This window comes from Netta rufina (assembly GCF_964035555.1).
Source record: "Netta rufina genome assembly, chromosome: 3".
NCBI lineage: Eukaryota > Metazoa > Chordata > Aves > Anseriformes > Anatidae > Netta > Netta rufina.
The window spans coordinates 47,077,520-47,128,517 of NC_140125.1; the positions used below are offsets into that span (position 1 = coordinate 47,077,520).

General features: G+C 39.7%; 2 protein-coding genes across 2 annotated transcripts; both read right to left on the reverse strand.

The window, feature by feature from the left end:
• Positions 1 to 3,272: 3,272 nt before the first annotated feature.
• Positions 3,273 to 5,083, reverse strand: CCR6 (C-C motif chemokine receptor 6; the record flags this gene model as incomplete). The annotated part of the gene is made up of 2 exons (XM_084284416.1): positions 3,273 to 4,358; positions 5,075 to 5,083. The coding sequence occupies 2 exons, from the start codon at positions 5,081 to 5,083 to the stop codon at positions 3,273 to 3,275; spliced, it is 1,095 nt and encodes a 364-aa protein (XP_084140542.1).
• A 25,448-nt stretch (positions 5,084 to 30,531) lies between these two features.
• Positions 30,532 to 50,562, reverse strand: CEP43 (centrosomal protein 43). Its single transcript, XM_084285225.1, has 12 exons — positions 50,328 to 50,562; positions 44,479 to 44,532; positions 43,955 to 44,009; positions 42,813 to 42,901; positions 41,221 to 41,355; positions 40,394 to 40,477; positions 38,112 to 38,329; positions 35,376 to 35,485; positions 34,677 to 34,745; positions 33,909 to 33,948; positions 33,212 to 33,305; positions 30,532 to 32,727 (listed from the first exon to the last, which is right to left on the reverse strand). The coding sequence occupies exons 1-12, from the start codon at positions 50,412 to 50,414 to the stop codon at positions 32,653 to 32,655; spliced, it is 1,110 nt and encodes a 369-aa protein (XP_084141351.1). The 5' UTR covers positions 50,415 to 50,562; the 3' UTR covers positions 30,532 to 32,652.
• Positions 50,563 to 50,998: the final 436 nt, after the last annotated feature.

Sequence of the window (50,998 nt, forward strand, 5' to 3'; positions counted from 1 at the left end):
GGCCCAAATGACTTTCAACTCCTCTGTTCAGTATGAGTCTTTTGCAGGTTCACTAGCTTATAGTGATCACTCTTCTAAGAAAATGAATATATCAACAGAAAAATTAGCAAACAGAATTTAAATATCATGGGAAGAAAACTGACACTCTTTATGGGAAGCTGGTCAGTAAGTCAGGTCAGTTTTCAAGATATGTGTCAGAAAACAGATTTATTTAGGCTGTCTACACTGAAATGTTAAAGATTTATTTTACGCACAGATGACCTACCTCCTTCTGAACCACTTGAATGGGAACTGTCAGGCAAAGCCCCCATGTAGCAACCAAAAGCAGAATGAAATCCACTCACAAGTAAAGAATTTGTACATGCAACCAATACCACAGCCCAACCCCGGCCTCCAGCTGAAGGAGGATATGAATTGCCTTGTCAAAACTTAGCTGCATTTTCTGCGTCTATGCCTTGACACAACACAGTATGTATTCTTCTGTCTTTAAACATAATAGAAAATGAAGATCCATCTAAAAACTATTATTTTTTCTTCAAAAATAACAGCCAAAATATATGCAACACAAAATAAATTTTCACCATGTATTGACGATGCAGTGTACTGCACAGCTACCACAAAGTTATTTTAGTAAAAACCAGCATCCATAGCAAGCTCTGAAAAGTTATTCTGCAGTGAGAATACCACCCACTTTCCTATAAATCCATGCCCTTTTCATTCCTTAAACTCCCAGCACCAACCTGAGCTTACCTGCCAGTTCTGCTGATGTGCTCATTGAACAAAAGACTCTGAATGTCTGGAGGTGGAGGATCACCAGTGATATCTGCTGACCATCAGCTACCCAATGCCTAGCAGTTGGGTTCTGCCATTCCCGTGCTTTCACTCTGAACTGGTCTCACTCTTTTATCTGAGAGTAGATTTCTTTCTCACACACACAAATTAAGGAGATATTATGTGTAAATTAAATGTTTAACAACCCACACTTCTGTAGTTGCCTACCAAATCCAAGTAAAAACTGTAAGGACACCAAGCCTGTTCCCCACTGGTTGGAGCCCCATTTCTACCTGCTCAGCAGCCTCTTGTGAGCTCCTTCCACCCTCTCACCCCATTTGTCCCAGAGATGGGGAGATCATTCACGGTTTCAGATGTACCTCAAGTGATTTTTTTTACCAAGGTTGTCAGGGTCTGATGACAAGCCCTGCAGACGTGGCTGCAGGGACTGCAGGAGGCTGCAGGCTTTGCTCAAGCCTCACAGGGGTCCGTCTGAGAGCTGTTGTGGTGCTGGGTGGGTTTAAGTCAATGCAGCAGGGCATAGGTCCTTGATCCAGATCCTGAGGGTGACATGCTGTCCTCAGGCATGAGAGATTTTGCACTGATTAAGAGAATTTTCAAGGTAATAAGTGTAGCAAGAAATTTAGAGATGAGGCTTTTCTTTCCTTTTCGGTAACATTTTTTATTTCTGAATTCTCATGCAGAAAATCATACAGCAAATGCACACATACGCATTTACATAATTTGCATTATATTCTTGCCTAAGTTACTATTCAGTGATGATAAATGCATACAATCTTTATCACATCTGACACTGATATTAAGAACCTCACAGTGTACTGTAAACAAGGACGGATTACACCAGCACAAGCAGTACCAATTTCAAGTCGTACCATATCAACACCCTTCCTCAAATCTTCTTCAGCTCCAGCACTGACCCTCTTGGCCCTTTGGATTGCCACTGAAAGATGTGGTTACTTCTTTCTCTGTCTCCTCAGCCGTGAGTATAAAAGAAGACATCAAAGGCAAACTGTGATCTGCCCATTGCATTAATTTGTGGTAGGAACTTCAGCAGACTGCAAGCAGGTAGCACGTGTGTTCTTGTCCTCTCCTACGTCCTGCTCTGCCCCTCTGCCCTCCAGCTCTTTGAAATGCATCAGATCCTGTTCCTCTCTACCTTTCCACACCCCGCACAGTTACAAGGTGGTGAACACAAGTTCCACTGAGGGTTTACTGCGTAAAACTAATTGAATTTATTAGAAATACCATTATATACAGAGTGAGATAAATGTTGACGCAGTAAAAATTTTGGCTGAATTAAGTCAGATTCTGGTTTTATTTCTAAGCATAGACCTTAATAATTTTGGAGCTAACAGAATAAATTTCATACATACGTACTTAGGAAGAGTAAATTTCTTCCTAAGGAAACTTTGCGAACAATAGCGAAATACAAAGAAATGCATGTTTTTTGACAAATCTAGTCAAAAAAAAAAAAAAAAAAAAAAAAAAAAGAGAGTTGGAATTTGAATAATTACATTTCTGCTTCTTTATGTTTTCTAGCTTCTAGAAAGTAGAGTGTGAATTTCAGCTAAAAAGAAAAAAATAACAACATAAAGAAACAACAACACAGAAAAATGTTTACAAGCTGATCAGCTTCAACTGAAGGCAGAACTGGAATCTAGTGCCAAATGAAGGGAAGAATCTCTCAGATAAAGCTGCTTTCTCTGTTCAGAAAATAGTCTAAGGAGATTTCAGAAAACCTTTCTGTGCATGTTGCAAAGCTCTCTTTATTTTGCGTTATTTATTTATTGTAACTTTGTTTCTAGTAGGCATGTCTTTGTTGGCTTTAACCAGTCTCAGCTTTGGTGTAACCTTCTGCAGTTCCCGATGAGCAGGTGGAGCATAGAACTGTGCAAAAATTTATGAGACCTGACACCTAAGCCCACCTATTCCAGAATCCTTGAGCCTGTTTATTCATTTCTATGTTAGCTCTGCTTGCCATACTTTGCTCAAAATGCCATATTTTAGGTTGGTATTATAAAATGAGCTGTCTGCAGCAAAAGCACCATGGAGACCTACACTTAAATAAGATTTCCAGGTAAAAACAGTTAACAGCAACAACATAAATGTAAGTAGAATGAGCCAGACATAGACTGATTCATTTACTTAGTACTTCTGAGATATTTCAGTGATGTACAACAGAGAAGACACTTGTTTTTTATTAATTATTATTATTAAAAACAAGAAATATTCCTCTGTAAAATTCACAAGAGTGCACTTTAGGAGAACGTGAATGTTAAGAGAGGTGAACAAGACTTCAGTTTTCCACAGGACGGTGTTGTTATTTTATCTTAATTGTTTTCCTGAAAGGAGGTGTAGGTCATGAGAGCTCCATTTGAGGTGCAGAGAAGCCCAAAAGACTGGCTACCACAGGCATAGTGAGGCTGGTTTGGGTTGCTTGGTGAGCAGAGTCCTTCAGTAATAATGTTTTTCAAATTGTATTATATAGTAAAAGAAGATGCATTGTCAGTCAGAATTTCACTAGTCTGTCTTGAATGATAAATATCAGAATTTGTCCTTGAACCACGTTTATTGTATTTCTTGTGTCTCATGCACCATAGGTCCTTCATTATCTTCACAAAGTAACTTCTAAACTTCACTCCGATAAATGCATAGAGCACAGGGTTCAGGCAACAGTGTAAAAATGCTATGGCTTCAGTGGTGTATTTTGCATAGGCCATTGCCTTTTCAGAGTCACAAGATTTGTCCATCTTACCCATATTTACAGCTGCCACAAGAAGAACAATGTTATAGGGTACCTGGCAAACTAGGAAAACAGCTACAATTAATACAATCACACGAATTGCTTTGTTTCTCTTGGAATTCTGAGCTTGTTGCAAGGATTTGATTATGAATGTATAGCAAAAAAACATAAATATGAAAGGTAAAAAAAATCCAAATCCAACTTGTAGACACAACAGCAGTGATTTCAGCATAGTGCTTTCAGCCATTTTGTCAAATCTGTGATCACAAATCTTTTTGGTTTCATTGATGGAGATGTTGTAACTTTCACTGTACAGAAAAGAGGAACTGGAAATTAAAATTGATGATACCCACACAGCCAAACAAATCAGTTTACTGTATGCAAGTGTTCTTGCCCTTAGTTTAAATGACTTTGTTGCCTGTACGATTGCAATGTACCGGTCCACACTGATAAAGGCCAAAAGCAGCATGCCACAGCTGAAGTTGATCGCATAGATACCTCTGGCCATTTTGCAAATGAAATTACCGAAAATCCATTTGTCAGCAGCATAGTTCACTGCCCACAGTGGGAGGGTGAGAACAAACAGTATGTCCGCGATGGCCATGTTGAAGAGGTAAACATCTGTCATGGACTTGGTTCTTTCATATAAAGCAAAGGTCATCACTACAAAGATGTTACCAACTAGGCCGATGATACAAATCAATGAGTATGCAACTGGTAGAAATGCTTTTGTGAAGATCCTCACTTCCCCCTTAGAGCAGGGTTGTGCAATTAGAGAAAGATAGTCTGAATCATACATATACTCTGTGACACTAGACTCTGTCTGTAAAAAAAGAAGATCACAAGTTAACTCACACTTTAAATCTCCTCAATTTCTATATAATTGAAAGATGATAGGTAACAACATTATACAAATACAATATAGTAATGGCTTTGGAAAAAATAGTATTGCAAGGCTTGCTGATTTGAAATGGAAGTGACATTTCCTTTATAGTAACTGTAACATTTCTGTCCTGCACTTCCTACCCCTCAGCTTCAAGCCCATATCAAGTTTCTCTTAAGACAGTCCATAGTAGCATTGTTTCCTCCAGTACTACCTGTTCTACAGTTTCCACCCGCCCAAATTACAAATGTGTTTAACACTGCAGAGCACACATAAAAGAACTAACTAGTGAAGTTCACAAAATCTTAATTAAACTATAAACATGGAGATAATCTTTTGGGATGGCCCAAAGGATTCTATCCCTAAACACATTATGCAGAAAGAAATAATTTGCCATCACAGAAGAATCTAAATTCTGGGATAGCTAGCCTGAGATGCAGTTCCTTGCAATGCAGACACCAGACTGGTAGTTAAATGAGGAGGTAACAAACCTAAGAAACGGCATGCATTTTCAGTGAAATCTGCTGAGTAAGAAACTTCTCATCACCCAGTCACTCCTGAAATTATGGCAGTTGGACCAGCAGCCTCAAAGAGCTGGGACTGTCAGGTTCTTTGCTTTATTATCTACTGATGTAGTGTGTTAATCGAGTACTTACGATATTCATTTTGCCAGTACACTTCTGAAAAAGTTATATATATGTATGTGTGGAGAAGAAGTACAGAATGCTTTCCGAGGACTTCTGAAAATGAAAAAAAAAAAAAAGAAAAAAAAAAAAAAAAAGAAAGAGTTTGATGGGGAAAGCAGCACAGGAAATGTGGAGAAGTAGGAAAACAACTAGAAATACAAGTTATTCAAAGAAGAATCATCTCACTTTAGCTATATCAACAAGATAGCATCTCAACAAATCACACATCACTGCAGCACTTTGTGCAGCTGGGAGGGTGGATGTTTTGTATGGGTATGATTATGAGTACAGTCTTACATACGGATTGTTTATTCAGAGAGCTAATAAGTGATACATGAGAATATGTGATTCTCAGTTCACATTGACCTTGCACCACAAGAAATATGAATAAATGACATTTTACTTTCAAAAACTTTGTATGACAATGTAAATTAGTGTATTGAGATGTATATGGAACAGTAAAACAGCAGCACCTTACTATATTCTGTAATAATAATGCACCATTTAAACTTTTTTTTTTTTTTTTGGTGTGATTATCTTTGTTTTACAGAGAAGGAACTAGAGCACTGAGTCATTACTGTAAGTATTCACTTGGGATGTTCAGTTCGAGGCACTTGTCCCCCACCCCAACATCACTTTTAGGAGTGCCTAGTATTATTCAGTACAGTACTTCAGTTACGTAAATTACTAAATCCATTGACTCTGGTTGCAGGGAGGCTCAGACTTCCGCAAATCAGACCACAGGGTCTGAAGTCACAGGTGGATAAAATGGGGAACATGCCATTGATGGCCACATGCACAAAGCTGGGTTTAAATGACTCGCTTAACCTCACACAGGAGCCCAAGGGCAGGAGATTTAGCTCCTCGGCATTCCCCTGCATGAAATCAGTCTTCCCCTCCTTTCCCTTACCTGCTCTATGAGAACTGCCCATACCAGCAGGGACTGGCCCTTTATTTGCCAAGAGTGCGAATGTCAGTTTAATTCAGAGTTTCTCTGCTTTTTACTAGTTGTGTTGCTAATTAGGAAGTATACATGGGTCAATCTTAAGTCTATATTTACAAACCCTTCCTGTTTGGGAATTACCTGAGTTTTGAAAAAGGGAGAGACTGATAATCTGTAAAAGTGGGGCAGATGCAGTACAGATATTAGAAGGAAGCTGGGGGAGGGAAGGAACTAAACACTCCTCACTGTCCAAAGGCGTAAGGAGGATCAGACTCTGTGTGACTCATGTGAGGAGGCTGGCTCACATTGCAGGTCTTCAGATGTTATCTAAGCATCACAGCTTCTCCGGCTTTCCTTTCCTTTAAAGAAACCTTCACCCACCACTCCAGCTTCCTCTGCCACCGTTTCAAAGCTGATTTTTAAAAGCTGCTGGTGTACGACAGCCTGAAAGTCTTGAATGCTTTCTGAAGCAAACTTTAACCATTTAAAGTGTCTCTCTGAAGTGCAAAGGTGTATAAGGCAAGCAGTGATGCTGTACAGTTCACCTAGGGCTGTGGTTCCTGACCTGTGTTCTCTGAGCACCCCTAGTCTCCATCCGCTGCTTTACCCTCCTCTGCCCCCCACCAGGCAGACACACACCCCCCTTCTCGGTGTCCCTGTTACCCTTTGCACCAGGCTGTCAGCACAGTAACTCTTCAGTCAGCACTAAATGGATACCTGTCTAGGCTATTATTTTAGGAACTGCTATTTTATTGTTGGAAAAAAAAAAAAAAAAAAAAAAAAGGAATGACAAATATCTTTCTAGGATGTACATGGTTGTAGCATACAAAAAGCCTGATGGTATATATCCTCTCTAAAAAAAATGTGCTCCGTATTCCATGTTGCGAAAGTAACTCTTAAACATTAGTATAAAGTGTACAGAGAAGAAGGCAGGGTGAACACAATTGAAGAAGGGAAGTACAAGTGTTTCTTAGAGTCTGTAAGGACACCTCTTCAGAATAGCACTGAAGAAGGGCTCACTGCTCCTCAGAAGTGCTCAGCAGAAAGCTACTGAGCACAGGAGAGCTGCATGCTCTCTCTAGTGATACAGAAATTCACAAGGACACCAGCAGTCACACATTTCTTCACAAAAGTACTTCCACTGCCCAGCAAAAGCTTCCCGAGGCTGGTTGCTACAAGAGCAGTAGATAAAGATTCAAACTGAAACCAGAACATCAAAGATCAGATTTAGGACCTGATTTAAATCTCTTGAGCTGATTTCCTTTTATGATTTTGAAACAGCATTCACTGGAGTTATTAGGAAGGTGCACCGGCTGCAAAGTAGGGTGAATCAGAACCTCTTTAAGCACCTTACCCCACCATAAATTAAACAGTCTTACAACAGGCAGCTTTATAATTTATAATCTGCATATTTATGGCTTTATTTAGCACTAATGTATTAGGCAATTATAAAAAATAAATTTCCACATGTGTAAGTGTTGGGTATGTTCTAATATTCTTTGTATATTGCGTATTGGCACGTCTATGCACATGAACACAAACATACTCAGGTTCTGCATATTAAATGTCATATAAGCCTTGTATTTTTTACCCTAATATTTTCCATTCTATCCTACATTAACATTTCTTTTCACTATAAAAGCAGTATGTAAAAACTCAAAAAGAAGACTAAAATGCATTCTTCAGTACAAAGTGTTTGGAATTATACAAGCAAAAGACAAACCAAAGAAAAACCTCAGGAAAAAGACAGATTTCTAAAAGGAAAAAAATTCTCAGCACTTGGAGGAAAACAATAATTATTTTTTAAGCATTACCTACCATTGTAAGCATACTCCTAGAAATGCATGTGATTTAGTACATTCACCACACATTATAGATAAACTATCTTATGTTAGTACTTACCAGATTTGAAAATGGTCAGAAGAACAGATCGAAGAGGGTGTGTGATTCTGTTACATTCTTTTGTGGCTGTCTCAAGCACATTTACAACCAGCCTCAATAAACAGCATTAGTCAAAGATACAGAGTTCAATTGAAATTATCACCACTTCCTCCTGTCAAGAAATAACAATAACCTGCTTTCTTACGTAAAGGAAAATACTTAACCTTATCTGTGCTGGAGACATGCAAGCTGGAGGCAAGTCATTTACTAATTCAATTACCTATATAATGTGATATTGTTTTTAAATAGACAAGCTGCTAGCAGTAGAATCATAAGAGATATGGTGTCAATTGTCACTGTCCTCAGAACACTTCCTGAATGATGGCCTATTTCCGCAAAGGTTGCGCTGAAAGTCATGAAGAACTGCAAAATTAGAGCAAGCATTAACTACAAAACTGACTAAGAACTGTTTTCTGAAGAAAAAATAAGAAACTGGCATACATCAAGGTGCACATTATTCAAGTCTTTTGCCTGAGCCACTAATAAAATATGCAAATACCCAGATGAAGATGGAAAATATAATTGTATTTGTCTGCTTGGTACAAACATGTCCAACTCCTGAAAGTATTCAGGGTCAGGCTGGATGGGGTCTTGAGCAACCTGATCTGGAGGAAGGTATGGGGGAATTCATACCAGATTATCTTTAAAGGTTTTTTCCAACCCAAACCATTCTATGGTTCTGTGATTTGTTCAGGTCTGTTGTTAAAGTTAGCTGTAACTAGACATGAAAATACTTCATTTTATGATTCCTGAAATTAAAAACCTATAAATGTTCTTTCCCCCACCTCAATCCTTAGTATTTGAATGCAATTTAGATGTTCATGTTAGCAGAGGAAAAAAAAAATAAAGTAAAAATTACATTATAATTTCTTATTTCATAAATTGTCTGTGAGCATTTAGTTGAGTCTTGTTTTGTCATTAGAGACACTGGATAGCCTTGTAAGCTATGCCTAGCTTAACAGAAAGATGAACATAAGGAAATACAGGATGAGAGATGTCATGGTCATATTTTCTTTCAAAACAGTGTATTTCACAATGCCAGTGATTCCCTAGCCACGGAAGTATGGTACTGCTTTCCACAAACCATACACAGGGAATGAAACAGAAATGTTGCATCATGTCAAAATGTGATTTGACATAGATCCTTAAAAACCCTGAAATGAGGATTTCGTTTTTTCCCTCTCTAGGTGTGTGTATGTTGACACACCCATGAACGCTTTGACTGTTATTGCTGAGAAAAAAAAATCTTCACTGCTTTCTTATTGTTGTTCAGACTAAATCATTGCCTGTCATCATGAATCTTGTTAAATTTCAGAGATGTGTTAAAATAGAAGGCAAAGAGAAACAATTGTACCAGATGACTAAGATTGTCTCCATTTTAAATTTCTGTTTTCAGTTTTCTGATTCTGATAAATCAAGCCAGCAGCTGCAGTTAGAGAACTGGGTTGCAGCAACAGTCAAAAATTTGCTGATCTATGGCAATGGGATGGGCATGAAGTTTTGGAGTCTGAGTACCACAAGTGACTCCGTTTCTCTCTAGGTACCTACGACATCTTTTAGAGATCTGTCCTTCTCTAGTTGCCTACAACCTTCCATTTCTTTTCAAATGCATCGGTATTATATTATAATGTCCTAAATGGTCTGGAGGCTGTTCTACTTTATCTCAATCTCCACAAAACTTAGCATAAAAGGGTGATATTTTTGTTAAGAATAATTAGAAAAGCAGGAAATAAGAAAATGGAAATCAACATAATACTTCCGTAGAAATCTGTCAGGCCCCCACAGCACAACTACAATGTTGTTCTGCTCATTTGCTCTCGGGAGGCATATGGCAAGGCAAGATTAATACTATATAGTAATCAGGAGTGTGTTTCAACTAGCTGAAGAAAGATGAAAAAGTCAACCTGGAAAAGAGACTACTTAGACATGATAGTTTTTTAAAAACATGAGTCTGGGGAGGGTATGAATGCAAAATAATTATTTACTGAGTCACACAATGAAAGCACACAGATCTCTGCCTGTGAAGCTATCACGTAAAGTAAGATATCATCACACTGCACTGATAAAACTGGGGGATTTTTTTGCTTCTGGATATCACAGAGGAAAAACATACATGAGTTCAAAGAGGGACTAGGCAGGCACAGATCTGATAGGTCCATGGAGGCTGTTATTCCTAACAGGCTGCGGGAAGCCCCCAGCCCAGGAAATTGGCTAAAGGTGGGTTCCTGAGAACTGCACATGGATCCCTGGACAAGCACCACAAGGCAGGTGTTTATTCACCCTAGGTGTCGGCCTCTGGCTGCTTTCACAAGCAAGACATGGCACTGAGTGGAGCTTTGGCCCGCTGTGGGACAGTTTGTGTATCCTTGGCAGCTGCCCCATTGTTCTGATGGCACCCAGGTTCAGTGACTCACAGCACACGCAGGACACCCATCTTTTCAGCAGCCTGGGAGGACCAGCAGCAGGTAGAGCCAAGACACTGGTTAGCATGAGAGAGCAGCGCAGTGTGAGTGGAGAGGATGCATGAGTGATGTCGGGGAAGGTGTAAAACTATTGCACGGCGTTTTGGTTTTGTGCATTGAGATGACTGGCAGCATGCCCAGATCCTGTGACTCTTTCGAGACATCCTCAGTCACAATAATGAAGTATTCCTGATTGTACTATTTATTTCATAATTCATAATAATTTTCACCATCAAAGCCTCATGAGTTTTCAGGACCTCAGGACACTCTGTTAATCTTTGCTAAGAAGATATTTTACTTTAAAAAAAAAATATATATATAAAATAATTTCGTATTGTTTCGCTAAGTTATTTACATTTCAAAATGCAGTAACAGAGATTGCCTATGTTACCTCTGATTTGGGCTACAGATGAGGCTCATAAAGCATCTTCTGTACTTTCTTGAAAAGGAAATATAAGTTTCATTTCTAATTTTCCTGTCCTTGAAGTGCTGTGAGGAATCTAATTTTGATAAGATAAGGTGCATATACTTTTTGTAATAACAGATATATATGTCAGCCTAGATCCTGGTTACAGATAACTTTCCGTCTAAACGCTATCTGAAGCAAAGCACTGATTCCTGCTCACCATATTTGACATTTTGAAACACGGGCCCCAATCCTGTTAAAAAAAGCACATTGAGAGTAGGAACACTTTCTGTGTTGGTACAGGGATATAAGTAGAAATTCCCTCTGTATTATAAAAATGGATGTGACTTCCAATCACCAACCAAATCCATGATGATTGTAATCCATATTCAAACATGCACGTTTTCTACTAATAATAGTAAACAGCATCTCTTCCAAACACCAGCCCACATTTTGAAAACTAACAGCGTAGCCTCAGAAGCAACTAAATATTATCAACTCTGTTTCATGGAATGTGACTCAATCTAATGGGATGGCTTGTTTCATTAAAAGATAAATCAAAATTTTAGATTACCCACTACAAAAACTTTGCTCATTTTTTTCCATACTCATGCTCTTTCCAATTTCAATGTATCTTATGTTTAATCTGCAATATAGTCAAAATTCAGCAGGAATAACAGTCTTTCAGAAAGAGAAAAATTAAATCCACTTAGGTTAATGCCAAAATTAATAAAAGATAGCTGGTGCAACTTACCTCCTTAGTGCATTTTCTTTTGACCCAGTTACAAAGCCCAGACAGCCTTTCTTGCAGACACTTTGTGCTTCACCTTCACACTGTGGTGAATGGAAAGGGTTTTTTTCTTTTTAAGACACCTATTTGAAAATCTGCATGCTATGCAAATGAAGCCCCCACATGTAGTTTGCTTTTGTACATGTTAGAGCCCTGAAAGGAAATTTACTCTCGTTTAGCTAGTATGGTTACTGTGGTTTTTCAAATCTCACCACATGTTAGTTTTCTGCCACCACTAATTAAAGAAAGAAAAGATAAGGAAAACAAAACCACTCTATGATTTATTCCAGGATCCACGTGTTTCTTCTGGAATGACTCAGGATGTTTTTATGATTCTAAAAGAGATGCAGCACATATATTGTACTCTGTTCCTCCTTGCTTTCACGTTCATTCAGTTAAATTTATATCAGTGTAATCTGATTAAAAATCATAGCAACCAGCTGAGGTTCTGGTCTCCCCATCATTCTTTCAGACCACAAAATGTAAACTATATTTTTACATTCAGGTTGTTTATATTACCCAATTAACTATTATATTAGGAGTTGGACTCGATGATCCTTGTGGGTCCCTTCCAACTCGGATAATCTATGACCTGTTTAATTTTTTTTAACATTACAATCCCATGTTGTCAATATATCTTTTTTTTTTTTTTTCTCATTATTTTCTTCAAACTTTCCTTCTTCTGTTTGCCCCTGGCTTTTTTCTCCCTCTGACATTTCTCTATATTTGGTATTTCTATGTGTAGTTTGTGTGTGTGTGTGCCCCTATTTCTTCCTCTTCTGCATTTTGACTTTTCTAGTTTTCTCTTATTTCCATTTCTTGTTTCCATCCTCTTCATTTCTCTCCAGCATTACTTTTTGTAGCACGAATCAACTCAATTTCCCTTTAATCTTTTTTGTTAATATTTTCAGCCTTACTACCACCTGATTCCATTCACCCCCTCATGTCTGAAGCAGCCCTCCTCACATACAATGGCGTGTCAGGCACTGAACTAACATGATCCCAGCACAGGCATCCATCAAGAGTTTCGTTACTTGGACGTCTGTCAAACCAGTCAGAGAAGACAGAGCCCTGCCAAGGTCTTCTGCAGGGTTTAGTCAAATGAGCAAATATGGCTCAGGAGATAAAATGGGTTACAAGGGTAAACAGAGCACTTGGGAAGTAGAGGGACTAAAATAAATGATGGGAACCAGTTTGTGGTTCATGTGAAGATGGTAAAGAATCACAGGTGATTTCTTCTTATAATGAAATGGGAATTTTCTGAAGGAGGAGCACAGTCATACTCAGAGTGCTCCTCTGCTTCACTGCAGCATTGCTTGTTGCAGCCCGCCCATCTCCTAGCTGAGCTGCTGTGGCTGCTAGGAAGAAGCATAAGGAGTGTGTCCTCTCATGGATAATCACTGGATTCAGAAAAGCTGGTTAAAAAATATTTTATTTTCTGATGGAAATGAAAGTTTTAATCAAAAAATGGTGTCTCTTTTGATGGAAGCTTGGATGACAAAAATACCAGTTTAGAAAAAGCACCAAGAGGCACAGGTGAGTTAATATATGGTTGCTCATTCTTTTATTCTCTTTTGTAGGGTGAGGTTATTTACCTGATTACATGTCCTAGTTTAGGGTAGAGAAAGTAGGCAATGAGTAATGTCATTCCATGGTCCAAAGTCTCATGAAAAGGACCAGAATTCACAGAGAACAACAACTTACATCAGGCATAAGAGCAGCATCAATATGTTTCATTTTATTAGCAAAATGTTTCTGAGATAATTAAAGGCATACTAATTGAAATATATATATATATGGTTTATTCAAATAATGCTTCTTTCTATTAAGAATCATCTTGAGCAGAGCATTTTGTATCAGTTTTACTCATTTAAGTTTTTACTCATTCAGTTTTACCTGAATTATGTTGTGTTGGCCTGTTTCCCAGTATAGCCTTTCAGCTGTTTATCTTAGAGGTTTTAGAACCATTTCTGCTGAAAGCATCCCCCGTGCTTCCATAGAGGTAAGGAAGCTACACAGTGATGAACAGACAAGGGACAATTGACTGAAGAAGCCAGGAACTCATAATCTGAGTCATCTACTTTGTCTGCCCATGATAAACTATTATGTTGATTGGAAATTACATGTTTGTTCCTGAAATCCCAAGGAAGAGAGTAGCAGCAGTCCCAGTCCCTTATTCTCCACCACCTCTGCAATGCTTTGCATACACCTGTACATCACCCAGAGATTTTCTCAGTTGCTTTCATTGTAAATGCCCTTTTCTGTGGTCATGTCTCCCCATTGGAGATGTGCATATCAGAAGTACCTATTACACTACTCTTTGACCCTAAATGAGTCAATGAAACTGTGAAACTTAGCACATGTTACAGCAACACTTACAAAATATGCCATTACACCACCACACTTCACACAGCAACAACTCTTTAGCATGGTTAAAAGCCGGTTTAAGAAACTGGCTCTTAAAGCTGGTTTCTTGCAAAAATGGATCTGAATTTTTTAATGAAGTATTTTGCTACAAAACACAAAATATCACAAAACATTTCCAAATAATTGCTGTCATTTGAGGTAAATGGTCCCCTGAAAAACATTCTGCTGAATTGTCTGCCAACGTATGACTAATTTACATTAGGCTGTGGAGAATGAGTGAGTTTCCATATCAGAAATGCTGCAAAAAAACAGGCAAAGAGAAAAGAAGAGCTACATATGCAGTCACTGACATAATTTCTGTTTTTGATGCTGTAGCTAGATGATACCTTTGCGGTATGTTTTTTTTTCTTGCTCGCTTACTCGCGCACTCTCTGTTTCATGTCTCATTGAAAAAACTACCAAAGTAGTTTCTCAAAGCATGTCATCAGTCTATACTCCCAAGCACTGACATTTCAACCTGAGTGTGTTGAATTCATTGACCTGATTTCTTTTAGAGCTGTACTTTCTTTATATGACTGTTTTTACAAGAGCCCCACACCATGGAATGCCCCAGTCACCTCTGTTTCCACAGCTGTAGCCTTCATAGCTTGTCTAAGAGCTAAAAGCTAGCATTTAAAAGGTGCTTATATATCTAATGATGTAACTGGTTCCTTACTATGGAAATTTTAAGGCATCCGTGATCCTGACTCCCACCCAAAGCTACTAATGCTAAAATGGAAGAATGACATATGAAATCGTGCCTGCACAATATGCAGACCCTGGGTGGGGTGGGTACAGCTCAAACAAGGTTTCTTTCAGTCCTTCAGTGGACCAAGATGCAGTGCATGTTTTTCAGCCCATGGACTGTGATTTTCCCAATCATAAAGACAAATTGGAGGGGTTGGTTGGCCACTTCAAGAAGGTAAGCCCTCTGTCAGCCAGCTGACAAGTCAGAAAGTGACTTGTTTCTTGGGAAAAGCACATGCTTGTGTTAGTCAAAAACTCACCATCCCATGTTGGCAGATGGACTGCTTTAGATGACCACCCAGCCACCTTACTTATTTCTTCACAATATTTTGTGCAGTAGAGACATGTTTTTCTTTACTGAAGGGATAAAGGAAGGGTGTCTGTGAGAACACACTTGAGACAGCTGACAACTGCTGGCTGTGCATGCTCCCTCCTCCCCAGGATGTTTTGGTTGTCTCCACCATTGAGAATTGGGAAAGTGTGCTAATATTAACCACTTCCTGTTTCACTGCAGCTTCCTCACCGTTAGTTGACCAGGGCTGGCAGACACCAACACTTTCACTGGTCTATCATTCATCTCTAGTGGGCTCTCACTGCCCTGAAGCTTTCATGCCCATCCTAGGAATCACCACCAAGGTACTAGCCAGGATGCCCTCACCACGATCTGCAGCTGCTTCCTGTGGCTGGTCTCTGTGGCTGGTCTCTGTGTCCTCATGCAAAGCAGTTGTGGCTCTGTCTGCTTCCTCCTGCAAAGAGGGACAGGGAGGAACTGATCTTACCATGCCCCAGCATATTTCCCCTGCCTTGGATTTCAATTCAGGATCAGGTCTCAGCTGGGAATATTTGGGCCAGCAACCTTGTTCTTTCATTATTTTACAGGCACAATATACACACATCATAGCACTGAATCACAGAATCACAGAATCACAGAATTTCTAGGTTGGAAGAGACCTCAAGATCATCGAGTCCAACCTCTGACCTAACACTAACAGTCCCCACTAAACCATATCCCTAAGCTCTACATCTAAATGTCTTTTAAAGACTTCCAGGGATGGTGACTCCACCACTTCCCTGGGCAGCCTGTTCCAGTGCCTCACAACCCTTTCAGTGAAGAAGTTCTTCCTAACATCTAACCTAAAACTCCCCTGGCTCAACTTAAGCCCATTCCCCCTCGTCCTGTCACCAGGCACGTGGGAGAACAGGCCAACCCCCACCTCGCTACAGCCTCCCTTGAGGTACCTAAAAAGAGCGATAAGGTCGCCCCTGAGCCTCCTCTTCTCCAGGCTGAACAAGCCCAGCTCCCTCAGCCGCTCCTCGTAGGACTTGTTCTCCAGGCCCCTCACCAGCTTCGTCGCCCTTCTCTGGACCCGCTCAAGTACCTCGATGTCCTTCTTGTAGCGAGAGGCCCAAAACTGAACACAGTACTCGAGGTGCGGCCTCACCAGAGCTGAGTACAGGGGGACGATCACCTCCCTAAACTGTATTCCTTTCCCCCTTTCAATTCTCACTTTCTCCTCAGATACCTCTGATCATTGTGTGCTGAAATGAGACCTGGTCCTGGTGTTTGTTTCCTTCTACCTGCTCGCGGCATCAAGGCAGAGCTGCTGCTGCTTTGCACCTTTTGTCCTATTGTATGGCACATGGCAGCTCCTTGTTCAGTCTCTGGTGCCAAGTCTAAGTGCCCTAACCAGTAAGGCAAACAAGTCACAAGAACTATCTTGCAGACTGACTTATCATACCAAAAAACTAAAACTAAAATAATAATAATAATAATAATTAAAAACAAAACAAAACAAAACAAAAAAAAAAACAAAACAAAAAAAAAAAACACAGAATGCAAACTTGTAAATGGTTCCTTGATTTCTGTCTCTCTTTTAAGTGAGAATTTTGCCCTTGTTTAATAAATGGACCCAACTCCTTTAGGGGTCAGGCAAAAGCCAACAGAAAGACCCAGACCTTGACCTTAAACAGAAGTGGGTCTGCCTTGCCTCCCCTTCCTCTGCTTGTGAATAAGAGGTCCTCCTTGCTGGGAATTGTCCTTCCCACTGCCACTCCTTCTGCAGCCAAGAGCAGAGGTCTCATCCAGGTAGCTGAGGGCCATCCACACTAACCCAGAGATGCATGAAGTCTGGAGATGGTCCCTTGACCTCACCCTGGTCTGGTTCTTCTTCACACAGCACAGCATGTGGTGTGTGCTGGTCACACCTGGGCACACAGAGAGCAGAGGAGACCATGCTTCAGGAGCCCCCTTCTCCCCATCCAACAGTGAGAGGTTTCTGACATGTTGGCAGCAAGATTGGCACCACTGTCAAGCCAGATCTCTGAGTACATCTCCACCACCTGGCTCCATCATGGGATGCACTCTTCATGTTTGAATTCATGCAGCTCAGCCAGGATTTGTCCAGGGGGTTGTTTTCCTTCTTCCGATTTGATATACACAGGCGTTACGTGTCTCAAGGTTTATCTACTGTTTTTTTTGTGAGTGGGGGGAAAACCTGCTTCCTTGTCATCAATGGTCCAACACAAGCAGTACGGAGACTTCTAGGTCTTATTCTACCTGGTTGAAAAAGAGAAAAGTGTCATACCACCTCCCAACCCTCCAGTTCTAGGCAGCAGGACTAGAGAGGTTTGTTTCCCTTCAGATGCTGCCAGAGCTGTCCGACCAACTTAACCCATGCCACTTCTAGCACACCCTGGCTTGCACCCTTAGTCAAGAACCTTTGCTGTTAATGCTTTAGTATGTTTAAAACAGGCAAAGAGCTCCCACTAATCAAAGATTTTTGCTGCAATTTTCCCAGTAGTTTTATGTGATAAACACCATACCTCAGCAGTACTAGAGAGGGGTGGCTTGCTGCCAGCTCAGCCAGAAGTTACCTGGAAGTCCTGAAGAGATAATAGGGGAATGCTTAAAAAATAATCCAAACAAATATGATGAAAGAGAACAAACTGCATTGCCCTAGTTAATGGTATTACTGAAGAGTAACTATGAAAGGAGCTATACTGTAATTACTAGGTTCATGTCTTGTGTCACTCAGATGCAATTGTCTGATAACAATTGTGAACTACACCTCACAAATCAGAAGTTCTCCTGACCTTATGGAAGTGGAACCAGTGGCAGGGTTAATTACTCAAAAACAAATTCTCGTTATGGTACGATATTGCAATAGTAATTTATCTCCTTGCTGGTAGCTCATCAGCAGCAATGTTTCATTATTCAGGTAGACACTTTTCAGGGCAAGACATTACCAGGTAAGGGAAAGGTTGAATTTCAGGGCTGCCCCCTCCCCTCAGCTGTGTAACCGTGTGTGCTGAGGGTGAGCAGGAGGCCATGCCAAAAAACAGCTGGAGAGAAACTGTCAGACATGTAAAGTAGATTTTGCCTCATTAAGCACTTTGGGAGCCAAGGGCCAGATCTTCAGCTGAGGTGAGTTGGTACAAAGGATCAAAGGATTTCAGAACAATCCTAGATGGGGGATCTGACATCTGGTAAGCTGTGCATGAAATATCATGAGAGCTGATGTCTTCCTGGCCTCCTGATACTTCCTATTCCAATTTTGGTTGGATTATAGAGCATTTTGATTAGGCACAGATGAAGTATTGTGGGGAGAATGTGGGGAGTAAGTGGGAGGCCTTTCCAGCTTGCAGCAAAAGGTGTGTAGGAAAGCCAGTATTTCTGCAGTTCTCCCCGTAGGTTTTCTTATGACTTTGAAGTAACTTCTGTATTCACTAATTTTCATTTTCCATCATAGCTGAGTGCAACAAAGACTGTAAAAGGCAAGACGGAATGTTAGACTGAAAGATTTGTAGAAGCAACAGGAGGTGTGTGGTTAGAAGTTATTTTGAGCTCCTAATGCAGAAGATGCCACCTCACTGAGGGCAGCACAAGGTTTTGGTCTTAAAAGCTCCCCTCTTCGCATGTTAAAGAAGAAATTGCTATTTGAAAAAAGAAGAAAGAATCTTTGTAAGAGTACAGTTTGTTAGAAGCCATGTACTCAGGCTGCTTTGTTTTGGAGAGGGCTTCAGATGATTTTTGTTAAAGTTCAAATCTCATTTTTCTAATAATCGGAAAAGACTAGAATCAGACTTGTTTCTTTTAATAGGCATAAGTGCAGAGATTGCTCACTGCCTCCCTTGTTATCTTGTTATATCTGAGGCGGTAACATCCTACACTAAATATCTTTCATCTTCTCTCTGTCTGCTCTCCTTGCTACAAGGCCCAGAATGGTTTTCAGTCTGTGTAAGAGTACCTAGCCTCCAAGACCCTCACTTTGTCTTGCTCTGCTCCCCCTCACAGTACTCTTGACAAGGCTTTGAAGCTCTTGGAGGCTGCAGCTCCTTCCTGGGCCATTTACCAGCCTCCTCGCTCAGGGCAGATCTCTTCTGCTCCCATCCCACCCAAATGCTTTGAACTTCAGACTAGTCTGAAGCACTGCCCCTGCACTAGGATCTCTAAGCATGTCTTTGGGGTGTCTAGTCCTGCCTAGCTGATGCTCCTGAAAGCTTAACCTCTCAGGCTGACTGATTCCTGACTCTTCTCCCTCCCCAAAGCTTTAATGTACCACCAGAAATGCAGGGCTCCTTGCTCACTTCATGAACTACACTCTGAGTATGACCTAGCATATACCTACAGGTTTTGCTCAGAGTCGAGACTCCAAAAGCAGTACTTTAAAAGCAGACTCTATAAAAATGCCTCTTCTTTTAGCTTGTCTTTGTCTCAAGGGATTTTAGAGGGGAAGAAAATAGGGGAAAACCAAGCATTCTCTACTCCAGAGTGAACAAGTGGGCCAGCTTCAACCTGTCTCACTTCCAGAGAGTTGTTGAGTGTTATTGACAGGTCATAGACCCAGGCTGGATAGGAAGATGGTGATTCTGCCCACATGGAAGGAAGCATGAGCACTGCTCGGGGATGTATCGTATTTCACAAGTTATATGGTCTGACAAGCTGCCAGCTTGCACCATCCATCCATGTTCAACAGTCTTCTTTCTTGACACACAGAAACATGACACAGCTTAGCCAGTCACCCAAGAAGGCTGTGGAAGAGCTGTGAATGTACCTTGCAACGCTGGAGATGCAGGTTGATGCCTAAGGGCCTTCCTCATACCATCTTTGGACAGAAGTGGTTTTTCCTAGTGCTAGGAGCAGAGGAGCTGGTGGGGGTGTGCTGCTCTGCAGAAACCAACTGGAAGCTGAGGAGGAGGTGAGATGAGCAGGGACAATGCAGGGACAACAACGGAGAGAGAGGGATCCAGTAGGAAACAGAGGAGAATGAAGGCAACAAAGTTGGCAAAAAAAATTAAGAAAGGAAAGAGACAGTATGCAATGGGAAGGAGCTTGAAACAGTCAAGGGACTTTTTAAGCCACCATCTTGTGGCTACCTATGGTGCGCTTATCATGGTTGAGTTCCCAGTCTGTCTGAGGCCTCAGGACTGATGAATACAGATGGCATTTCTGAGAACAGTGTTGTTCACCTTCTTGTGACCCATCAAACTAAGGGGAAGAAAGAACATCCCAATCTCTTGCTAACACCACTGTACAAACCTGAGAGCAAGGAAGGCTCTGAACCATGCAGCCCAAATGTGTCTCATCATTGTTCCACAGAGACTTCAGCACTGCCTCAACACTGACCCTCCAGGCTCCAAATATATAGCAGAAAATCCTCCACTGTCCATTATCCCTCTGTTATGGTTTTAACTGAGACTGGATACAAATTTGTCCTTGTTTAATTTCATCTAGTCTTACAGTTTTCCACAGGTACAGGTTAGCATAAGATTCTCAGAGATGTCAGTGTTCCTGCACTCAGTCACTTAGGCAAGTTTAACACCATGCCATTAAATTCCCCTCACCCGGTGCAACCTTGTGTCCAAAGTGCATGGTGGGGACATTCCGCCCCCCCCCCCCCCCAGCACTTCACATTGATGGGCAATACTCCGAGTGACAAAACTGATTTCCCAAAAGCCCCAACTAATTCTCCATTGTGTGATTTCTCTGCACTTCCACAGCTTTGAGTGGGAGAATCACACTCTGTGAAATACCGTATTTGTTACAATAATGGCTGCAGTTTGCTAAGGAGCATTCCAGATAACTGCATGCCCTGTCTGGTAGCAAAAAATAGACTTCTGCGGTTTTAGATTATACCCTCTGGTTACAAACAAAATCAGGGGGAGGAAGGGGACAACTGTTACACAAGAAAGCACTTTGTCTTTTGTTGTGTGGTCAGCTTACCACAGCTCAGTTTCTCAATTCCTATACGTTTGGAATCAAGAAGGGAGAAAGAAAGCTCCAACTGATTAGGCATGCTTGATCTGGATGATCCCTTTCATGTTCCTACCTGTTGATGCTGTTTGTTTTATTTCACTTTCCCAACCCCTTAAGACAATACAAATTGAGAATCAATTAACAGTATTAACTCCTTAGCAGACTTCAGTTCTATTGTGCAGAAAAAAAATAGCTAACCTGATTAAAAGCACAGCAGTGGTCACAAAATATATAGATACTATTTCTTGCAAACAACCACGCAACAGGACAGTCTTCAGTTTGCTTCCCAGAACCAACAGATCCTCAGTGATCAGTAACAGTATGGTTATACAAAAGCATGAGTCAGGATGCATCCTTTTTTTAATTTTTTTTTTTTTTTTTAATTCAAAGACCACAAGAGCACACCACACTGGGAGATGAGCAAACGAAAAAGAAAAAGGCAGTTCTGCAAGATTTCCTGTTCCGTGATGTATGGGTAATTGGCCTATATTTGTGACCCCATTTTTCTTTCAGGTCTGTAGCTGTACTGCAGAGATGCAAGCCTTTGGTACAAAGCTGGCGCTGTGAAGGAGTGGTAATGGTCACCACTCGATACAGAGAGAATGTTGAATGAGGCACATGGTGTTCTGTCATGCTTTCTAACTTTCACTTAGATCTAAATCTGAAATGAAGCTTCAACGCTAGTCTTAAACAAAGGGAGAAAAGCAGACACAGAAAGAGAAAACAGCCCCTGTCTCAGGCTCTACTCTCTGAAGTGCTCCCAAGCTTCAGCTGCTCGGCAAAGATAAAGCTCAAGGCAGGGTGGAACTGTTTGCTGCTGGCGGTGTTGGTGAAGGTGCTGCGGCACAGGAAGAGGCCCTCTGCAGCTCTACTCCCTCCATTGACAAGGAGAGGGGAGTCAGTGATGTTTGTGTTGCTGCCCCCAAAGATCGTGCTTTTCAAGAGCAGAGCAGCTGTCTGCATGGTTGGCACAGCAAACTGTGCCTGCTTTGTGCACCTTCAGCCCGCAAAGCTGTTGGGTCACAAGGCATTTCTGTTATGAAAAAAAAAAAAAAAAAACAAAAAACAAACACCAATTGGCATGAGCTATGATCATATAGTCTACATGGGCTTCTACAGGCACGTAATTCTTCATCTTTCCCCAACAAACATATTTTCCATCACATCCCCTACAATAACAGGCTAGAGTCAAAACCTAAGTCCACCTCCTAAATTTTTGTTTACGGAAGGGATTCTGACTTTCTACTTCAAAAACAGAATGCTCTTTGCAGTCAATCTCTAACCCACTGTTGTTATTTCTTCAGACTTTATAATTTTTAACTCGGGTTAATCCCTACACCTGCAGCTCACCACTCTAAATCACCCAAGTCGATATCTCCTTAACTATCATAAACATGGTCATGTCCTGCACGGAAGGGAATACAGCTTCAGCAGCATAAAGGGAGTTTCCTGCACCAAGCCATGTCTCTCATGCTGGCTGTCGGCACTCATTTGGTTCAAACCATTTTACTTGCTCTCTGCTACCACCAATTGCCCTCTCACCTTCATTGTTCCTTGTACTGGTCTCTCAGTTCTTAGGTATGTGCTTGATTTCTTTTTCTTTGTGTAAACCAGATTAGCTTGAGTTCTTTCAAAATGATACTTGGTATTCATTTCTGCACATATTCTTAATACTTCTCTGGTCTCTTTTGTATCTTTCCACAGTTTAGCTTAATGCATTCTGATATTTAATACAAAATGAGCATGCACACATTGTACTCAGAGCGGAACAGCTACTGTAAGCTAACATAACATTAATTTATTCTACACTAACTTCTCAACTTAGATGAGGCCTATGGCCCCAGTGCATTTATTTTTTTGACTGGTACTTTAACATCCATCAAAATACATACCATCAAATTAGCACACATTTATTAAAACTAGAAACTAGGGGAAGAGAATGTATTTGAGAATTTGGAATTATTTCATGGAAGAGACCCATGAAAGTTGGTTTTACTTCTCTCCAGGAACCTTGGATTTCTGATGCCAGCACCATCCTACAGCTGTAAACACTCCTTAAAGGGACCTGCAGTGCTAAAACCAGCTCAAAATCCAGATTTTCCCAGATTTGTCTACCAGGTTCACATTCAGGTGCCTAACTTAAAATTTCCTTAAAGACAATTAATTCAGCATACTGACTGGGTGTAACTGAGGAATACTACTTTCACAGTGCTACGCTTGCAATAACTGAGTGGGGGCATGTCTTGCTTTTATTTGCAAGATGTTTCTTAAATCTACAATTTATTCCTTAATGATTTTTTCTAAATTTCCTATTTCTCCCACTAATATGTGTTAAACTATGAAGTATAAGTGTACGTAATTCAAACCTCTAGGATTTTTATTTATTTATTTATTTTTCTGAAAACCGGAATACTGTAATTTTTCCTTGGTTTGCTCAGAATTTTTCAAAACTTTTTCCTTTGTTTTTCAAGGTTATCAGTTTCCTTTTAACAAACAGAGCACAGCTCTCCCACTTTGCAGTTGGAAGGAGATGAAGAAAACATGAATTGCTACACATCAGTCACTCATTCGAGCCACTTGGCAGGTGCCTTTTCCCTCCAAGTTTGCTCAGCCTGGTCTCTCAGCAGACCCAGCCCTGCTGTCCATCATCTCTGGCTCAAGGCCTGCAGCAGCTGAGCATGGAGTTGGGCCCAACACAGCCATGTGTGGGCCTCTCCAGCTGCAGGCCGCAGGTGTTCCTTGCTCCCCCAAACCATCATGATCTCTCCCCGTTGCCCCTTTAGGTCCTTGTGCACTCCTCAGATTCTCCTGCCTGAGCCCACAGCCCTGTAGGTCTCCCAGCCTCTGAGGTGGCCCAAGGAAGAGCCTCTCCCATCGGCTCAGCTGGGGGACCGTGGGATGGTGACTCTCCAGCATCAGCCCTGAGGATAAGAGATGTGGCAGGGGGCTTGGGGGGCTCCAGTTCAATATCGTTGCTCACAGAGCTGAGCCTTAATCCCATAACCTAACAGTCACCGACATAAAAGGAAAACCTGAAGGGACTTCACCACCCTCTCTCCTCCCTCAGCATTTCCCAGCCATGTTTCACCTCCTGGGAGGGCTGCACACCCCAAGCAGGAGAATTCATGTGGCTGCAAAGCCTCTTCTAAGGGGTCTGCAGGAGTTTGTGGCTGCAGGGTGCTGAGCCCTACAGGCCCGCTCCTGAGAAAGGAGCTGCAGGATGAGAGCGGCCCAGGTGGAGGATTACCGTAACCTCTGGCTGTGGAGATGAACCCTTCATCACATAGCCTAGCACCAAGCACCAGAATTGTATGCCCAAAACATAACAAGAACATCACTTCAAAGTGATTCTGCCACAACCACCTAGCCACAAATCCAACTGGAAACACAGCTCTGCCACACACGGTGACTTTCCTAGTGGTGCACTTGCAGCATGCCCTCCCTGAAGGACATTTGGTAGCTGAAATAGCAATCTTGCAAGCATGAGGTGGAAATTTTTCCACTTCAGAGCAAAAAGAGCCGAAGCACCTCTTCTTGCTGTGAAGGCATGTGATACTTCTACAGGGGAACTGTGCAAATGACCTGATTTTAGTACCTTGTATCTGTTGTGGTTTCCCCATAGCATTTCAGCAATTGAGAAAAGAAAAAAAGAAAAAAAGAAAAAAAGAAAAAAAGAAAAAAAGAAAAAAAGAAAAAAAGAAAAAAAGAAAAAAAGAAAAAAAGAAAAAAAGAAAAAAAGAAAAGAAAGCACACTAACACAGAATTAAAGCTGCTAAGAAACTGAAAAACAACTGTATGGCTTGTTTTTAAACTTAGATAGATCCAGTATAAGGGTCAGCTGCAGTTACCTACACAGTGCACAATCCAGTTAGGTTATAAATTCATATTTTCCCTGAGATTCTTTCAAGCACCTAGGGTTAAAAACCTTAAGCTAGGGTCGTCATTAAGCTACCATATTTGCAAATGATGGCCTTTTTTCTGCTGGATAGTTAGCATGTACATGAACTTCTGCATAGATAAATAGTGTAACAAAACTGTTTCTACATGCAAACAAGGCAGTTTGCATGCACAGTGGCAGCCAGATTGAGTCTATCTATCCCCATAGTAACTAATCTTCCATGTAAAGGCCCATTTGGGTAGAATCACGAAATTATTTAGGTTGAAAGAGCCCTCTAGAGGTCCAGCCTCCCGTTCAAAACAGACCTAACTTCAAAGCTAGATCAAGCTGCTCATGGCCTGTCAGATTGAATTTTGAAAATCTCCAAGGACGGAGAACGTGCAATCTCCCTGGGCACCTGCTCCATTCCTGGAACATTCTCCTGGTGATTTTTTTATTGTATCCATGCAGCTGGAATTTCTCCTAATGTAATTTGACTGTTGCCTGTTGTCCTTTCACTGAGCGCCTCAAAAAGAGTCCAGGATTGTTTTCCAGATGATCCCAATAACTGCAGAAGACCACAGTTTAACCCCACACTTCTGCCTTCACTTCTACAGGCTGAACAGCCTCAGCCCTCCACAGGTCAGACCCATCATCATCCTACTGGTCCCTCTGAACAGCACACATACAAATCACCTGCTACCAACTATTTGACACCATCTGTGAATGTGATGTGGATGCAGTCCTGCCTAACATCCTATTTGCCGTTGAAGACATAAAACAGTATCTGCTTTGCTGGTATTCAGCACTGAGGAATGTCACTTCTAACTGGTCACCACCTGGATTTCAACCCACCACCAACTTTCACAACCCTTTGAACCATATGAAAGTAATTTTCTCGCACCTCTGTATTGCACCTCTCCACAATTTGGCTACATATTTGCTATGGGAGTCTTCGGCTAAAGTCAAGGAAAATAACATCCCCTGTTATTCAAACCAATCACCTAATGACAGAAAGTGATCACATTGGTCAGGCACAATTTGTCCTTCATAAACCCATCTCGGTTGTTCTGAAATCAGTCACCTTTTGTGTACTTAGAAATGGCTGCCATTAGGACTTCTATCAAATTTCCCAGGGACTGAGGTGAGGCCAACTGGTCTGTAATTTCTTTTTCACCTTTTTAAAAGCTAGATGTAATGTTTTCCTTTTTCAAGTCATCAGGAATAACCTTTAATCACCATGACCTTTCAAAGAAGCCTGAGCAAGACTTTGTCAGTAAAGTCAGAAGTGAAAAATAAACAGTACCTCATTTGTTTTTTTAATCTTTATCACTAAGTCACCTACTCCATTCAGTAGCAGGCCCACATTTTCTTTGATCGTCCTTTTGCTGATGTCCCACTTGCAAAAAAAAACCAAACTGCTCACTACCTTCACATCCCTTGCTATTTTCAGTGTCAACCAAAATTTGATGTTCCTTATGCTGTTCCCGTATGTCTGTGCACCTTCCTTAAGCAATCCTCCGCAGCCCATCCTCACTCCCATCTTCCATGCACTTTTTCACATTTGAGTTCAGCCAGGCATTCCCAACAGTCAGTCTATCCTCCTGCCATGCCTACTCATTTTCTTGCACAGTGGGAAAAATGCTTTTGAAAAGCAGACAGCTCTCCTGACCTCTCTATGGCACAGGACAGCCTCCCATAGGATCTTGCCAAACAGATTTCTGAACAAGCTTCAGTTCACTTTCCCAAAGTGCAAGGTTATTACTCAGCTACTTATCTCTGCCCTCAGATCTTTAACTTGCTCATCGCATAGTCACTGTAGCCAGGGTTAGTGTTGGGTATGACATCTGAGCAGTTCCTATTCCTGGGCAACAGATTTAGCGTGCCCCCCCTAGCATGCACACATCCCCCCAAAATCCTGTCCAGCACTAAAGTAAAAATTGTCCTTGACACCACCCAGGAGTCTCCTGGCTTGCTTGTTTCTTGTTTTGTTGCTCTTCTGGCAATTTTGAGGTTGTTAAAAAATCCCCATGAAAACCACAGCATGCAGTCAGGGCACTTCTTCAAATTATTTAAGGAAGGCTTCATTCTCTTCCTTTTCTTGATCAAGCGGTCTGTAGCAGGTGCCTACCACAATATCCCCTTTGTTGACCTCCCCTTTATCCCTGACAATAAGCTCTCAACAGGTCTGTCACGTCTCCTATTCCATTTAGGCTCTGTATGTTCAAACTACCCATTTATGAAATCCTCTGTTTCTCTTTCCCACCTGCTGGCCAAACTTGTGTTCATCCCTTGTATCATTCCAGTAGTGCAACCCCACCACGTTCCTGCAGTGATCTCATAGCTTTGTGACTGCAGACTTCCCTTTCCTTGTGTTTATTGTTGCACATTTGGTCATGAAAAAGAACTTGAGATGAGGCCCAGTCACTCCCACATCCTTCAGCTGACACCCAAGTCCTGCAGTCACTCTAGATCCCCTCCAATGTCTCCAGGTCTGCACAGGTGAGAAACAACAACTAGTAGCCTCACAGCCTCAGCCTCTCAACACTGTACTAGAGATAGGATGAGGCAGGGAAAAATTCCCAAAACAACAGATCTGACTGGCAGGGGGTGCCATCAAGCCCTTTGCAGAAGCAAGTTGCTGACTACTGCTACCTGTCACTTTCTCTAGCATCAGTGGCTCCAGTGGCACAGATAGGTGTATCCCTCAATAACTCACTCTAACTTTTTGCAAAGGCACTACGGTTCTCCAAGTAAATATCTGCAATTGGAGAAAAAGATTTCTTGTTTAATTTCGCACAAATCAGTCCTCCCCCTGCTTAAGCATTACCTCTGATCCTCCCCTCCTTACATGCATTGGGGGATTGTGTGTCCTTGCTTCTCTGATGGCCACAAAGTACCTTTGGTTCCTGTTGGCCTTTCCAGATGCCACCCAGCCTGCTCACCCAGCAGCTCAGGGGCCTGTCCAGAGCACAGCTCCTGCAGGTGAGGCTGCAGCCTCAAAAACAGCCCCAGCCTTGAGGAAGAGCTGCAGCCACTTTGTGCAGCCTTCCCCAAGACAGCTACACCCTCCACAGGGCTGTGTCTGCGCTGAGGCCTCCAGTACGCTGGGGAAGTTGCTCTGGATAGCACTAGGCACCGTGGTGTGTGGCTTGTCACCATCATCACTGTGTCAGCTGTAGTGGTCTTGAGCACTGCCTGTGGCCTCACCGTTCACCCTTTCGCCATCTCTTTTACTGCTGTTTGCACATGCTGGTCACAGCGGGCCCTAGGTGTTAAGCAGGAAGCCAAAGACGAGCCTGCTCTACTACCCACTGCTCAGCTTCTCAGCCTCAGGTCATGGCTGTGTATCTCCCACCTGTGACCAGCAGGCAGGCTGCTTCCCAGGCATCATGCACTGATGCACACCTGCTTCGTCCCCATTAGATTTCCTGCTCTTTGCTCAACTCCTCATACTGCTTTTTGGTTCTCAGCTGTGGTTCACTAGTTCATGAGCATCAGGTCTGTCTGCGTCTTTTCTCTTGCAGTGTGCTTACAAGGCTTTGAAAAGCTTTTCCGAGGAGCTTACAAAGCACTCTGTTCCCCTCGGTTGAGTGACACACTTTGTCAAAAAACCGCAACACTAAAAGCAAACGTACAGCTCAACGCACAAAACAAATGTTTTCCAAAGTAACCTTTTAATTATATGCTCAGCCTTGTTATGATCTCTCTACTGTTCCTCAGCTACTGTATGAAGACAGCGCTTGAAGACAGTTGTGTGCAAGTGAACGAAGTTCCACCCTCTTTCAACTTACTTATTTATGGAGCATTTTTCCCCTGAAAGGTACACATTCAACTGCCACGACAGACCTAGCTGACTGATGATTTATTTCAAGGCCCTGGAGATAGACTGTGGCCCTTTTTTGAACAAAAATATATAAATTTTGCCCTCTAAAATGCTAAAAAAAAAAAAAAAAAAAAAAAAAAAAGAGTAAATGATTTGGAAAAGTTGCACATAAAGTTTGGAACTAAGTCTTTATGGACTTATTGGAAAGTGACACGTGGTACACTCAAGAACAGCTATGTATTTTTCCTATTATTCTGTATTTTAAAATCACAGCTGCAACAGCTTTTAGCACCTCAGTAGTTCCCAAAACAGAATATGTATGGATGATGTCTTTTTCTTCATTTTTATTAGAATTTAGTATTGTTCATGATGTATGAACAAAGGAACTGACACTTTCAGTGTTCACCGCAGTTCTCTTGGAGGTTCAACCTATGGTGACTCAATGGTCTTGAATAGCCAAGTTCCTTTTTTTTCTTTTTTCTTGGGTAGAAATAAATATAGTCATGTTGCAAGTTATGTTTTGCAATATGCCATTACAATTAGTCTGTAGAAGATTTTGCTTTAGGATGAGTGAAATCTCAAGTCTACCAAAACTGCATCTCTTGAGATAAAATTCCTATTTGTCCTTAGCTTACAAAAAACACCAAACCAAAAACACCTATCAAAAAAAAAAATAAAAAATGCATTTGGCATTTCTGAAACAAACAGTAAGCTTTGTCATCATAAAGCAAGCTCTGTAGTTGAGATTCAACTCCTGCAGCCCAGTCAGTACTAAAAACTAGTTGAAGCTGGGTCTTATCTATAACCAAACCAAATTATCCAAGAATGCATTCTTTCCTGGAGAGAAGGCTGGGCTTTGCTAAAATGCAAACAAAGAAGAAAAACCTCATTTATCATCAGCACCCAATTCACCTGTCAGTAACAGAAGTATGATCCCAATAATGTTTTCTGAACAGCTATATATATAGCCTAAATAAGAACTATATTGCCCAAACAGCCCACAGCTAAGGGGAAACAGTCATTTATGAGGAAATATTTGGTCAGATGCACTGCAGTTTTTAATTTGCTTAAAAACAATAATAATAAAAAAATGAAGTGGAACACATTACTGCACTGCAAAAAACTGAGACAGGCACAGCAGACAGGTTCTCTCTCTCTTTTTTTTTTTTTATTTAATATTCTGTCAGCAACAGCAGTCATATAAATGATATGGGACTGTCAACTATAGCTTAGGCCTGAGTTTTTTTTTTTTATACTCCTGGAAATCCTAGGATTAGTTACAGAAATTACCAGGTATGAGTGTTTCAGAGTGTGTGCTTCTGAACAGATGTAGTTTGTCAGTTACTATTAAGAAACTTAGTTGAACTAATAATGGTAAATAATATGAAATGTTGTTGATCTAGATTGTATTTTCTGCTCCCCTGTCCCCCGCTGAATCATAAACCATCTGACAATTCAGACTGATACCCAATAACCCTATGCAGTCTGGTGTTAATCAGACTTTATGAATCACCATGAGGAATTTGCAGGATAGTTTGGGCTTGAAACCCCAGCACACATATACATTCTCAACTGCAGTCTACACTGACTCTGAGAAGAAGAAAAAATCTTCCAGAAAACATCCAAAATCACAGGGCTTCCCAAATTTCCTAAACATTAACATTTTTGATTCAAGAAGTCTCAAAAATACAACTTAGCCAGCACAACAGCTTTATTTTGCAACTTGAAGTATTATACACAATTCAGTAAAATCCCACAGGAGGAACAGCACAGAGACTTACCACCTTTTGGCATTCCCTAATTGAGAGCCAAAGTGCAAGGTCTCCAATTAGCTCCCAAGGTAAGAGAACACCACACTGTTAACAAAAGTCATGTTAACATTTAAAATATTAATCAGTTATTTAAAGGCCACATCTTCAAATGCAATTAGAAATCATTTAATAAAATTTTAGCTTCTTTTGGTATGACAAACTGCTAGATATCCTACAGCTAACAGGCAACAGTATCATGGTTTCCCAAGACATGTTAAAACACAAATAGCACTGTCTCTACATTATTTCATATACCTTAAAAATGAATGCCAGAAATCAATTGTTCCCAAGTGTTCAAGTGGAATTTTACATCCTTCAGACATGCTGTTACTTCTCTTAAAAAAAGATCAAACAGAAACGACCTTTTTACATGTAGTATCTTGAGGCACAGGTTCCCCCAAAGTTTAAGTAAATTTTACACAGGGTGTATCATTTTTTACAACATCGCTTTAATTTGAAGTCTATGAGTCTATGGCACATCGATTTTTTGGGGTTAAAAAAAAATTCTCTTCAGCTGCTACAACATGGCACAAAGTTAGAAGTTAACATGGTGACTAAATATTCTGATGCTTTTTGCTGGCTTATTTTGGGGTGCACATAAATAAAAGGCACACTTTTCCCCCCTCCTCTCATTATTTATGTACTGTACAAGCCTAACTTTCCAGCACTGCTCCATGCCTGCTGGCCCAGTGCAAGAAAGATCCAAGTCAGCATCCAAAGCTAGTAGCAGCTCTATATGCTTAACCAATGGCTTTAGTTTAGCATGCTACTTCTGAGGTGGCCATTGATGAGAGGCCAATGGTTTTCCTGAAAAATAAAAAATTTAAAAAAAATTATAAAGTCTAAAAAAATGATTAAGTTATTTATATTCATGTACATGTATATTTTCCAAACGTGTTCACAATGTTCAGAAAGTGCACATTTCGAAGTCTAGTTTCAGTATTTTAAATGTCCATGACCTATATATTATAGCAGCGCCGTGCACAATAGTATCGTTAAGGAACTGTCAATATTTCCATTACTGACCCTGTTTTGCAAAACTACAATGAAAATACAGAAATTTGCTCTTAGCTAGAACTTAGTGTCAATAACATCTTCGGTATCGTATTTTTAATTTTTTGGATTTACTTCCGTACAGCAGTTAGAATCTGAAAAACAGACAGTTAGTGGTTTCACTTTTTGGCGCTCGCTCGTTTTCGTACAAGGATTTTCAAGAATGAAAGTGTGCTTACAGCAAAGGAAGAGCCCTCAATAACAAAAGCTCCACAAATCATTACCACACTATTAAAAACACAACAAAAAAAAAAATCAGGAAGATTTAGTTAATGATTTGTGGATCCTTCCAGAATTACTTTTCATGATTTAACAACCAGTAACATCAATGAAATTATCATACATAACAGCTTAGGTCTTGCCATCAATGGTCTGACAAACGTATCTAAACAAGAATATTTGGAGTTAAGATTAGTACTAAATTTAGCTCCTAAATTTAGCTAAATTTAGATTTGAGAGTTCAGATACGCTTAACTTGATATGACTTTAAAAAGAAGTCTGACTTTCAAAGAAGTCTGAAAAACTGTAGTTTCAAGTAAGTCTGAAGCAATTAGGTATTGTGGCTAGATTTACTGTAAGTATATGACATGCTGACTCGAAAAAACTGTGTTAAAAACTACGAGAAGTTTGAAGCACTACCTCTGAAGGTTCTTGCTTTGGTTATCTCTAAACAAAAAAAAAAAAAAAAAAGTTCATTATAAAGCCATATGCCTCTGTGTAGATGTTCTCTGATGCATTGCTTTTTATTATGCCCATTGCCAGCAATGGACATTCTGCTTGGAAAATCCAACTCCTGTTGTAATAGGTTTGGCTGAACCAAATGAAGAAAATAATTCTAATATCAGACTCAAACAGGAACACAGTTTCATTTAGTTCTGGTTAAGAATATTTAAAAGCCCTCTCCACCTACAGTTTTTTTGAAACAAGGCACAAATAGGGAGTGGACATTCCAGCAAAAGTGATTGTCTGAAATTAACAGTCCACAGCAGTCTTCTAGTCCAGCACAATGAAACGTTTTTGCTGTTCAGTTCTATGCCACATCTTCTAGATAATCTGCAACATCACTTAACTGAGAAATGGTGTGGTCTTGTGTGATGTCTTCAAGCTAGAAAAATCAATGAAATCACAAACTCAGAAAGCACAGAAAAAAACAAGCATTATTTCATATAGTCCTTCATATTATCACCCCATCCTCTTGGCCTCAAGCTCTTTCACTGGGACTTTAACACCAGGAGGTGCTTAGATAGATCCTGAGATAAAGGGATAATGCATTCCTTTGCTGGATACTAACTCAGTCTCAAATCCATTTTACTTGCCTTGAAATAGAGTGGGTTGTACTACTGAACAATTTTGTTATTGCTTTTTTTTTTTTTTTTTTGGTTTGTTTGTTTTTATATCAGTATAGTATCTAACATGATACTAGGTATATATAACATGATACTAAGTATAAAAATACAGAGTATAATAGATTATACAACTTCAACACATAACTTTGGAATATGTAACAGTACATTCTTTCACAAGGGATTAAAAATTAAAAACACAAGATGAGAAGAGTATAAATAAGAAAAAATTTAAAAGAATCATACTTTATCACTGGCATTCAAGTCTTCTGTTTCAACAGAAATTTCATCTATTTCTTCGCCAATACTGATATCACTTTTCTCTGAGCGATGGCTAGTACTAGAAAGAAAACCATAATTAAAACTTTCTTTTCAAACATCCAAGCATTACATTCATCTTCATATAATTTATACTTGACATTTGATTTTGATTTCACTCCTTAGCAAGTTAAATATGAAATTATTAAAAAAAAAAAAAAGAAAGTAATAATCAGAGTCCTTCTACCTAGATGAAGCCATGATAAATACTGGCTTAAGCCTGTAATCCTGCAGTTTACAACACTAATATCTTTGCATTAGAAGGATGAACCTCTTAAATATTTATTACTGACTATTCATAAAGCTTTATTTTATACTGGAATAATTCAGCATTCACCCTATTAATTCCCTAATATCATTAGTTAAAATGTTAAAACATTGTCAAGTACACAGTTCAAGAAAAGAACTTCCATTAAAAAAGCAACTTGAAGTTAGAGAGCATCTTAAAGTTAGCATCTGGCTTTTAAGTTTATTTTTAATTGAAATTTAAAGGAGTTCAGAGATACTAGCAGAGTCCAGCAATCATGACTGGCTGAAATATTATGGAAATAATGTAAATATATCAATAGATATATATATGTTTATAATGTTTGAAATATTAAGTTACTGCAATAACATCTCTTACCTGTTGAAGTCATCAGCATACTCATCGTCATCTCCGTTTCCTATAGAATTTTTAAATGGTATTAATCAAATGAGGGTTTTTTTTCATAAAATGCAAGAGAAGAATCTATTCCTGCACTGAGACACATACTTTTATGGCCAGCAATAGTGGGAACAGATCAAACTACTTAGGCAGATTAGGACGAGAAGCCGAGTTTATGTTTGTGATTAATCTCAATCTCTTTCACACTGAAATAATGCTTTGAAATCAGATACGAACTTCCAGAATATTGTCAGTGTTGCTGAAGACAAAATTTAAACACTTAGCAGCTGTATTTGGAGACAACTGATATTTCTCGCATCACATCTAATTGCTGCTGCTAAAGCCTTCAGGACAATTTTCAAAAGGTGTGGAGGGCAAGTAAATATGCCACTGAAAAACAGCAAGACTTGTCTGGTTATTTTTTTTTTTTTTTAAACAGATGTAAAATCCTTGTTTTATTAGAAACAGAGACACTTGATATTAGAAAATGTATGCGTGGAATGAATCAAACTTTTGCTGCATGGGTGAAACACTGATTTGCACACAAAACTCAGGTTCTCACTTCTCTGTATTCCTTCATATGGGATCTTGCTCCTAATTCCAGCAAGTCTCACAATGGTGTTCAACAGAATAACAGAAGCTGAAAATCGTAGTTCAATATGTATTTTTCAGCTTCTCAGATTCCTCTATAAAGCTGTGCCAGAACTTAGGGTTTGAAATATCAGAGCTCGTGTTGCTTCTACTTGCCTAATTCTAAAGATCCCAGTTTTGCATTCACCAACCGCAGGTCTTTCAAAACGGAATTTCTATTCAAATCTGTAAGAAAACCAAACCATTTATAACAGAAATTTGGCTTGTGACTCTAATAAATTCCCACTTAAACATACCCATCAACCATTTATAGAAAGTGGTCTTTTATAATAACCTTATATAATTTTTATATATATATATATATATATATATATATATATGTATATATAAAAATAAATATAGCATGACAATATTGCATTCAATTTTCAGGTTTGAACTGTGCTAACATTTAAAGACATGAGCAAGAAACACAGACAATATCCCAATATTCAGGAGCAGGTTTTACAAATATCCTTAAGTGTCTCCAAGGAACTTGCGCAAATAACAGTAGTGGAAAGGACCCAAGTAGTTTCAGTTAAAAACGAACCATAGGATTTTATACTCCTGAAAACTGTTTTACACACAAAAAAAGACTGTAGGAAAAATTTTGCTCTATTATGCTACCACTGGGGTGCATTACATAAACAGTATGCCATCACTCAGTGAAATAAGCATGACTGTAAAGCATGTTACAGCCAGCAGGGGGCCACATAAAGTCAACTTACATCATATTTGTATCTGAATGTACAGACCTTCATTGTGTTATGGGAAATGTCTCCTACATTCAACAAAACACAAAACCACATAAACGCTTACCATCAGGCTCCTTTAGCAAAGGTGCACCAGTCAGGGAACTTAACCCACTTTTCAGAGGTGGTGCATCAGAAAGGGATGCTAGACCTCCTGCTTTATTGGATTCAGTTTTCCTAAAACAAACCAAATAAACAAGTATTCCGGAGTGCTGCAAAATGCCTACGGAGACATTCTCCATGCAAAGACTTCTGATTTCTTTCATCACAGACAGACCTCCTGCACCTATATCAGCATCATCATTTATATATTTTTTTTTTTTATCAAGGAGCCTTTTATTATCCCCATGGATAAACACAGCCAAAAGAAGAAAGATTCAAATGTAAATCAGTATTTAAATCAGCTTGTTTTACAATTAAAAGATTAGGTCTAATAAAACTATTAATCCCAACAGCAATCAGTCCACAGAATGAAAACCCTCTGTTACGGCATGATGGATCTCATCACCGTCAGTTAAAGTTTACTTGGTTATTACACATTCCATTCATATATTCGAAGTGCAAAGTTCAAATAGTTCTTACAAATAAAGAAAGACTATTATTAAAAATGAGATCAATATTTTCACATTTAATATTACCGGAACTCTTATTCTGACTGTATTCCTATTAAGAATGAACATCATTTAAATTGTTCATTATACCTAGACAACCAAAATACCATATATTTTACCACTTAAATTTTGAACAACAGGTCAGGGACTGAGGGTGAGTGAAAATTAGTCAGTAGACCGTGACTCTACTACAGATGTAATTTGAAAATCGTTTTTTCTGTAGGAAGTTTCTCCACTAAGAAAATCCTTATTTTAATCAATAATTAAGAGTCTTTTTTCTTGTATGGTTCTTTTTAGTAGGCACTAAAGAAAGATACCCACAGAGTTAATTTGCCCTGTGATATGAAAATGCTTGAATGAGAAATGGGTATTACCCAGAAGATGTTCAGTCTTTTGTGCTTCTACCACCTTGCCATTGCATCAACAAATAACCTAAGAAACACTTCTACCATGACCTGCAAATATAATAATTTGCAGTAATTCCTATTTTATTTTTAGTTCAATAACAATCTCTGGTTCAATATCTGAAGGACTGAATTCCTTTAATAGTTCAGTTTAAAGATTAAGTTCAATTATTAGATTTTTAATATTACAAATTATCATTTAAACATGTTTAATGGCAATGCAACCACATGCTACAAAGGTTAGGTTTTGGTTAACAGCTACTTAACCATGTTATTGAATATGGAACAGTAAATGCACTCAAGATGCAATTTTAATCCTGCTATTTCCAATAAGAAAAAGAAAAGAACTACTATCATAGGGTTATTTGTAACACACAGTATTATCCACAGAAAAAATCACTGCTTTTTGAGAAAAAGCAATTCTGCTCTTTGTAGACATCCAATTATCCACAGCCCAAGGGAATGGCAGAAGGATGCAACAGGGGAGGGTTAGGCTGGGTGTTAGGAAAAGGTTCTGCCCCCAGAGGGTGGTCAGGCACTGGTACAAGCTCCCCACGGCAGTGGGCATGGCACCGAGCCTGCTGGAGTTCAGGAAGTGTTTGGGCAATGCTCTCAGACATCTGGTCTTATTTTTGGGTGGTCCTGTGTGGAGATGGGAGTTGGACTTTATGATTCTTGCGGGGCCCTTTCTGCTCAGGATATTCTATTATTCTAACTAAAAATGAATTATCAATAATCTTTCTCAAACAGTCCATTCATCTTTTGGAAAGAAACCTAGCTTACCTAGCATGATTACTTTGTGATGTACCCAAACAATCCTGTTTCAAGGGTAAGTATCCACTGTGTCACTAATACAAAAAGGTTTATACTGTTCTGCCCACTATCAGTGTAGCCTGGGAAAAAGTGAACTTGAGGAGAGCTACTGTGAAACAGACTTGCAAATGTTACTACAGCCTCTTCTGGTAGCCCCTACCATGCTAGGACAATCCTCCAATTGTTAGAAAAATTGTCCAATTACTGAAGCACATCAAAAGAACCCCATAAAACAATCTTTAGCACTTCTCAATACAGTTAGCTAAACTAAGCTCCAAAAGAATCACAACTCTGCAGCGATAATGCAAAGATAAACTGTAGTTTTATAAAAAAAAAAAAAAACAAAAAAAAACAAACAGTTGCACAGTTCAATCACTAGCTATTCTTTCAAAAGGTATTTTTCAGTAATCAGACAGCCACGGTAGACCAATTAAAAATGCCCTTCATAAAGGTCTGCAAAATTGACATATGCAGGAAGAATAACAATTTGCTGAAAACAGATCTGCACGCAAAAGGTGCTGCAGTGTGAAGAGGAAATCCTCAGCTGTGAAAAAGCTTTCCTTACGCTTACTGTTTACACATTCCCCAGATTTTTTGTACTCCTTGCGAAGTTGTACAGATATCCAAAACACCATCCCTCTCATTGTTGATGTCTTTTAGTGCTGGTCACAACTGAAGCTCTGCTGCAGGAAGAAACACTGGTGTCTGTACCTCATGTGTTCATTCCACCAAAGTAATAGCCTGGGGACATTACACAACTTAACTGATGCACCTTAAAATGATAGAGGTTTTTCTCTCAGGTACATTCAAGAGATCACACTTGACACTGTGCATTTCAGAAAAAAATACTTTAGAACAGATCTGAACACTTGCACTTACAAAGTATGAATAATCAAACGTCATCTAGCTCTTGAAGGTCTGCAAGAATATTGAGCACAAGAAACCTAAATCAAGTAGAGAGTCCAAGTCACTTACCAGCCGTAAGTTCTTTCTGGTTTGGGTATAGGATCGTCAAAAAAAGAATCTCCCTCTACATCATCTTCATCCATACCTGGGTCACTTTTTTCTTTGGTATTTAAGTCTTTGTTTTGCAACTGAGGATCTAGTTTTGTTTCGTTAGGTAGGAAATGAATGCTTCTTTTGCTTGCTTCCCCTGATGAGACACTTGTATCACTTTGAGTGCTTTCAGCAACCTTGAAAGATAAAGAAAACAGACTTCACAGAAAGGAAAAGTAATTTCTCTTGAAAAAAAAACATACTAACTTATTTCTTAAAATATTGTAAGCAGTTGCATAATATATACCAACCGACATTGGTTATTTTGATTTTATTAGTACTCCCCTGCAATCATCAGAAATCATACAACAGAAAAAAGCTGTTTCTACCACTTTAGACAGTGGTGCTTTTTTTTTTTTTTTTTTTTTTTTACTATTGCTGCCTTTAAAAAAAATTTGTTCCACCCTCTGCATAGCTTTTCTATCTAGATGAGCTCTATTATAAGAGCAACTTATTTTGAAAGATGTCACTCATCACAAAAGGCAATCTACACGCATGCTGCTTCTTAAGTTCCAGCTTTGAATACTTTTTTTTTTTTTTTTTTTGAAGTGTGAAAGTTAAGTGAAGCTTTCTTAGTGTTATTTTGCAACTTCTTTATAAAAAATGCATTGAATTAAAGCTATCATCTTCAAAATAAATTAAACTCAAGCAAATTATATCATCTTAAAAATAAATAAGTAAATGTAGAAGGCTAAAGTAGTCAATTCAAAACGCAGGCCATGGAAGTTTAAAAAGGCCTACCAAGATCATATTACCTCAGTCACAGAACCACATTTGATTGCTGGCAGCAGCTCAGTTCTTCCAGGACAAGAAGTAGTACTTACACCTGCAAGTGGTAGTTACAATTTTCTAATTCCCTGTCCCTGAGACACGGAATTGCTGAAAATTAAGAGTTTAGCAATACCCTGATCAGAGTACAAGGGAAGTTACAGCCACTTTTCTCTTTTGGGCCCTGAGGGAGTGAGCTGCGTCTATCTTACCTGAAAAACTGGGAGCACAACAGTTGATCTTTGCTTGAATTCATATATCCTAAAGCTTTATTAAAGGGAAATAACTACTTTCAAATTGTAGCGGTAAGCTAAGCATGACTAATGGTTCAATGAGCAACGTGCCTACTTTGGGTTTCAGTCTAATGTTGTTAATAAGATAAATCAGAATGTGGTTTCACACTTGCACTTAAACAAATGTCATTCTTTCTGCTGCCAGGAGCTGTGGTCTTGGTTTCTTCTTACACGATCCCTTCTATGACACCTATTGGCTGCTGAGTCACAACCAGAGCCAATTCAGCTCAGATTTGCCGAAAATCCACCAGAAATTTTCAATTTTCCAACAGGAAACCTACATTGTTCAGCTAACTTTCACCTTGTTACAGCCAGGACTTGCTAACATTTCTTCCTCCTGCATTACTTTTACCCCAAGTATGGTGCACAGGCATAATATTCTTCCATTATGCTGCCAAAGAGTGAGAGAACCAGGAAAACTGAAGAACTGTAGTCCCATTAAGATATCTACTACTTATTCTTAGAGGTTAACTTGTCCAAACAAGAGCTGTTGCTGTGGGTTTTTTTTTGTTTGTTTGTTTGTTTTTAAACCAGATATTGATACAGAAACTAACTGTTGCCTCTTTCTGAGAGAAGATATTTTCACCGAGGATTTTGGATCATGAAAAGCATTTTGAGCACATTTGTCTGTCTCCCACTTCAATGGAATTATGATGCACTTGCAAAAGAAGATGGGTATAAAAAGCAGAATCATAAATACCAACTTGTTGGAACTAATATTCTACTTGGAAACTCATCACATTAGAAAGAGCATGTAAATTAAAATGTTCTGATCACCACCTCAGCTGCTGCTGCATGCCAAAATATAGGGCCTACTCTGTAAGAAGCCTTGATCCATTCTTCTTGCTGCTCAGAAACAACTTGTATATTATTTCTTCCTCTAAAGAAATGTCTAAAACATTAGTTAACATATTCTCTTTTCGGGCATTTTACCGGCTCAGCCACCTAATCCAAACACTTTTTCCATTTACAAAATCTTAAGCATCTGAGCACAGAAATAAAATACTAATGGTAGAGAGAAATGGAGAAAAATCCACTGATCATTTAAGTGAATGAAATTGTACCTGGAGTTCCATGAGTCCTAACTTCCACTTCTCCTGTATGCTATATAGCTTTGTCATTCTATTTAAATAATCTTACCTTACTTGGTATGGGGTGTGTATTTGATCTTCCATCTGATGATTTTGATGTGGAGCACAGGCTGTCACTTAGAACTGGAGCAATCTAAAACGTTTCACACAAATACTTACTCAAATATATTGGTTCATGCCATAATACCATCATACCGTAAGCATGTTGTGACACTATGCTGATATGTTAGGAAGTCTATGACAACTGCTTCTAAATTTAAGCTTTGGTTAATGTATCAACTGCATCTCAGGTACACAGGATTTTCTTTCAAACCACAATCACTACAGACACTAATAAAATGCTATTTGTTGGATTTCATTCATTTAATTAACAACTTATTATTATACTATATTAAAATATTACTCTCACTGCTATCAGCTAATTCAGTACTTCCATATATTTATTTTTAAAATTATGTATTTGTCTTAAAAAGAGCTATAAAGCTTTGGCAAAACCAATTTTTATCTTAATAAGACCTGAAAAGTCTAGAAGTACACCAAGAATAAAAAAACGTAACAGCTAAAGATGTTATCTAACCACAAAAGAAATAGGAAAAAAAGTGGCAAAATGTTTTGCATCATTTTTCCAGATTCACTCTGTGCTAGTATGTTGCTGCGGAATATTAGTTAAGGGGTGGTTTAGAAGTAACAGAATAGTGGTAGTCATGTTTCTGCAATAAGCTATGTTGAAAGCTTCTCATTCTATACTAACCATATAGTAAAGACTTGAAACAATTCACGTTAGCCAAGCGCTCTTAATTTCATTTTTTTTCTTTTTTTTTTAACTGAAATGAAAATAAAGGATTATGAAAAAAGAAATTACATATAACTACTTACTTCTCCACTCCCTGAAATCTTTTTCTGCTGACATTTTTTAACAACCTCCAGCAACAGGGGACCACCCACAGTACCTTCTGCTTCTGTAATTCCCAGATCTCGAGCTAAGTTTTCTCGACCATCCAGGCCATTTAACTAGGGAAAAAAAAATAAAAGTAACTCACAACACAGAAATAACTGTCTGAAAACACTACATATATTTTCTATTAACTCCTAAAGCTTGTTGGTCTTATTTAAAAAATAGCAATAATCTGAATAATCAGTCATTATTTAAGACTTCCTGTTACACGTAGAATAAAGTGATAGCCTATTTAAATCATTTACTTCTGATCTGTATGTGAATTTATCATTGACCATCTGAAGTTGTTTTAAATACAGAAACACTGGCCAAGCACACTGAAACACAGAGTACAATGCAATACACTGCTCAGAGACAGGGACTAGTACATGAAGGCAAAGTAAAACCTTTCGGCATTATACACAGCAGTCTTGGCCAATTTGCTTAACTTTGGCCAAGTTTCAGAAAAACATTGCAACAGCTGAAGACGATGCTTTTGTTAGAAAAAGAAAGCATTTCAAAGAGCATAAGATGCCTTCATGCTGCAAACAAAGCACTCCTCCCAACAGCAAGTAGCAGCATGAGAGAAAGCATGACTGTTTCTGTTTGGTAGCATGAATCTGAATCTTGGCACAGATGTGTCCTAATGTAATAAATACAGCTAAAGATTATTTGGCAAAGAACAAGAGCGTATAGGATTTTATATGGTTAAGCCCCTAAAAAGACACATGGACTTCTGAGAAACAGCAAAATTATTTTTTTTAATTATAACACCAGTTGATTTAAACTGTACTCAGTGCATTTCCGCAGTATTTTTTTCCTAAAACAATTAAATCAGTATCCAATTCAAATGACAAAAAAAGAAAATCACTGTTCAAATAAGAAGTCAATGAATGGATTTTATTTTTTAAAAATAAATTAACTATTTAAAGTGAAAATAACAATAAAAACAAGCATTTGAAATGTAAAGAGAAATTCTTCAGTTAAGTCAAACTGTTTCAAACCCAAAATTTACTACAAAAATGTTTGTATCACGAAGAGACAATAAAATAAACATAACAGAAAAACTACCTCAATATCAAAAACCTAAAAACAATCACTTCATAAAAGTTCATTGTTTCAGTGAAATTTCTCTTAGAGTAGATTACTGACTTTATTTAAACCTTCATGTAACAATATTAAGTCAATAATATGACACTGTGAGATTACCAACAAAAGATGTTGCAGTATTCTGTCATATATACTCTTCTAGGGTTTCACAAAAGTTTTTTTTGTTTTTTTTTTTTTTTTTCTTTTCTTTTTTTTAAACTTAACATATTGCCAAGCATTGACTTTTGAAAGGCAAGGATCATTCTTATTGGCATGTTTTCCTGGGAAATCTACGGCAACGCATACCTTTTGTAGACTAAATATGAAAAATTTCTTAGACTAAACACAAGCGATTGGCTTAAACAAATCTACCGTAGCTTCTGCATTCAGTGCCATGCACTCCAAACAATCAGCATATCGTACAAGTAAAAACAGTATATCTTACTGTGCTTGATTCAGGCTGAAAAACAGCCAGCGTAAAATCAAGATTGAAAAAACGTAGAAATTCTGCAACAAGACCTGCAACCAAGCGACCTAAAAAGTAAATGAGAAAGGTAAAAATACACCAGACAGCAACAATTATTACTTCAAAAATATAGCACGTATATGGCTTCAGGATGAACATCTATGTTGAATCAACACTTCTACAGGTATCATTTAGACATTCAGCAAGCTACCATCCCACAGTTGACTACACAAACTCACATCGCATCCACTTCATAATTTGTGTGCTAATTACCTAATCTCTATCTCAGCCGTTGTATCTGAATTATTTGAAGTCAGCAATACTGCAGGAGCATAAATAGAGATAGCTTACAAAACTCAGCCTTAATGATTATTTTTTGTTTTTTTAACTGTTCAGTGGCTTTAAAAACGTTGTTTTGGCTCCTCTCCTATGTTGCAGGAAGAACAGCCGAAAACACGACAGACACCGGTATGGTCAGATCACGCTCTCCCTTTATTACCTGAATAGCCTGACTTTTGTAGCAAACTTAACAGGGGCGGATAGTATCTCACACAAGATTATTGGTAAAAAGCACTCAGACAAACAACTGCAAGAAAACAACCCCACCTGCAAGAAAACAACCCCCTCGTGATTAGCAGTCACGTAGATCTTGTCCTTGAAGCCAGCTGCTGGCAACAATATTTTTTAAATTCCTCAATCGGGTGATGTGGGAACATTGTCATGGGAACTTCTCATAGTTGTCCTGGTAGCTTGGTTTGCTCAGCTGCAGCAATTCATGGCCTCCTTGCTGTTTCAAAAATCCCTCAACACTCCTATATGTGTTCACTACTGTACCTCTACAGTCTGTGTTCATTGCTTACTGTCTAGAAGGGCTTTATTGAGATAGCAAAATCACAACTCAACATGAAATATTAACTTAAATGCATTAGTCACCTCAGTTAAAAATACAGCTTCAGCAACATTAAAAATTCTAGACTGTATTCTATTCTGGAGTAGTAATACATTTATCTCACAGGAATAAACACATACTTTAAAGCATCAAGATAGTATTGCTAATAAGAGATTTAATCCTTTGTTTACTATTTTATTATTTTGAGAGGCATAGTAATCAAAGAACTTACCATCTTTTGTACTCAAAAAATTTTTCAAGCTTTCATTTACCAAAGGTGTTTTGTTCTGTCAAAAAGCAAAAACCAAATGGTAATTAACAATATCCTTGTACTTCTAAAAAGTTTTTAAAAATCACAGCAAGTGGTTGTTCTGGTGTATCCATATAATGCCTGTCACACGTAATACACTGTACCAAAATGTACCTTTCTGTTGATTCTACTATCTTTTGATTTTACTATCTATAATTTATTCTGATCAACTAGACAGAAGCAATATAAAAGCAGCAGAGACAGTTACTTAAAGCTTTACAGTAAAGTTTTACAGTAAAGTCTATATGACAATTCCTATTTCTAAATATTGGGAAACACCCTGATGGTCCCTGCTTTGTTTCCTTTATGCTCTTATGCAATAATATATAATTTTCTCTTGATACGTTTCACAAACATAATGTATTAAAGCTATTATTTTTAATTCAGAACTACATTAAGAACTGTCAGGAAGGCTGAACTGAAAACACTTTTTAAAATTCTCTTACCTCCACTTTCTCTTGTTCTTCTAGTGCCAAAAAAACAGCTGCTCGCAACTCTGCCTGCCAAATAAAAGAAAAAAAGGAATGGCATTTCCACAAGCACTGTTTTCCCTATGCAAATAGAATGCAAAGAGCTGGCAAGTATCTTAACATCTATTTGTTTCTCCTCAAGCAACTTGGCATTGATTGTAATCTACATCAGTGCAATTAAGACACTTAAGATTGCAGGCAATGTGACTCGAGGGTGAGAAAGTTTGAGAAAGTTTCCAGAGAAGCAATGGGGTGTGTGTATGTGAGGGGAGGATTCGATACAAGACTTCCTGAATTATTTCTTTATGCTCAAAAAGATTCCAGATTACCTGTATTACCTCCTGTTACCTTTGTCTGAGAGTTAGAAATCCAGCTTTTTCATGCAGCTTTGAAACACCTACCCTTAATTTACAATTCTTTCAGGAAAGACAAACAAATAGCTTATGATAATACATTTTAAAAAGTTAATGTTAAAGTATACAAATTCCTATTATTTCTCATCAGATCACACACAAATAACCAGCATTTCTCAAGGAAAAGAACATGATTCCAGCCATTCAAATACTTCTGTACTGGGATTTTGCCTGACTTTGAGGCGATGTCAAGGATCACAATTCTTCTAAAGAAGGCTTTGAATGTTTAAGCTTAAGCCTATTTTTTAAACACTGCAGTTTCTCGGCTTCTTTCACTAAACAAACTAAACAAACACATACATTATTATACTTGATGAAGTAGTTTACCACTTTAATCAACCCTTAATTGGACATTTTTAAGCAGACAGTAGATTATACTGCATCAAATATAAAGGACTGAGTTACTCTGCATGTCATTTTGGTCAACAGCAAAGAAGAAAGATTTGCAAAGAAAGACCAACTTCCATAACTAAAATTAAGAACATTTTGAAGAGTGCCTAGTTTTTCTCATGTATATTAGGAAAGGAAAGTCAACTTAGAAATAACTCCCTTTGGACACCTTTCTAAAGGAAAGAGTCATGCAAAAAAATGTGAAAGATTTCTTATCAGAAAAACAGTAAAATGCTCATCAGTTGTATGCAATGGTCATATACAGCAATTCATTTTTTTTCCATGTGCTGAGGTACAGCATCCAATCAGCAAATAATCTTAGAAGCTATTAAATTTAATACTATTCTTACAAAATCACTTTACATTTTACATTCTTACCAACTGCTAAAAAAGATGTTTATTTAATGTTATGCTTTAATTAAAAATAAATAAATAAATTCACCTCAAAGGTCTGCAAATAGCCTGCTGGAGGTGCAAAACTCTCCTTCTGCAAGGTTGCATTCAACATTGTTAACAATAATGCACTCATGAGAACATGGTACAGTTCAGTACATGCTTAGGGCAATGAATAACTGTAGCGTAAGATTTCACATGGTAAAAGAACGCACTACTACTGAGATAACTGTTTATGGATCTTCCAGACAAAGTGCAGTGCTGTGTTGCTGCCATCTGCTCCAGTGCTGTGAAATCACTCCACAGATGCACAGGCTCAAACAACCTTTTGCACACATGAAATTTAGCTGCTGTGAGCACCCTCCTGCCTCACTTTCACTGTCGCCACTTCCTAACTCCAAAATAGCTGTCACATACCTTGGGAGAAACAGTGTTATCTGCCTCTGTAGAGCAGGCAAAACATCAAGCTGTCTGAAGTGATCACCCCAGGCTAAAAGCCTGTACCAGCCCATATCCAAAGCTGGGACCAGACTGGAAAAAGCAACTTTATTACCTCTGTCCTGTCACTTCCCAGCTGCAAAGTCTGTGAGGTCCTCACCCCTAAGCGGGACCAGTAATTTCCGTGACCGTTCTTTGTCTGCTTAAGTGGCAAACCCTTCAACACAGCAGCCCTCCCTGGCTAAGCCAGATAAACTTGCTGGCAGTGTAACTGAAAAGATGAAGAATGGCAGAAAAAGAAAGATGGAGAATCCATACCACAGAGGAAGCAGTAAAAGCTTATGAGCCATAAATCCTAAATACGTGAACCTGTGTTTATCATGTGCTTACTCTGGATGTCACATGCAGTCCTCATTCTCATATTCCTGAAGGCAGGATACATCCCCAAGGTTACGAGGACCATACTGATATTTAAAAGTTGAATTTCATTTCATCTGAAATCATTATAAATGGTCATATTTTATTTAACCTCTAAAAATAAGAAATAGATGTTACATAAAAAAAAAAAAAACCATTGAGTCGAAGAAATGAAGTGATTTTTGGATATGAATTGCTTTAAGAAAAACAGGCACAAAACAGGTGTATGGTAGTGTGCAGTGTACTGACCACGACAGTTAATAATTCAAAGACATTTAAAAGCATTATGCTTTTAAAATACATGGAATGTATCTTTAAAATACTAGAAGGAAGACGAGAAAACAAATATGACAATTTAACTGACCTACCCAACAGCTCGTTAAAAAAAAAAAAAGTATTTTTATTCTATCTTACAACACAGTATCTGCCAGCACCTCAACTGTCTAGGGTTTGAACCAAATTAGCAAGAAGAGTATCAGTTGGCAAAACAAAGCATTACCAACCATATGACATTGGTATTGCTTTTTCCCCTCATATTTCTAGCAATAGCAAGTTCCCGAGATGCTATAAAACTCGGGTGACATAAACTTCATTTTCCAGAAGGAAAGAGATTGAAAGGTACACACCAAAACAAAATAACAAAGCAATACAATAAGCAGCATAAAGGCTTTTCTTCCTTAGATTATGACCTAGTGAGAGGTGTCCCTACCCATGGCAAGGGTAGCGGAAATGGAGGATCTTTCAGACCCCTTCCAACCCAAACCATTTATGACTCTGTGATTTCATGACAACTTCTCTGTAAGAACAATCACATACTCCTCAAGACAGATGATCATTTGTATTTGTACAGCATGCATCACGTTTACAGTATCAGTGATTATTTTCACAGAAATACAAATATCCAGAATTATATTTTATATGTTTACAGAATTCATTAGGAAGCAGTCTTATTCATCAGATTCAGTCCATTAAGTGCTATATACATGTATATAGGCAGCATATATATGTACACAGTTCGTGTGTATATACGCACACACACTGCAGCTTAGAGAAAAGGCTGGAAATTCTCAACTGCAAGTGGCAAACATATTTACACATTTCCCAGTTTTCACAATATGACTTCATTAAATACTCCAATGCTTAAAGCCTAATGTAAATAGACAAGCCCTGAACAGTTTCACAAGTGGTCATACAACTGTTTTTTTTTCTTTTCCAGCTAAATATTTTACATCTTTACCAATGTGTCCCCAAATTAATTCAAAATAGGAAACTGATCGATTGTAATTCATTACAAAATCATGTTTTATGAGAGAACAAATGCACCATCAGTTCTTTGCTAAAAATTACCCAGTCATTATGTGTTCCCAAACGTATAATACACTGACAGCCTGATACATTTTACCCACTGAAATCACTCCATTTTTATTGTAATCCTTCCAAAGCTGCCTATACCTGTAGTACCTCACACCTCACAGCTATACTTCGGTCATGTAACTTTCTGTTTAATATATCTATTTCAGTGGAGCCCAAATTTTTTAGTTAGCTTTCTAGCCTCATCCATTTTGAAAAAATGGCCAGTGCTCATCCTGAAGTATTAAAGTAAACAATTGTTTCAATAATATTTAGATGTGTCTCAGTTCTACAACCTAATAAAACATACTGACATATATACAGTAGATAAAGAAATACCACAGAGAACAACTATGTTTAATTTAGTTTAACAAAAGTTTTTTTTTTTTTTTTTTTTAATGCATGGTATAACCTAAACTAAAAACTAACCATTTCAGGAGACTCATTCACCATAAGTTCTTCTGGAAGACAAAGGGCTCTTTGTCACGTACCAGCAGAACAACTTCTCTAAATCATTAATGCTATCAATCAACAGACAGACAACAAACTAGTATGTCAATTAAGGTTTACAATTAAGAAAAGAAGAGAAATCCCCGAATGAGTAGCATTAACCATAAGCCTACCAATTATTAAACAGTAACTCTCAGTATTAAAGAGAGAGATAATCTGGCAAATAGGAGGCAGATTGTATTTTTGTAAATCATTTGCTAGTTTGCCTGGAGGATAACATACACCATATTGGATACTACACACTTTTAATATTAGAGAATAGTGAAGACTACAATAAAAAAATATTGACATGAAACTCAAGCTGTCACCAGCAGTTCAAAAACATGCATACTGCACAAAGGCAGGAATTAGGTCATACTGAGCATGTGAGCTGTAGTTTCTTAATGGGCTTATGCTCTTTTAAAAAAAAATAAAAAAATGTTACTGGCATTTTATTATCACTATATTTGATTAACACCATGCAAAAGATTTAACAGGTGGCCCAACAGGCCTGTTTTGGCACTTATCTAGACAAAAAAAAGCCTCCCTACTCAAAACAGAGTTACATGAGCTAGCAAGTTGAAGGAGGTTATTGTCCCCCTCCTACTTCACTCTTCTGAGACCCCACCTGGAGCCCCACATTCAGCTCTGGAGCCCCCAGCACAAGAAGGACATGGATGCATTAGAATGACTCCAGAGGAGGGCCATGAGGATGATCAGAAGGCTGGCTACAACAACAGGTTGAGGGAATTGGGGTTGTTCAGCCTGGAGAAGAGAAAGCTCCAGGGAGGACTTTCAGTACCTAAAAGGAGACTACGGTAAAATTGGAGGGACCTCATCACAGGAGTATAGTGATAGGCCAAGGGGTGACTTTAAACTAAAAGGGGGTAGGTTTAGTTTAGAAATTAGGAAGAAATTCTTCAAAAAGAGGGTGGTGAGGCACAGGAACAGGTTGCCCAGAGAGAAGCTGTGGATGCCCCATCCCTGGAAATGTTCAAGGCTAGGCTAGAGGGGGCTTTGGGCAGCCTGGCCTGGTGGGAGGTGTCCCTGTACGTGGCAGGGGGTTATTGATGCCCTATATGCAGGCAGCACTCCCAGACACTTCCCAGTTTTAGAAAACCTCCAAGACACAGCTACCATGGTTCCTTTTGAGCATGGGTTGGGGGAGCTATCTTTAAACAGGACCCTCATCAAGGACCCTCGCTTAAAGCTATCCATGGGGGCTTTTTGCTACAAGTACCTGAAAGAAAATTGTGGGGAGCTGGGGGTTGGCCCCTTCTCACAGATAACTAGCTATAGGACCAGAGAGAATGGTCTCAAGTTGTGCTAGGAGAGGTTTAGGTTGGAAATGAAGAGACATTGCTGCTCAGAAAGAGTGGTTAGGCATTGGAATGGGTTGCCCAGGTAGGTGGTGGAGTCACCATCCCTGGGGGCATTCAAGGAAAAGTAGGATGTAGTGCTTAGGGACATGGTTTAGTGGGTGGCATTGGTAGTAGGGGGATGCTTGGACCAGATGATCTTGGTTGTATTTTCCAACCCTAACGATTCTACGATCTATGAAGCTGAGAGAAACCCTCTGGACCCCATCCCACACAACTCGGCGGCAGATTATTCCCAGCGGGTTTGGCAGCAGCAGGAGATCAGCCAGAGAGCTCCTGCGGCCACGCCGTAACCACGAGCGCGACAGGGCACAGGCTCCGGGCTCCCCGCGGCGGCGGCGGCCGTGAGCTCCCCTCCCGAGCTGGGCTCCTGCTGCGGCCGGGCAGGCTCCTGCGGCCCCGGGCCTCCCCTCCCGGCCGGCCCCGGCTGCGGGCCGAGCGGCCGGGGAGCTCCGCAGCGGGAGCCGGCGGCACCGCGGAGCCGTAGGGCCGAGAGCCGGCCGCAGCTCCCCCATCCCCCCATCAGCAGGGCGGCGGGGGCGCCCCCCGCTCCCACCTTGATTTTGTTGAGCACCCCGCTGCTCTCCAGCGTCTGCACCAGCAGGTCCCGCAGCTCCGTGTCCTCCTCCGCCGCCGCCGCCATCTTGCTTCTCCCTGACAACCGCCCAAACCGCGCTAGCGGCGGCCCGCGGCCCGCAGATTCGCCTCCGCCGCCGCGGGGGTGGTACTGGAGCCGGCGGCCGGCCCGGGGGCGAAGGAGGCGCGGCGGGACGGGGCCGCCCTCGGCGGCAGCCCCAAGGGGGACGCAGCGGGGCCGCGGCCGCCCCGAGCCCCTCCGGCCGCAGCGCCTCGGAAACTGCGGCGGCGAACGGGCAGCGCGGCCGGCGAGGGGCGGGCGGGAAGTTCAAAGCGGGCGGCGGTAACGGCTGGGGCGGTAACGGCTGCCCCCGTAACGGCTGCTCCCTCAGGAGGTGCCGGGACCCAGGCGGGGCTGAGCGCGGCGCTTCCCACACGCTGCGGCTGCCCCTCACCCCCGCCCTCAGCTCCCTCACGGAGCCGGCACGCAAGTGTTAAAAGCCAGCCTAGGGCGCTAATTTTATCAGCGGTATGCTGCAGGTGTAGGGTAGCGTCAGAGGCGGTGGGGGTTTCAAGGCGATTTTATATGTACAAATAAAGTCTGTGAGTCGTAATGTTTAATTCGTAGCTCTGCGTGTTGCCTTTTTATTA

What these genes read in the sequence shown, in the direction of transcription:
- CEP43 (XM_084285225.1), bottom strand. Translation starts at nt 50,414, where the DNA reads ATGGCGGCGGCGGCGGAGGAGGACACGGAGCTGCGGGACCTGCTGGTG. An exon ending in TTTTTTGAGTACAAAAGATG is followed by an intron (nt 42,902 to 43,954) that starts GTAAGTTCTTTG and finishes TTTACTTTTTAG; the next exon opens with GTCGCTTGGTTGCAGGTCTT. An exon ending in TTCAGCCTGAATCAAGCACA is followed by an intron (nt 41,356 to 42,812) that starts GTAAGATATACT and finishes TTTTTTCCCTAG; the next exon opens with TTAAATGGCCTGGATGGTCG.